At 32.7% G+C, this 72,089-nt stretch overlaps 6 protein-coding genes and 1 pseudogene across 6 annotated transcripts; 3 read left to right on the plus strand and 4 right to left on the minus strand.

Annotated features, from left to right (window-relative positions):
- Positions 1-3,224: 3,224 nt before the first annotated feature.
- LOC110713557 (CSC1-like protein At4g35870) lies at positions 3,225-8,500 on the plus strand. The gene is given in 4 exon segments (XM_021892006.1): positions 3,225-4,338; positions 4,341-7,020; positions 7,628-7,688; positions 7,770-8,500. Coding segments are annotated over 2 exon segments (2,400 nt in total). The 5' UTR covers positions 3,225-3,509; the 3' UTR covers positions 5,912-7,020; positions 7,628-7,688; positions 7,770-8,500.
- A 1,051-nt stretch (positions 8,501-9,551) lies between these two features.
- Positions 9,552-10,161, minus strand: LOC110713588 (uncharacterized mitochondrial protein AtMg00810-like). The gene is made up of 2 exons (XM_021892037.1): positions 10,009-10,161; positions 9,552-9,893 (listed from the first exon to the last, which is right to left on the minus strand). Exons 1-2 carry the CDS (start codon positions 10,159-10,161, stop codon positions 9,552-9,554), a joined length of 495 nt encoding a protein of 164 aa, XP_021747729.1.
- A 6,415-nt stretch (positions 10,162-16,576) lies between these two features.
- Positions 16,577-17,630, plus strand: LOC110713589 (annotated as a pseudogene).
- A 6,098-nt stretch (positions 17,631-23,728) lies between these two features.
- LOC110713591 (probable rhamnogalacturonate lyase B) lies at positions 23,729-29,573 on the plus strand. Its single transcript, XM_021892039.1, has 16 exons — positions 23,729-23,763; positions 23,981-24,062; positions 24,551-24,672; positions 24,766-24,813; positions 25,893-26,006; positions 26,670-26,786; positions 26,878-27,013; positions 27,194-27,367; positions 27,464-27,622; positions 27,707-27,813; positions 27,899-27,989; positions 28,089-28,230; positions 28,363-28,522; positions 28,843-28,959; positions 29,046-29,172; positions 29,277-29,573. The coding sequence occupies exons 1-16, from the start codon at positions 23,729-23,731 to the stop codon at positions 29,511-29,513; spliced, it is 1,968 nt and encodes a 655-aa protein (XP_021747731.1). The 3' UTR covers positions 29,514-29,573.
- Positions 29,574-29,767: 194 nt separating this feature from the next.
- On the minus strand, positions 29,768-35,319 carry LOC110713592 (rhamnogalacturonate lyase-like). The gene is made up of 16 exons (XM_021892041.1): positions 35,222-35,319; positions 34,131-34,221; positions 33,329-33,450; positions 33,060-33,116; positions 32,770-32,874; positions 32,546-32,665; positions 32,323-32,458; positions 31,997-32,167; positions 31,641-31,796; positions 31,426-31,532; positions 31,242-31,323; positions 31,011-31,152; positions 30,756-30,915; positions 30,556-30,672; positions 30,336-30,459; positions 29,768-30,244 (listed from the first exon to the last, which is right to left on the minus strand). Exons 1-16 carry the CDS (start codon positions 35,317-35,319, stop codon positions 29,978-29,980), a joined length of 2,055 nt encoding a protein of 684 aa, XP_021747733.1. The 3' UTR covers positions 29,768-29,977.
- A 6,591-nt stretch (positions 35,320-41,910) lies between these two features.
- Positions 41,911-46,995, minus strand: LOC110713714 (probable mannitol dehydrogenase). The gene is made up of 5 exons (XM_021892164.1): positions 46,253-46,995; positions 45,850-45,963; positions 44,910-45,423; positions 43,785-43,938; positions 41,911-42,217 (listed from the first exon to the last, which is right to left on the minus strand). Exons 1-5 carry the CDS (start codon positions 46,366-46,368, stop codon positions 42,003-42,005), a joined length of 1,113 nt encoding a protein of 370 aa, XP_021747856.1. The 5' UTR covers positions 46,369-46,995; the 3' UTR covers positions 41,911-42,002.
- A 5,631-nt stretch (positions 46,996-52,626) lies between these two features.
- LOC110713700 (probable rhamnogalacturonate lyase B) lies at positions 52,627-70,735 on the minus strand. The gene is made up of 17 exons (XM_021892153.1): positions 69,777-70,735; positions 69,560-69,682; positions 58,350-58,413; positions 56,468-56,589; positions 56,068-56,115; positions 55,845-55,976; positions 55,634-55,753; positions 55,326-55,461; positions 55,066-55,236; positions 54,809-54,964; positions 54,625-54,731; positions 54,432-54,522; positions 54,194-54,335; positions 53,663-53,822; positions 53,452-53,568; positions 53,241-53,367; positions 52,627-53,150 (listed from the first exon to the last, which is right to left on the minus strand). The coding sequence occupies exons 2-17, from the start codon at positions 69,643-69,645 to the stop codon at positions 52,908-52,910; spliced, it is 2,022 nt and encodes a 673-aa protein (XP_021747845.1). The 5' UTR covers positions 69,646-69,682; positions 69,777-70,735; the 3' UTR covers positions 52,627-52,907.
- Positions 70,736-72,089: the final 1,354 nt, after the last annotated feature.

The following is a 72,089-nucleotide window of genomic DNA, read 5'->3' on the forward strand; positions in this document are numbered from 1 at the left end:
TGGATTGAAGCAAGTTATGTAATTTAAGTTGTATATATTTTGAGAAAGCATTTACATAAGTAATACATCAACTTGCAGAATTATGTTTAATCAGAAATTTTATTATTTCTCTTATTTAATTATGGTTTTTGATGTTAAATAAAATGTCTAAAATAATAATGAATTGATGGGTTCATCAGGTTAATGACCTGGTGAATGAAACCCCATAGGTGAACTAAATTCATATATTATTTAAGTTCCTAGTTCGAAACCATTAAAGTGGAAATAAATTATTTCAATAAATGGACTAGCATGTAAGATTGATTGGATAGCGCAGTTTCATGGGCCATAGGAGCGTAGTAAAGCTCGGTCAATCACATGGATATGCATGAATGACGCATGATCAAACTATAGACCTAATTTGAAGTTCAAGTATAGAGCTTCCGGATATAATAGTGGATTCGTTTGACATGAGTGGAACACTGATTCCATTCAATGATTGATTTAATTGTGGTACACTCAAACGTCTAGCCGTAACTGAAGATTATAAAGGGTGTTTTCCGGTTACTTCATGAGTTGAGTGGGAGCCTTGGTTGCCACAAGATTGGATTGAGTCTACCTATTTAATTAGGAATGTGTCTTTTGGCCCCTTGAAAAGGGAGAATTCAGAAAATGCATGGCCGTGCTCAAATGGATTACATAATAATCATTTGTTCTGTGAATCTAACTCAGTTTTTCAAGAAAAGATTTGTAGACTAATATGATCACGACATGGGATGCAATCATATTATCAAATCGACACACATTGACTTAAGGAATTTGAATATTGCGCACTTGTCTCAGACAAGTGGGAGATTGAAGGAGTTATGTCTTTGATAAGTGCAATTACTAGATATATCAAGGATCACTATTATGGAGATAATAAGTTCGTTCTTTTAGGTCGTCATTGTTTGTTGCTAGATATGAAAAATGATATTTGGGCTAGTTAAATAGCCCAAAGCCCAATAGAATGGATCATATGAGGTCACACAACAAGGGTATTGGGTTAAACAAGTAAGAGGACCATTAATGGGCCTCATGAGATTATGACATCCCATGTAGAGTGTTGGGCTAGAGTAGTGTGTTTAGGATAAGGTGTTTGGGCTTGACATGGACTCTTATTTAGAGATATGATCTATAAATAAGATCCATGCCTAGGGTTGAATATAACAATGAACATTCAGTGAATTGTGAAACAAGCAACCAAGTCCCAAAACCCTAAACACTTTCCTCACTCACGGCCCTCCCTTCTCCCCTCACGTTCGTACGTGTGGCGCCCCATCGTGGTGGCTCGTGGTGTTCATCGTGGTGGTTCGTGTTTAGCTCGTGTTTCTCTTCTCCGTTGAAGGTTGATTGAAGCGTTCAATCACGACTAACTAGCATTAGTGGAGGTTTAACTTGTGCCCGTGGACCAAGTAGAGGAATCACACTTGGGGTTCTTTATCTCCCATTGTTCTTGCTTGATTGCACGTGGAAATCACGCTTCAAAGGTACAATTATATGTTCTTTATGTGTTATGCATTAGATCTTGGGATTAGGTACTGTATGAATATGATTCATGTTTTTCCGCAATTAGTACCTATAAACTCCTACACTCGTATCTTCCCATTGAGTTATAATGAAAACCAAGACTATAATAACCAAGTTATAATGAGAACCAAGGATATAATAAGAACTAGGAACTAATCTAGGCTCTTAGATCATGTTAATCAGACGGTCAACATGCTTCCCGTGTCATTAATGACATTTTTATAATATTTCAACTTTATAAAGTGATTTCAAGTTTCATTTCTAAAAAGTAAATGAAAAGTTAGTAAAACTAAATGAAATCAGTCATAAAGTAAATGTAATTGCCTTAAAAATTAAAAAATTGGAAAAAAGTTTCAAATTCGCAAAATTACGAAAATAAAATCTTAAGCCTTCTACCAAGTATTGCCTTGTTTTTATGCTTGTTTGTTGTTAGACCTTTATAGATATTGTGTCTTACTTGCATACTAGCTCCTCCCCAACCCAACTTGATGCACTAAGAACTCGTGGTTCGAACCCGCTTGTGCTCGCCTTAAGGTATCAGCCGTCACAAGCCTCGACCACCCGCACCCCGTCGCCTAAATAGACGCGAGTGGTCCTGTGATTAATTGCTGCTTGTGTTGCTTTGTGCTCACAAGCCCCTCTTCCACTCAAGGCTAGCGTTCTTGCCGCCAAAAGGCTAGAGAGTGCCAACGTTTCGGGGCTCAAACTCCCGGATCGTGACAGTTTCCATTAATGAATGCGGGTGAGATGTAATCTGTATGTCAAATTTTAAAATATATCATTATACAAAATTAGTTAGGAATTGATGTGCTTTTGTGACGATTTTCTATTTAGTAGGCTTGTAATGACTAATAATAATGTTAGTGGAAATGTTCGATTTAATACATTAAAAAACATAAAAAAAAAAAAAAAATTAGCAAATAATAATTAAATAAAATAAATGTTCAAAGCCCTTGGGTTGACCGGAATTAAAAATTTTGGGCAAGCGTTGAACATTTCTTGACTTGTAACCTGAAGTGACCTAATCTGAGATGACTCATAACTCGACCCTAATTGACAGGTCTACATAGTAACAAAATTCTATTAGATTGTGAAGTATATTATTTTAACCGATAGTATATAGTATATAATTGGATGTTTTACGCTTTGAGATACTTCTTTCGCTCCAAAAATTTTATGATATAAAAATTAAATTTATATGATAGTTTTTGAGAATTATAATCTAATAATTTTTTTGAATAAAATTATAATTCAATTTGTACTTTAAAATATTGGTATTTTACCGTAAATAAAACTCCAAGCTAACAATTTTCTCCTAAAATTCTATCTTAATTTGATAAAAATAGAATTCTAAACTAATTTTTTTTCAGTCTATTTAAATCTATCCAACGTGGCGCGACAATTGGGGAAAAGTTGGAATGTCAAGTGGCGCTGGCTCGTGACCTGACTAAAAGTTTAGTTTCATACATTAGTTATGTGATATGATATGATTGATTGATATTCAATTATTATAATTTTTACTTAATTATAATTAAAAATATTATCATTAAATTGACAATTTAACATAGGTGCATAGTAAAATTATTTTCTCTAAGGTGAAGTAAACACTCCGAGCATCATCAATAGGGCCCAAATTTGTTTGAGTTAGCTTTATACCTGCTATGCACTCCGTATTTGTAATTACTCGTAAATCTGCAGTCAGATTAGATTAGCAACACAAACATATTTGTTCACCTCCTTTCCTCATCTAGCATCTCCCTCTGACTCTCCCATCTTCTTTCCTCTAATTCAATCAAATTCCCCAACCCCTAATTTCTCTCTCCTTAATTCCCAATTCTACTACTTCTTCAATCAATCTAATGATTCCCTCTTTTCTTCTTCCCCAATTTAAACCCTAATTCCTTTTCCACTCTCTCTCCTCCCCCAATTCACCATTCTTGGGAGGAGAGAAGCTTTCAACAATGGCGGAAATCTCACCCTCTTTACCTCCTCCAACCTTTGACGACTTCACATGGTACGGTAACATCCAGTACCTTCTCAACATCTCCGCAATCGGAGCTCTTTCATGTGTGTGCATCTTCCTTCTTGTTAAGCTTCGCAGCGATCACCGCCGTATTCCCGGCCCTTTCTCTCTCCTGTCGAAGCTCCTCGCTGTTTGGCATGCCACTGCGCGCGAGATCGCGCTCCATTGCGGTGCTGATGCGTCGCAATTCCTCGTGATCGAAGGCGGTACCTTTGCCACCCTCTCTGCTACTTCTGTTGTTGCTTTGTTCGCGGTTTTGCTCAATATCTATGCAGGGAATGCGGCGATGGATGATGTATTCTCGAAAACGACGATTACCCATATTGCGAAAGGTTCGTTTCCTTTGTGGGTTCATTTTGTTTTCATGGTTTGTATTGTGTATTTGGTGCATAGAGGTGTTTTTAAGGTTGAGGAATGGTTGAAATTCACTAGGTTTAGAGATAGTAATGGATATCCTAGTGACCCTAGTGCGATTTCGAGTGCGATTTTTACTATTATGGTGCAGGGTGTGCCTAAGAGTTTGGCTACTGATAAGACTCCCTTTGAGGAGTATTTTCAGTCTAAGTATCCTGGGAAGGTTTATAGGGTGATTGTTCCTATGGATTTGTCGAATTTGGATGATTTGGTGGAGGATTTGGTTAGGGTTAGGGATGATATTTCCAAGTTGGTGGCAAAGATGGATGCTCGTTTTGTGTATGGTGAGGACGAAGAGGAGGGTGAGTATATGGGATATTATGAGGGAGGGGATGGTGTTTGGGGGAAGGTGAAGGGGTGTGGGGGGAGGTGTGTGATAGATTGGGTTGGACCGATGAGAAGAGGTTGAGGAGGTTGCAGGAGTTGAGAGCTGATCTCGAGACTCAGGTGGCTGCGTATAAGGAAGGCGCAGGACCAGGAGCAGGGGTTGCTTTTGTGGTTTTCAAGGACGTGTATACTGCAAACAAGGCTGTCCAGGATTTTGGGACGGAGAAGCGAATGAGGATTGGGAGGTTCTTTTCGTTAACTGAGTTGCAGCTGCAAAGGAGTCAGTGGAGAGTGGAACGAGCGCCTTTGGCAACTGATATATATTGGCGTCATTTAGGTTCAACAAAAGTATCCTTGAAATTGCGGAGGGTTATTGTGAATACCCTTTTGTTATTGATGCTCTTGTTCTTCAGCTCCCCTCTTGCTGTGATATCTGCTTTACAGAGGGCTGGAAGGATTATCAATGCAGAAGCCATGGATAATGCTGAATCATGGTTATCTTGGCTGCAAAGCTCAAGTTGGATCGCAGCAATATTTCTTCAGTTCTTGCCTAATGTGCTTGTGTTTGTGAGCATGTATATACTAATCCCAGCAGCTTTGTCCTATCTCTCCAAGTTTGAAAAGCACCTTACTGTTTCAGGGGAACAAAGGGCTGCACTGATCAAAATGGTTTGCTTCTTTTTGGTAAACCTAATAGTTTTAAGGGGTTTGGTTGAGTCTTCTCTTGAGAGCACAATCCTGAGCATGGGGCGATGTTACTTGGATGGGGAAGATTGCAAGAGGATTGAGAATTATATGAGTGCTTCCTTTTTGGCTAAATCATGCCTTTCGTCACTTGCATTTCTGATTACTTGCACTTTCCTGGGTATATCTGTTGATTTACTTGCGCCAATTCCATGGATAAAGAGAAATCTGCAAAAGTTTCGTAAGAATGACATGCTTCAACTAGTACCTGAACACACTGAAGACTATCCACTAGATTCTGATGTAATTGATACCCTTCGCAGACCTTTGATGTCCGAAGAAGAATTTGAGCCTGCAGTTAGAAATGGTGGAAGGTTGAATGTGATTGATTTACAGGGACATGATCTCTCTGTCTATCCAGTTAGTGGAGCTTCACCCATGCCTAAGCAAAACTTCGATTTTGCTCTGTATTATGCTTTTAACCTCACCATTTTTGCCCTTACAATGATCTACTCCTCATTTGCTCCCCTTGTGGTTCCAGTTGGTGCTATTTACTTTGGTTACAGGTACATGGTCGATAAGTACAACTTCTTATTTGTGTACCGAGTTCGGGGTTTTCCTGCTGGTAACGATGGAAAACTGATGGATACAGTATTATCAATCATGCGCTTCTGTGTGGATCTTTATCTGATCTCTATGCTCATCTTCTTTTCAATACATGGGGACTTGATGAAGCTACAAGCAATATTCACGTTAGGTGTGTTGGTGATGTATAAACTGTTACCATCAGTAAGCGATGGCTTTCAGCCTGCCATCTTACAAGATGTGCAGACTGTTGATCGTGTTTTGGAAGGGCCGATTGATTATGAGGTGTTCTCACAACCTAGGTTTGATTGGGATACAATTTATAGTTGATACGAGGTTTCTACACTTGCAGATTGAATTCCTCTTGTTCATAATGTATAAATCTGTCATGGGTTTGCAAGTGAGTACACGGTTACTACTTTTTTGGTTCATGTACATAATTCTTATTGCTTATATTTAGATATATTCTTTTTACTTCAGTGATTCAGTCGTGCATACATTTCTTTGTTTTCTGTATTTGCTTTTGGTCATTTGCCCCCTTTAGAATTTCACATGCGCAAAAAAAAAAAAAAAAAAAAAAAAAAAAAAAAAAAAAAAAGGTTCTAGGAGAGAAGATTATCCCGAGTCATTAGATTGAAAGAAAAGAAAGAAAACCACCGTATATTGTTAAACTCCGCCCATAAGGCAGTAAGCCAGTAACTAGATCGTCCAGTTACTAGAGAGGATCTCGGTCTTTTCACTAATTCCGAAATGCATTGGATCTGTTTTGGGTAATATATTCAATTATACAGGGATTGCAAACCCGCCCATGTGAGATATGAAGAAACTGGCTGTCAGATGATTTTTTCTGTAATCTAAGGTGGCTGAGACATTAAAACTGCGAATTTATTCATGAGATTCATGTGCAGAACGAGTTATAATATACTTATTTCTAAGTGTAAAAAAAGATGAAAAAGAAAATGAATAGAAGAGAAAAGAAAACAGAAGTTTCCTACTATAAATGAGGATTTGGTCAATGCTTCTCCCTAAATCCACTCTCAACCAAGCAAAACATTCTACTCTTGTTGCTTTAAGAGACCATTATGGCCCAACTCCTACTAATTCCATACTTATAAAGCATAATTATCTCTCTAAAATGTGGCTAATTTTAATCTTTGACACTCCTGTTTATATATGCCACATGAATGTCTTGTGAATAAAGGAGTTAAGTGGCATATAAAGTCATCACCACGACGTTTTCGAGCTTCTTGAGGTGTGTTAAATTTTCAGAGGAGATCAAAGAGAATGAGAGGTAAAGTTACGAAGAACAGTCTAAGGGATTCAATTGAGTTAGAGCAGTCAAATGGCGGAAGCAAGAACCGACCTGTTTGTCCAAAGCCACGTCGCCCTGTTACCGCCATCCCTGAAGTTCTCAAGCCTCCTAGATGCACCAAGAACAGGTTTATATCTATAATTCTCCATGTTTCGTTTGTTTATATACATAAGGTGCCCTGTTCACGTCAAAATAAGATTTCTCATCCAATTTTAGATAAAGTTTTTATTTGGATTTCTCACATATGATTTAAACATCTTGTGATCACGAAGTATATTAATAGTGATTCGAAAATTTGACATAATATGATGAACGTAAGTTTCCGTTTGCTTTAAAGATTTCTTAGCAAATGATTTCGAACCTAAGCTTTCTTAAAATACTTATCCTATACAAATAAATGAAATAATCCTAAAAGAGTAATTAAAGTTTATAAACTCTGTACATCCAAAACTTTAATTAAGGGCATCAAGGGGGTGATTAGAATTTAGAATTCTTAATACTAGTAGATAAATTAAAGAAGTTAACAGATAAAGAAACTATTTTTATTTATTGGAAGATATTGTAATAAATTTCGAATTTTATCTACTACCATAATTACCTACTGTAACACTTTTGAAGATCTTATAACTCACATGAATTCTCAAATCCAAATATGATTGTGCTTTCATAATTGTTAATCTTTTCTCAGCCCAAAAAAAGGGTAAAAGTTTCTTAGTTCTTATGTTGCATTATAGGCCAACAAATCAGCCAAATAGGGATGGAAGGAACACAATTTTGAGCTTGCTAGAAGAAAAGGTTAGCAATTAATGAATATTATCGAGTAATTAGTATTCTAAATTATATCATATCATATCATGTTTAATTACATTTTTGCAGAGGTTAAATGAAGGATATGCATCTACTTGTAGTGGTTGTTCTCCATCCTATTCCGGATCTCCTCCAGGAAGAACGGGTAACCCGATTATCCATGATGTACAGTTCATCCATCAAATGGAGCTTTTCTCTCCTTTGTACAATGCTCTCTGAAAATAAAAAAGTCGGATTCAACTCTCTAGCTAGCCTCACCAAATCGAACGGCATTTATACCATGGTTTTGTTAGGGTAAATAATATAGATAGTCACACACAAAAGTGATACGTGTAGATGTGTTTGATCTCACATTTTAAGTATTACACTCTAAAGTTAATACTCGGCAAGGTAAAATGGTAAATAATTAGTTGAACAAGAAACTATTGTATTCTTGTAGTTTTATGATGAAGCTAATTTTTTATGTATGTATATACAAAGTATATAATAAAGTTAATAAATTTTTTTTTAGATTATGCATTTGGTTTTTTTTATTTGTATAGTAGAGAAAATATATAGTAATTTCTGGAATGTTTTGCAAACTGCAATTTATAACATAGCACAACCAAAACTGAGGATCATGTCGATCAAGAATCAATCTGCAGTAAACAAATTAAACAACAAATTGGACAAAATTTGAGATGGGAGTAAAACAGTCAACTTTAAAGGCAACCAAATATGAAATAACCTTTTTTTTACAGTAACTAAATTAAACACATAGACGATTTCAAAAAAAAAAAAAAAAAAAAAAAAAAAAAAAACATATAGACAACTTTGAAGAAGGGAAGATAACCCAGGTGTTACAGTAATAAGCCCTGCTTGACCTTTGCATTGAGCCCAACCATAACTCTTTCAAACAAACTTCGTCGTAAATAAGGATGTCAATGGGGCAGATGTTGGCCTTCCTATCCCCGTTCCCACCTAAAATTTTCATCCCCAACCCCGCAGCGGGTCCAAAATTCATCCCTATCCTTGCACCGGCGGACACAATTTCAAAACCATCGATCGCCACCCCACCCCACCCCACACCTGGATATCAATCCCCACTAATAAATCCCCACCTAAGATCCGCCTAATCCCCACCCTTTTTAATATTACACACTTTTTTTTAGTTATAATTATACACAATCGAACATAATTAATACAGATTCCAAAATAAAGAATAATTGTTAATATTACACACTTTTTTAGTTATAATATTAGTTTACTACAAACTATTATTATATCAACTATTTTATTTTACATAAATTTTTTTTATATAAAAATAGTATAAAAGTATATATTGTTTTAAAATATATATATATATATATAGGGTCAAATAAGAAGGACCTTATGATGAGTTAAATAAATCTGATATGATTAGCTCAATACAGAGGAATTATTAGAGAGAAAAATTAGAGAGAGAGAGAGAATAGAGATATTTTGATTGCTTAAGGAAAACGGTTACAACCTTACCTCCTTAATACATGCACTAAGGAGTAATACAAGCTAGCTGGCAGGAATCAAAACATTCATGCACCCAAAATAACAGAAAGCTAAATGACAAAAAGGAATAACGGAATAATGACAGCTCATTGGATTCTCTAACAAATCCAATTATTTGGTGTAATTATCCTTAATACCCCCCTCAAGCTAGTGAGGCAAGGATGAAACTCCCAGCTTGCGAACATGATGATTATGCAACTGAACAGGTAGAATTTTGGTTAGAATATCAGCAACTAATCAGCTTGCGAACATGAGGCAAGGAGGCAATCTTCTCAGGCTTGATGGTGCCTTGTTGAATCTGATCTCTCACATAGTGACAGTCAATTTCTACATGTTTAGTGCGTTCATGTAGAACAGGATTAGCAGCAATAGCAAGAGAAACTTGATTGTCACATTTGACACAGTTGGGGGCAAATTCTTCAAGCCTAGATCTTGTAAAAGAGTTGTAAGCCAAGTAACTTCACAGGTAGTCAAAGCCATTGCCCTGTATTCTGCTTCTGCAGAAAATTTGGCAGTGACATGTTGCTTTTTAGCCTTCCAGGAGATAGGAGAATCACCTAGGAATATGCAACATCCAGTTGTAGACCTTCGAGTCATAGGACAACCAGCCCAGTCATTGTCACAATAAGCTGTAAGAGTAGCAACAGAACTTGATGCAAGTAAAATGCCCTGAGAAATAGAACCAACTAAGTATCTCAGCAGCCTTTTAGCAGCTTGAAGATGGACAGTAGTAGGCCGATATCAGGCCTTGAAGATTTAGCATGAACTGAGCCAAAATTTGAACAGAAAAGGCAATATCAGGCCTTGTAATAAAGAGATAGATTAGTTTGCCAAGCAGTCTTTGGTACAGACTAGGATCAGAAATAATATCACCCTTGTCAGCAGTTAACTTTAGGTGACTGTCCATAGGAAGCTTTAAAGGTTTGGCATTCAGCATACCAAATTCTTTAAGAATATCAGTAGTGTATTTGATAAGTCTATTTTATATATATTTTTATTCCCCGTCCCACGGTCATATTTGTGCTTATTTGAGCTCTACGGAGCTATTTTTATTACTAATATACGTTTTCTAGTGTTTTTATAGAGTTAGTATTATTTTGTAGGAATTTGCAGAATTATGATAATTTCCGAGCTAATTGAACCACTACGAAGATATTAGAATCGGAGCGTATTTTATGACCGTATATTTAAAGTCCAAGCCCGAGTTAAAGAAATTTAGTTCGGTGATTAAGGACTCGATATATGAAGAGGTCCAAGATTTTACAAGATTATACAAGTTATTATTACGGACCAAGCAAGTGAAGAAACAGGGGCTAATAAACTCTAAAAGCCCAAGTTGAAACCTGTTGGGCGTGATAAATGGATGGGCCCAATCGGGCAGCAACTGGCTGGGTTAGATGAGGCACGTTTAAGCTGATGGGCTCGATTTCCTTGGGCCTTACTCCAGCTTTCCTTAAGTCGGCTTCTGACTTTAGTGGCCTTGAGATTTACGCAGCTTTTGGGTTATTTTTCCTTATAAAAAGGATAGAGTATTAGGGGGGAGTTATGTAAGCTTTCTATGATTTTTAATTCTTTATTTTTTACGCAAGTTTTTCTTAGTTTTAGTTTTTTTAGATTAATTTAGTTTCTTTTAGTTTTTTCTTTCTATCTCTACTCTCTATCAATTTTATTATTTTGTTTCCTTGTTACTTTAATACTACTATTCTCTTTCTCTTAATTCTTGCTCTTTATCATGTCTCCTTTAATTACTTTGTTTAGTTTAGATTTAATTATGTCTGAGTAGTTTAATTCTAGGGTTTATGGGGATCCATAATTAATATGACGGGATAATTTGTTATTATTGATTATTGGTATTGCATGATAATTTATTATTGAATTGTTTTAATTCTTTGCAATTAGATTATGAATCGAGCAGATGTAATTTGATTGTGAATGTTTAGCAATATTGAATTGATGAATCGAGCAGATGTTAATTTAATATTAAAGGCTATTTTTAATAGGAACTTAGATCTAGTAAATTGCGAGAACCTGTTAGATCTATGTTGATTAATAAATTGCGAGAGCCTGTTAATCATGTTATTTGTGCAATGTTAATTATTAATTATTATGTTTTATCCCAGAATAATAATTATTGGTGAACCTGTGACCCTAGGCCTTCTTATTATTGTTTTTCTCCCTAAACTTATTCTTCATAGTATAGAATTTATTCCCAAAAATATTGGTTACATAGATAATTTAGATTATAATAATTAATTAGGAGTAAAAAGACTTGTTTCCCTGTGGAGTTCGACCCTACCTCCCTATCTACTTTAGTTAGAGGACTTAGGTATTTACTTTTGATTAGGGGATACGACTTTACCCTGTCAGTATTTCTTTTGAGAAAGAAAAAATCCATCTTCTGATCTGTCTATCTCAATACCAAGGAAGTATCTAACTGGACCAAGATCCTTCATATGGAAAGCTTCAGAGAGAAGAGATTTAAGATTATTTATTTCATCCGTATTATTGCCACAAATTAGCAAATCATCCACATAAACCAAGATGAGAGTGAGAGAGTTATTCTGAAGTTTTGTGAAGAGACTATAATCTGATTTGGATTGAGTGAAGCTCAGTTGTAGAAGAGTACAGGACAGCTTATGGAACCACTGTCTTGGTGCCTGTTTGAGTCCATACAGAGACTTGTTAAGCTTGCATACCAAGGAGGAGTCAGCTTTAGGAATAAGAGAGGCATCTGCAACCATCTGAATTCTGCTACCAAGTCCTGTGTAACCTTGAGGCAATTTCATGTAAACATATTCAGAAAGATCACCATGCAGAAAGGCATTGGTGACATCCATTTGAACAACATGCCAAACCTTAAGAGCTGCAACAACTAACAGAGTTCTCACAGTTGTCATTTTGGCAATTGGAGCAAAAGTTTCAGAATAATCAACACCATATTGCTGCTTACATCCAAGAATAACAAGTCTGGATTTATGCCTTTCAATAGTACCATCTGGGTTGTATTTGTTTTATACAACCATTTACACCCAATGGCACTCTTACTAGCAGGTAGAGTAGTTATATCCCAAGTATTATTGAGTTCAAGGGCTTCCAACTCAGAGTTCATAGCCTTGACCCAATGAGAGTATTTCACTGCATCCTTAAAGTGAACAGGATCAGTTTCTTTGGTTAGGGAAGACCAAAAGCAGTTGAAATCAGGTTGAACAGTGGTGAAAGCAAGGTTGGATATATGAAAGCTTGGTTTATTGAGCATGATATAATCTTTGCTCCAAATAGGTAGGTTGTGTGTTCTGGTTGATTTTTCTAACTGGGATTAGTGGAGGGCTAGGAGAATTATTTGGTGTAATGTTTGGAGAATGAGTGGGAGAGGGTGTGTTATGAGGTGTAGAAGGTGAAGAAGAAAAGAAAGGAGGAGAAGGTGTGTCATCAGACTCAGATTCAGAATCATCAAAATCAAAGGGATCAGTAGTTACAGACTCAGACATAGGTTGCATATAGGAATATTGAGAATCAGAGTGGTATGAAAAGATGTGTTCATGGAACATTACATCCCTAGACACAAACACTTGTTTGGTGAGCAGATTTTTTTGTCTGTAACCCTTTTGGGTTGCAGGATACCCTAAGAACAGGCAAGGTACCCCTCTTGCTGCAAATTTATCAGTTGGGTACTCAGGGTTGTAGGCAAAGGCCAAACAACCAAACACTTTTAAGTGTTCATAGTCAGGCGGTTTATGAAACAAACATTCAAATGGAGTTTTATTATTGAGAACAGGTGAAGGAAGCCTATTAATTATATGTGTTGCAGTTAGAACACATTCACCCCAATACATCAAGGGCAGGGAAGCTTGAAATCTCAGAGCCCTTGCTACTTCTAGAACATGCTTGTGCTTTCTATCCACTCGAGCATTTTGCTGAGGTCTTTTAACACAAGATGTCTAATGTATAATGCCATGCTTGGCAAAGAAAGACTGAGAGGGGCCTCATCAAATTCTAAGGCATTATCAGACCTTACAAACTTGATTTTCTTTTGAAAATGGGTTAGAGCACTAGCCTGAAAGGTTTCCAGGGTCTTGAGAGAGTCTGATTTGTATTTCAGTAGATACACCTAAGTGTTTCTGCTGTTATCATCTACTATTGTGAGAAATAGTTTGTACTTGCCCATGGAACAAACTTTATATGGGCCCTGGATGTCCATATGAATCAACTCAAAGGGTTCTTGAGCATGTGAATTACTCAAGGTATATGAGAGCTTTGTGAATTTTGCCATAGGACAAGTAATACAAATTTGTGTGTTTTGCTGAGTGTAAGGTTTCACATAGGAAATATGCTTGAGTTTTCCAAGAGAGGCATGCCCCAATCTGTTATGCCAGAGAATAAGAGAATTAGAATTATTAGGCACATCCTTCCCATTATTGCATTTAGAGGTGAGAGCAGTTATCTTGCTTTTGAGCAAGATGTCCTGTACCCAGGAGTCTGTGAGGTGATTCACCAGATAGTATAAACCATCTCTCATTCTTCCCATGCCTGTGATTTCTTTTGTGACGCTGTCAAGAATTAGACAATAGTGTGGATAGAACTGAACCTCACATTTGCTGTTCTGAATCAGCTTTTAAACAGATAGAAGATTGTGTTTGAATAGTGGCACACACAGAACATTTTCAAGTTTAAGACCTGTCTCAAGGATAGAAGTTCCCATGTGAGTGATTGTTGCTTTATCACCAGTTGGAAGGTTGATCTTAGGTGTGATGTGCACAACTCTAGATTCACTCAGATTATTTAGGTGAGGAGTCATATGATCTAATGCCCCGGAGTCTATGATCCATTCATTTAGACTGACTGCAGCATGACATGAAATCATTCCTAAGAAATGTTCTAGTTCTTCATCAGTTTTAGAATCTTTGGTCTGAGTTATTAGCTTAGGCATCATTTTAGCTAACTGCTCCAATTGTTGAGGTGTAAACAACAAACCTCCAGTGTCTGAGCTGGTGTGCGCAGCAGCTGCAAGTCTAGTGCCTGTATTCTTAGATCCAGAATTCCATCTCTGAGGAGCAGCAGATCTAGATCTATTCTGAGAGGTGGAAGGATTATGCTTAGAGTGCCAACTGGGATAGCCAATGACAGTCCAGCACCTGTCACTTCTATGACCCTTAACACCACAATCAGTGCACACAAAGGATCTGCCAGCTCCAGCAGGTTTGCTGTACAGAGCCATTGCATCACCAGAATTTTTATTGAGATTCAGGACCTCTCTCTGAGCTTCTTTTTGCTCCAAAGCAGCAGCAACAGTTTTTGCTTAGGGTAAGGGGGTCATGAGAAGTAGCTGACTTCTCTGAGGATTGTACACTTCATCTAATCCATTTAAAAATTGAAATAATTTTGCTTCTTCTCTCTGAGTATCAGAAGCAGACAACAAGGATTGCACTTCTGGGCTAGGATTAGAAATAGCAGGAAACAAATTCATAGCATCCAATTCTTCCCAGATTACTTTCATCATAGTATAATATTCATTCACAGGCATTGAATTTTGTTTTATTTCAAACAGATCTTTGTTAAGTTTGTATTTTCTGCAACCATTTGTTAGAGAGAAACGTTTCCAGATTTAACCAAATTTCTCTGGCAAAAGTCATGAACATAATAGATTTCTTAACATTAGAATAAACATTATGAGTGATCCAGGCTATTACCATATCATTGCAGGTGTTCCAAAGTTCAGCTTTCATTTCATCATCAGTTGGTTTTTCAACTGTGCCAAGAACAAATCCAAGCTTGCGTTAGGAGGATAGATTAATCTCCATTGTTCTGCGCCAAACTCTGTAATCAGAAGATCCTTGTAGCTTGTCTACTTGCACTGAAGTAGCATTATCGGAGGGATGAAGAAATAAGGGATTCACCATATCTGGGAAAGATAATCTACTGCCACCAACCATTGATAAAAGAAGGAGAAAAGAGAAGGAGAGATTGAGATGATGAGGAGATCAGAAATAAGGAAGGAATAACAGAATAATTTCAGAATAATTTTAGCAATCAGAAAATTAATATTCCAACACTGTATTGAGATGCTCTGATACCATGATGAGTGAAATAAATCTAATATGATTAGCTCAATACAGAGGAATTATTAGAGAGAAAAATTAGAGAGAGAGAAGAGAGATATTTTGATTGCTTAAGGAAAACAGTTACAACCTTATCTCCTTAATACATGCACTAAGGAGTAATACAAGCTAGCTGGCAGGAATCAAAACATTCATGCACCCAAAATAACAGAAAGCTAAATGACGAAAAGGAATAACAGAATAATGACAGCTCATTGGATTCTCTAACAAATCCAATTATTTGGTGTAATTATCCTTAATACCTTATAATGAGAATAATGAGAAGGAATCTTGACCTTATTTTATTAATCCAATGGATGTGGTTGATCTATAAAAGTTTTTATTGTATGTGCATATTTTTGTAACTAAATGCGCATATTTGTTTTTGAGAAAATGTTTATATTCCTGTAATCATATATTCATATGTACATATTTTCTATAATCAATGTGCATGAATTTCGAAATAAATGTGCATAATTATAAAGCTGAAGGTGTATATATTTTAATTGGTTTACATCAATAGGTAAACTTCATATTGCAATTCTTGCAAAGAAGATTAGACTTGGGAGTCGTGACTACTGGACACAAAATCTTTAAATAACAAGCTAATTAATACTCATTAATCTATATTTCTTATTATTATTTGGCAGGAAGTTTCACTTCTATCCTTCCTTTAATCCCACCCAAATTTTCACCTCCTTTGCTGCAGGTTGCCATTGTTGTTTAGAGAGAGAAAGCTTGAGAAAAACCCATTGTTATTACATTTAGAGAGATTAATATCAATGACAACAATATTATGAATTAAAAAATGAGAAGAACTTGTTGTTATTTATGATGATTGCAATTGTATTACTGTGAGAATGTAAATGGTGGTATTGTTAAATATAGGATAAATATTGTGCATATCTTTTGTAGTCAACGTATATATATAGTTGCCTTGTATTTAGCCTTATAGCTAGCCTAGTATCAAGCCTTTTGTTAAGGCATTACGTTGTATTTATTGACGTTTGATGAATGGCAATATTCAAGGAAAATATTCTCAAACACTTTCATGGTATCAGTTAGCCTAGGGTACGATCATCTCTCTTCCGCTGCACCCTAAGCATCTCTATTTTCCGCAATTCCGCCACTCCTCCTCTTCTTCTTCTCTCTCTCTCTCTCTTACTCTTCTCGGCATCATCTACGGGGGATTCAAAATCCTTCCACCCGGCTCTTGCTGTTACTAATATTAAGAGTAATATTCCCATCACCCTTGAGATGGAAAATGATCAATACTCTACATGGGCGGAATTATTCAAGGTTCACGCAAAATCTCACAAGGTTCTTCACCATATCATTTCTCTACGGCGCAACCTTCTCCTTCTACGGCCGCGGAAAAGGAATTGTGGTCCACCTTGGATGCCACGGTTGTCTCGTGGATTTATTCTACAATTTCTCGTGATTTGTTGAACACCATTATTTAGCCCGCTTCTACGGCAATGGAAGCTTGGGATAGATTGCGTGACATATTCCAAGATAATGAACATTCTCGTGCCGTGGCTTTGGAACAAGAATTCTCCACCACTTCTATGGAGAATTTCCCAAATGTTTCATCGTATTGTCAGCGTCTCAAGTCCCTTGCGGATCAATTGAAGAATGTTGGGGCTCCGGTGTCCGATAGTAGAATGGTTTTACAATTGGTTGGAGGTCTTACTCGCCCATACCGTGGTGTGGGTACGTTGATTCGTCAAAGTAGTCCTCTGCCTTCTTTTTATAAGGCTCGTTCCATGCTTACCTTAGAAGAATCCGGTTTAGCGAAGGAAACGGCCACTGAGTCAGCTATGGTGGCCTCAAGTGATGGTGGTCCAAGCCATGGGGAAAAATCCGGTCACAACAAGGGTAAACAAAATTCTGGTCGGCGTGGTAACTCCGGCGGCCGGAAAAATACGGGTTCAGGTGGTGGCCGAAACTCCTCCGGTAACAAGGGCGGTGGTGGTGGTCAGCAGAACCAAGCCGGCAACCAAGGTCCACCGCAGCAGCAGTCTGGCAGTAGGGTCAGGGTCAGCCTCTATTTTTTCCATGAGGATGGTACAATCAGGGATGGCCCGTTCCCCCTTGCCCTTACCCAACACAAGGGTGGGCCAGGCCCAATGCTCCACAACTGCGCCAGCCAGGCCTTCTTGGCCCAAGACCACAGCAAGCTTATGTGCAGCAAGCTGGGCCGTCAACTCCAAATGGGCAGTATGGGCAGTCCGGATCTTTTACTCCCACTGATATCGAGGCCGCAATGTACACAATGTCCCTTCAACAACCCGACCCTCGTGGTACATAGATACCGGTGCAACATCTCATATGACGTCCTCTACCGGTAACCTCTCGTCTTATTTTAATTTGAGCAATCATCCAAATAATACTATTGTTGTTGGTAATGGTCATTCTATTCCAATTCTTGGCTATGGTCATACTACTTTTCCCTCCCCATGTCAATCCCTATCCCTCAAAAATGTCCTTCATGCTCCAAAACTGATAAAGAATCTTATTTCTGTTAGAAAGTTTACTAAAGATAATTCTGTGTCATTCGAGTTTGATCCTTTTGGGTTTTCTGTGAAGGAATTTCGGACGAGGAGGCCAATCATGAGATGTGAGAGTCAAGGAGACCTTTATCCCATTTCCCCTTCTATCAACAATCAAGCTTCCTCTTTTGCTGCTATTTCTCCTAAATTATGGCATGACCGCTTGGGTTATCCCGGGGCACCTGTCTTAGATTTACTTAGGAAGAATAAAGGAAATGATTGTAATAAAGTTTCTAGTTCAAGTATTTGTAGTTCTTGTGTTTTTGGGAAACATGTTAGGTTGCCATTTGTTTCTTCTTCTTCGAGTACTACTATGCCTTTTGATATTTTACATAGTGATCTTTGGACATCTCCTATTTTGAGTTCTGCGGGACATCGATATTATGTGCTTTTTCTTGATGATTTTTCTAAATATTTATGGACTTTTCCATTGGGTAGAAAATCTGATGTTTATGATATTTTCTTAGCCTTTAAAGCCCATATATCAACCCAATTTGAACGTAATATCAAAAATGTGCAATGTGATAATGGCAGGGAATTTGATAATAATTCTTTTTGGGATTTCTGTAAAAATCATGGCATGTCGTTTCGTTTATCATGTCCTCACACATCTTCTCAAAATGGGAAGGCCGAACGTAAAATTCGGTCTATTAACAATGTCACTCGTACTCTATTAGCTCATGCTTCTCTTCCTCCATCATTTTGGCATCATGCTCTTCAAATGGCCACCTATCTCCTTAATGTTCTCCCTAGTAAATTGTTGCATAATAAATCTCCTATTGAAGTCCTATACAAAAGGGTTCCCTCTTATGATCATCTTCGGGTTTTTGGGTGTTTGTGCTATCCTCTTTTTCCTTCCACTACTATTAATAAGTTGCAACCAAGGTCATCTTCTTGTGTGTTTCTTGGGTACCCCACTAACCACCGTGGTTATAAATGTTATGATATGTCAACTAACAAAATCATAATTTGTCGCCATGTTTTATTTGATGAGCATACTTTCCCTTTTGCTAATGTGCATACTCCAAATTCACATATGATTTTCTTGATGACGGATTTTCTTCATATGTGATCCAATATATGCAACAATCCTCTTCTTCTCCTGAGCCCAACTCACCTATTGGGCCTCTTCATTCCCCAGCCCAGCAGGTAACTCCTACTCCCTCTCCACGCATCACCGTGGACCAGCAGCCCACGTGCTCTCAAATGCCACCTACCCAACCGAATTCTCCACAAATGCCTTCCCCAACTAGGCCCATTCCTTCATCAAGCCCATTTTCTACCTCACCTCAACCCCAAACACGTACTGCTCCCATCATTTCACATTCTTCGCCAATTTCTGCTTCCCAATCTAGAGTTGTCACACGAAGCCAACATGGGATTTAAAAACCAAATCCGAAGTATGCTAACTTACATACTACGGTTGAGATGTCTTCTTTACCTAGAAATCCCATTGACGCTTTACGTGATCCGAATTGGAAAATGGCCATGGATGATGAATTTGATGCTCTTATTAAAAATAAGACGTGGGATTTGGTGTCCCGTCCTCCGCAAGCTAATGTGATTCGGTCTCTGTGGATTTTTACTCATAAAGTCAAATCTAATGGTGTGTTTGAGAGGCATAAATCCCGTCTTGTAGGTGATGGTAAAACACAACAGGTTGGCATTGATTGTGGTGAGACATTTAGTCCGGTCGTCAAGCCGGCAACGATCCGCACAGTTCTGAGTCTTTCACTATCCAAGGCATGGCCAATTCATCAGTTGGACGTTAAAAATGCTTTTCTTCATGGTGAGTTACAGGAAACTATTTATATGCATCAACCTTTGGGTTACAGGGATCGTGACCATCCAGATTATGTTTGCCTATTGCGTAAGTCATTATACGGACTTAAGCAAGCCCCCCGAGCTTGGTATAAGCGTTTTGCAGATTATGTCTTATCTATTGGGTTTACTAACAGCACAATGGATAATTCACTATTTATTTATCATAAGGGGAATGATATGGCATACATTTTATTATATGTTGATGATATAATTCTCACTGCCTCTTCTGATAGTCACCGGTGTTCTATTATGGATCATCTTGCCTCTGAGTTTGCTATGAAGGATCTCGATCCTTTGAATTATTTTCTGGGTATTGCTGTCACCCGAAATAAGGGAGGTATGTTTTTGTCTCAATGGAAATATGCCGAAGAGATAATTGAGCGAGCAGGGATGTCTTCGTGTAAACCATCCCCTACTCCGGTTGATACGAAGCCTAAGGTGAGTGCTACAGCTAGTACTATTTTTGACAATCCCACTCTATATCGGAGTCTTGCAGGGGCTCTACAATACCTTATTTTTACCAGGCCGGATATTTCTTATGCTGTTCAACAGGTCTGTTTTCATATGCATGATCCCAGAGTTGATCATATGACGGCTTTGAAAAGAATTATTCGGTATGTTAAGGGTACATTGGAGTACGACCTCCATTTATATCCATCTTCATTTTCTACTCTGATCTCATATACAGATGCAGATTGGGGTGGGTGCCCTGACACTCGGCGTTCTACTTCTGGTTATTGTGTATTTTTGGGTGACAATTTGGTTTCTTGGTCGTCCAAACGGCAACCAACATTGTCGAAATCAAGTTCAGAGGCAGAATATCGTGGGGTGGCAAATGTTGTTTCCGAGTCTTGTTGGCTTAGGAATCTTCTCTTGGAGTTACATTGTTCGATTAAAAAGGCTACACTTGTTTATTGTGACAATGTAAGTGCTATTTATTTATCAGGAAATCCAGTTCAGCATCAACGGACAAAGCATATAGAAATGGATATTCATTTTGTCCCGGAAAAAGTTGCTCGGGGTGAGGTTCGAGTGCTTCACGTGCCTTCCCGACATCAAATAGCTGACATCTTCACTAAGGGTCTTCCTCTGGTATTATTTGAAGATTTTAGGGACAGTCTCAGTGTCCGTGGCCCTCCCACTTCGACTGTGGGGGTGTGTTAAATATAGGATAAATATTGTGCATATCTTTTGTAGTCAACGTATATATATAGTTGCCTTGTATTTAGCCTTATAGCTAGCCTAGTATCAAGCCTTCTGTTAAGGCATTACATTGTATTTATTGACGTTTGATGAATGGCAATATTCAAGGAAAATATTCTCAAACACTTTCAGGTATCGTGATTCGTGAAGTAAAGGTAGATCGCTGACGAAGATGACATCACCATTATAGAGTTTATATTTGTGAAGAAGTCGTTCGATTGAATTGTAGAGTTGCAGGAAATTAAACAGAGGAAGAAGTAGAAAGATTATAGTAGCGTGAAAAAGATAGATTTTTTAGCCGTTGGATTGTTTTATACCAAGGGTCTCGATTGCTTCTTATTCTTCCTATTTTAAGGTCCTTCTCATTGGATCCTAACTATATATATATGAGGCGGGTACGAAATAGGGCTGGGATGGATGTGAGGTGGGAATGAGGCGGGTACGAAATAGAGCTGGGATGGGGGTACAATATAAAATTCACCCCTATCCCATCACCTATAGGCTATGGTGGGTATGATTTTTATCCCATGGGGCAAGGCTGCGGGGATGGGGTGGGTCTCCTCCTTCACCCACCCCACGAACATCCCTTATCATAAAGATCTAAAATCAAGATGTTAAAATTTAAAATCGTATAATCATAAAAACTAAACATCAAATCAAAAATACAACTTAAAGGGAATTGAACCAAAGTTGCAGTATATAAGGATCACTGCTATAAGTATCAAGGTTATTTATTTATTTATTTATTTTTTGAATAAAGAAGAATCAAAGCTATGAGTTGATTATGTTTGGCAATGAAATAGATATGAAAGCTGAAAATACTCAAGTAGCGTGGATTGTGACGAGGACAAACATGAGCGTAAACAATCATTTCAGCTTAGAATAATGAAGGAAAATATAGAAATCATGAGCACAAGAAAAACAAAAAAATAAAATAAAAATAAATAAATAAATAAAGCAATGATAGGCCCTATTCAGTTCACCTTAAATAATAAATAATATTTAGTAAAATTAATGTCAGTTCGGTAAATATTATTTTAGTTCAGGAAAAATAATTTCAGTTTAGTAAAATTCAGTAAATGTATAGAAGAAATAAAATAGAGATTCAGTAAAAATAATTTCTATTCAGCAAAAATAATTTCTGTTCAATAAAATTAATTTCAATTTTGTAAAAATAATTTAAATTCAGCAAAATTAATTTAATTCAAGTAAAAATAAGTTTAATTCAACAAAAATAAGGTGAAGTAAATAGGACCTTAAATCAATTAATCTTAGATAAAACTTTTTAAATCAATAATGGTTTGGACTTTCCAAAATTACTCATTATTTCCTATTCCGTCTTATTTAGCTCCACAATACCAATTAGATAGATTCCTTGCCTCAATATTTTATACGAGTAGAAATAATATAAAAATATCTTAATTACTTTCTACTTGATCATTAACACAAACTAACAAGATAGAATTTTTATAAATTTCATAAACTAAAGTGGTATTCTATTAGGATTGGGAAACACCATAATACGAATTATGTTATACGAGTACTATAAATATCTAATAAGAAGTATTACATACATAAAAAATTCAAGAAATTAACACAATTTACACAAGTATATAAATTTATACATCAAGCCCTTTATACTTTAGTCATCACTAGCCTTTTCTTCAACGTAAACACCTTTGAGGTACGTGTATGTCCCCTCTACTGTTGATTTTTTTTCCCTTGACATTGTTCATATCTTTTAACTTAAAATATGAAGATCATAACTTTTGTGAAAAAAGTAAAGAACATTCTCAATCATATAATTTGTATAATACTTAGATGAAAGTTTTTTATGATCATCGATCAATAAATAAGAGTTTTTATTTTAATTTTATTTTTGATACTTGAGGAATATCAAATAAGACGGACAAATTATTTTGTTTTATACCAAAAAAAAACAATTATAATCACCAAAAATAGAGCTAGAAAATACGTGTATAAACATGGTAAATTGTGGTGAATGTCTTGATTAGCATTGTCAAGTTGTGGAAGTGTATAAAGTATGAACTCATCTCTATAAAACCTAGCCTAATTAACGTATAGATTATTAAGTTATTATCAACCCTATTTCATTAAAAAAAAAAAAAAATTCAGTTAGGGTTCCTCATGCATGTACAATACCTAAAAATTTGTGAAAGTTAAATCTAACTAAAAAATCACACGATAACTAAATCCAGCTTAAATAGTAGTTTGCAATAAAATTAAAAATACTCTAAGATCTTAAGATAAAATTTCAATTTTCGTCCTAAGTTGTGTAGCTATATGCCAATATACGAAGTATAGGATTATTTGGCTACATACCTTGTACACTTTTTAATTTTTTCTATTTTTTTTTTCTCTGTAGTTAATACAATTGTAAGATAACTAAAATCATATTATAGCAAAAGTCGTAAGGTAGAAGCTCTATCTTTAAAGAGAAAACATATTTACAATTAGACTTTTTTATTTTTATTTTAATAAATTACGGAATTTATCCCTAGAGACTAAGATTTTAAAAGTAAAATCTCACAATTTTGATTTTTTCTTTGTTGGTAAATAAATTTGAATCCTTTTATATTCATTTTATTTTCTTTCTTTTCTTTACTATTTATACGTATTACGTAATTGGTGAGGGTTGAAAAATTATGTACAACATTTGAGCTTTAAACAACAAATTAAAAAAAAAATGAAGTTATTACTGGTGTTTATTTGTCAGTAACTTTTTAAATTTTTTTTTTTGGTGTATCAGAATTAATATTTTGTAATGGAGCTTCGAAAGAATACGACCATTTTTTTCATATTTCTTTTAATGGTGCTTGGAAATGCCAATGCAAGAACACTTCGGTACGTTACTTTGTTTATTTTCATGATAATAATAATTGTTGAGCTTAATTGTCACTGCACGTGTCCAAAAAAAATTGTCTAAAAATTTGTTTTATTTGGACCTCGTGGCAAGCCTGAATATCTATATTGAAAAAAAAAATCTTTACATAATTTTACCTACATTATTCTACCTCTTCAATTAGCAATTTTTACTGATGTTTCTTATTATTTAATGCAGTGATATGCCGAAGAAAATCAATGATAATAGAGGAACAAAAGACGTTGCCAAACCCGTTGCATTAAGCATCAATGAACAATATGTACGTCATAATATCTATATCTATTCTTTTTTTTTCGTCTTTGGTCAACTAATCAACAATATGTACGTTAAAACTATTTTAATTTTTATGTTTTTACTATTTTTTACGCCAAAAAATAAAAAATAAAGATAAAAAAGAGACAAATAACATAGTAATACTTAATTTCAAATATAAACTTTTGCATGTATTATAAATATTCATTTACTTCACCTTATTTTTGCTGAACTAAAATAAATTTTACTTAATCGAAATTATTTTTGCTGAATTTAAATTATTTTTACTCATCTAAATTTAATTTTGCTGAACTAAAATTAATTTTGCTGAACTAAAATTATTTTTACTGATTTTCTACTATATTTCTTCTTTATAATTGCTGAATTTTATTGAATTGAAATTATTTTTATTGAATTGAACTTATTTTTAATGAAGTGAATTTATTTTTATATTACATTAATGTGTATTCTAATTTAATATTGTTATTGATTTAGGCTATTATGAATAACGGAATTGTAGAAGTAACTCTAACAATCCCGGAAGGCCACATGGCTGGAATTCAGTACGGTGGAATGGAAAATGTACTGGATTCTAGTCGCAAAGTAAGCAGTAGAGGGTGAGTTTAATTTTCGCAAATAATTTTCATTAATATTGTAATTTCATAATTTTCATAATTTTTAATTATATTGGAATTTGATATATATTTCAGGTATTGGGATATTTTTTGGACAATGAAAGATTTCAACGGAGAGGATTGGTAAGCTTAACTACACTAATAATTGATTAACTTATTATTTTCACAATAATATATATATTTTTTTTCATTTATGCAAAATCACAGTTTTGAAATAATATATTTTTAAGATGAAATATTACGATTGTTGAGTAGACAACGGAATAAATTTAATGATGTAGAGATTGAATAGTATAAATTAATAGATTTAAAGTCAAGATAAATAGTAGAAAGAAAATGGACCCAAGATACCAACGAGTACTTGAAAGGTTGAGTGGTACAAGCATAATCGTAAAGGAGTATTACAAAATAAGAATAATGGAGTAGAGAAGGTAGATAATTTATAAGGAGGGTAGATAGAGAGAAAGACTGGTGTATAGATATGACTTCTTGTGTTTATGTCTTGGTTGAATGCCCATGATCAATATTTATGGTTGAAGATGGAGCTTGGAAGAAATGTCCGGAAAATTCCAAAGCTTTCTTCATAATACAAGTAGTTATAATATTCTAGAATGCTCACAAGTCATATTTCTAATTGCTTCCAATGTCAAGAATTCTTTAGAATATTTAAATAGATAATTTTAGAGAAAACATAAACAAATACATATTAACCTTTGTTTGATTTTTCAAAAATTTTAAGAATATACATAAATACTCCACCAAATAATTTTTAGTACACAAAATTTCATATACTCGTATTTAGAGGTGCTTTTGAGAATGTAGGAGCATAGGCAAAAAAAAAAACAAAAAAATAAAAACAACGTAGGAGCTCTTTCATACAAGCATTATATTGATATGTTATTCCCTACATTCCATGATTTTTTAATTTTGAATATTAATTTTTCTATATATTCATCAATTGATAAAATAATTATAGAAAAAATTATTTTGAGTAACCAACCCAAAAATATTTTACATATTATTATTCAAATTTCATTTATATATAATTGAAAAATGTAATAAAAAAAGGTTGATGATTTAGTAGGTTAGAAAGTCAAAACAATGCATGATTATACAACGAAGGTATGGAGTAGTGTATATGATGTGCTTAGCTATAACAAAAGATTTACAAATCAAATTCTCATAATTATTTGATGATGCAGGTTACATATGGAAAATTTCAAAGTAATAACGCAAGATGACGATAAAGTAGAACTTTCGTTTTCAACACAATGGAATGGAGGTCAAAATTCAATTCCAATCAATATAGACAAGAGGTATACGGATTAATGCTTATAAAAAAATAAAAAAAAATAATAAAAAAAAAAACAAGAAATTGTTTGTTTTTGGTTTCGTAATTTTGAACTTTAAACTTATCAAATGTATAATTGATAACTAAAAACTAAGGTTTTTTCACCATATACCCTTGAGTTTTTTTTTTTATTTTTTTATTTTATTTTTTTATTTTTTATTTTTTTATTCCATAAGCGGAATTTGGTTAATTATGCTTTAAAACCTCTTTAGATCTCTCTCCCATCCCTAAAACCACTCCTCTTTTTTCGCCAACCCTTGAAACCACTCCAAATCTCCACAATCATATTAATATGATTGAGTTTGAGGATGATAAAGGAAATTTGGGTTTTTTTAGGGTGGGAAAAAGGAATGTGGGTGATTTTGGAGATAGAGAAATGTATTTTGGGTGGTTTGAGTCATAATTAACTCTAATGGCTGATGAATTTAACAATCGTTAGTCATCAAGGGTGTGAAGTGTATTTTTGTGAAAACTCGAGGTATATAATGAATTTAAAAAAAATTCAGGGGTATATAGTGAATAAGCAAAGGATATATGGTGAAAAAACTGTAAGAACTACTCTATGTGGTTTCCAAAAATTGACAAAGTATTAGCAAGACTAATTATGTGTAATACTCGGATATTGTAGATTTGTAATGCTTCGAGGGTCATCCGGCTTATACAATTATGTCGTCTTAGATCATGATCAAAGTTTTCCCGCTACAAAACTTTCTCAAATAAGAGTAGCCTACAAACTTCCAGACAAGTAAGAAGATTAAATTTATTTTCTTAATCACTAATTTAAACAAGTAATTTGTTGCATTCTCCCTAATCACAATTATATTTTTTGGTTATAGGTTCAATTACATGGTTATTTCAGACGACATACAAAAATTCATGCCAATGGAACAAGATTACAAGAATGGTCAACCTCTTGCTTACAGAGAAGCCATTATGTGGACAAATAGTTCTGATCCAACGTCAAAAACTGCGGTATATATACTGTTGTTGGTATATACAATATACAAATTTTTATACAACCTCCATTAATTGTTGTGTGCAACTTTGGGGTATTATTTATGATAAAAAAATTCCAAAGTTGCATATAACACTTAACGGAGGTAGTATGATTTTGAGAATTATGGTTAATTAATATCTTATCTAATTAATCAGGTCGAGGACAAATATCAGTACTCACAAGACATGAAAGATCAACAAGTACATGGATGGATATCCTCTGGCGAATTTCCGGTTGGATTTTGGCTCATCAAAGCGAGTACTGAGTTTTATTCAGCTGGTCCTTTCAAGCAAGAGCTTACTTCTCATATGGGTCCAATTAGCCTTATTGTATGAACACAAATCTTTCTACGTAATAACGAACAAAAATACAAAGTTTATGATATTATTAACTTGGGTTATTAACTAATTGTTGATTATTTTCAGGACTTTTTCAGTGGACATTATGCTGGCCAAAATTTCCTATTATCAGTTCAGGATGGAGAACGTTGGCAAAAGGTTATCGGCCCTTATTTTGTTTACTTGAACAAAGCATCTACCTTGAATGATCCTTTTGCACAACTTTGGAGCGATGCAAAACAACAGGTAATACAAAAAGTTCCTAAAACTTTATAATTCGCATTTATGAGTAATTTATGGAAAAATTTCCTAACAAAATTTATGCATCAGTTGCAAAAAGAAATTGAGAAATGGCCCTATGAATTTCCATCCTCCGATATATATGCAAAAGCTAATCAACGAGGATCTGTTGGAGGTCAATTGCTCATTCGTGATAGGTAAGTAATGTTTTTGTTGTCACTTTCTTCTAAAATCATACTCCGTACTTAGTATAGGCTAACTTATCATCATATATGGTTGTAGATATTTGAGTAATGAATTGATACCAGCAAGTTCTGCTTGGGTGGGATTAGCCGCGCCTGGTGAAGAGGGTTCATGGCAAACGGAAACAAAGGTAAGAAAAATCGAAACACCATTGTTCTTTACTGTGTAATGTGTGTATTACTCTGATCTTTTTCATTTAATGAACTTCTTTTGGATGATGATATAACAGGGCTATCAGTTTTGGACTAAGGCGGATAATGATGGAAATTTTATTATTAAAGGAGTTCATGAAGGGGAATACAGTCTCTTTGCATGGGTTCCTGGTTTCTTAGGAGAATATAAACATAATTCAAACATTTTAGTTCATCCAGGTTTGATTTCTTCCTACACTAAGTCTGTATTTGTATTACTATTGTATGATCAAAACTTAAGCTCGAGTTTAATAAGTTCATAACAAACCTACAACAGAATGTTTATTATTGATTTGTTATGTTAATGTATAGGCGAACAAATCAATTTGAACGAGGTTGTGTATGAGCCACCACGAAATGGACCAACGCTTTGGGAAATAGGGATACCTGATCGTACAGCAGCAGAGTTTTTTGTGCCTGACCCAAGTCCTGAATACATAAATCCTGCTCTCCTCAGCAATGAGAAGAATAAGTATATATAACATCTACTAATATTGGAGAAAATCCAAGTTTATCAATATGATAAACAAAATTTGTTTATCAAATGGCAAAATTGTAAATAAATCAACAACTTTTTAGTAAATTTGGGTCCCACTATTGTTGATATATTTACGAAAATGCCATGATGACTGGGCATTTATGTTGTTTTATTTATCATTTTGCCATTTGATAAACAAATTTTGTTTATCAAATTGATTAACTGGGGCTTCCTCCTAATATTGCTTATACTATCATGCTAGATACTTTTAAAATAGTTGTACTAATTTTAAAGTGAAATTTAAACAATAACAGGTACAGACAATATGGTTTATGGGACAGATACATCGATCTATACCCCGACAATGACCTGGTTTACACGGTTGGTGTTAGCAATTATACAAAAGATTGGTTCTTTGCTCATGTACAAAGGTAATAATCTTGTACTTTTGCACGTTATTAATGTTTAATTAAGAATTTACGGGTGTGGCAATCTTGATTCATATATTACAATACAGGCGAACAGAGAATAAGGATTTACAACCAGCAACATGGCAGATTCAATTCCCACTTAACAATGTAAACCCTTATGGCAGTTATACATTAAGAATATCATTAGCATCAGCAAGTGCTGCTCAACTTCGAGTAAGTATGATTAGTCTGACAGTCCTCAGACATAACAAGTAAAGGAATGAATGATATTTTCTATGGAATGTTGTGTTTGATGTTGTGATCATTTGAATTTGCAGGTTCGATTCAATGTTGATCCTACATCCAGACCACACTTTACAACACGAAAGATGGGACTTGATAACGCCATTGCAAGGCATGGAATTCACGGCTTGTATTGGCAGCTCAGCTTTGATGTATCAGGCACATTGCTTCAGAATGGAATGAACACACTATACCTCACCCAATCGATTGCTAGTAGTCCTTTCTGTGGTGTTATGTATGATTATTTACGTTTAGAGGGTCCTAGTTCTTAGTTTAGTACAAAGTTTTGTGTATAAATAACGTTGATTTTATTTTCGCAGAGCCATCATTATTTGAACTCCTTTGTATAATGATAAATATATTTATTATACACACAATTAATTTACACAGTATCATTTTTACAGAGAAATTATGAATTTCTTCTGTTTTCATGTACGTTCACAATAAAGCTGAATCTAGGAAACATATATGATTTTTGAAAAATTAGGACTTAAAAACTTGTAAACTTAAAAGCCAGAAATAGTGATAAACGCCACTATGAATTGATATTATTAAAACTATCAATTTAGGGCTAAAGCCTAAAGGATGTATTTATATTAGGTGACAAGTTTAGTTCACCAATGTTATCATCTTACATCTTCCTAGTCAAAATGCCGCGACTAATTTAGGCTCTTTTTAGGAGATGAAGCTGTGTGTTGAAATTGCAATGTCCTACTATCTAACTATGAAGAACAACTTAAAGTTCTTGCAACAATTTCCTAGGAGACGCCGAGGGTCCTTCTAATCGTATGTAGTCATACATAACTCCGCGGAACATTTCCTTGTTCCTGGACTGAGTCAGAAAAATTGTATTGTCTCCAGTCTTAAGAGAGTCAGTCTTTATGCCTATGCTATATAACCGATAGATTCCGTGTATTCCATGCCTTGCAATCGCGTTATCCCTGCCTATAAGCAGTGTTGTAAAAACAGGACGGGACTTCACGTCTGGGTTGTTCACTCTAACCTGAAAAAAACACCACAATATTTATGTTACACTTTGTGGTAAAACATGTACATATCAAAAGTTTGTTGATTATATGAACCATGTTTCTCACCTGTAATTCAGATAGAGTTGCACCTGCAAGCGCAATGTGTAGTGTATAGTTACCACTAGGCACCACTTCTTTTAAGGGGAATACAATTTGCCATGTAGCTGGTTCATAAATTTGTCCTACCCTCCTACAATACGAACTTTCACCTCAGTAAAGCCGACAAATAGAAAAGAAAAACATGTAGTCTTAGAGGTTATAGCAAGATGTATGAATCATGAAATACCTGAGTACATGAGCAAAAAACCAGTGCTTTTGATAGTCACTGACACCAACAGTGTAAACAAGATCTTGCTTCGGGTAAAGATCAGTGTATCGATCCCACAGACCATATTGTCTGTACCTGTTAATATAACAGAACTGACTGTCAGTATAACAATCCTTAGTTGTACAAAGAAATGGAAAGAGGAGTGTGGAAAAACTAACTTGTTTTCGTTATCGTGTAAAAACAATGGGTTGGTGAGGTCTGGTCTAGGGTCAGGGACAAAGAATTCTGCTGCAGACCGGTCAGGGATTCCGATTTCCCACAATGTCTGTCCGCTTCGTGGAGGTGTAAAAACTTGATCAGCCAAGCTGACTTGTTTCCCTGAAAAATAAGCAGTCATAGAGTAACATAACATGAGAAATTGACATTTTGATTTGTCAGTTAGAATGAGCATTTCAGGCCATCAGAGTCAATACCTGGAGCAACAGTGACAATTGATGCAGATTTATAGTCCCCTATGAATCCTGGAACAAATGCATATAGATTATAAGTACCAGGATGAACATTTTTTATCAAGAACTTTCCATCGCGGTCAGTCTGAATCCAGAACTGATAACCCTGCAGCAGTAACAGAAAATTAGTTCTCTGTTTCACATTATATGGTTTTACCTTAAACCAGTCATACACAATTGTTATTTCTTTCTTACTTTCATTTCATATTGCCACGAGCCTGCGTCACCAGGTAGAGCCAAACCAACCCACCCAACATTTGCTGGTGTAGCTTTTGCTCTATGATACATAAAATGAAAAAATTATCACCTTAAGAACATATATAAACTTTGCTGAATTTCAAGTTTAGGGGTTATTATGTAAAAAGATTTAAGGAAATACCCATCATTGACGAGCAATCTTCCTGCGACAGATCCACGTTGATTAGCCTTAGGAAAATCTAATGACATTGGGAATTCATAAGGCCAACTCGCAGTTTCTTTGAGCATCTGAAACAATCAAAAGTTGCAGGGGCATATGACATATGAAACTGATTAATTAATAAAGTTCGCTTCCATAAGAATGTGAATTAAAGCCATATGCTAATTTTTAAATACCTGATCTTTAGCATGTTGCCATAGCATATTAGGATCTCCTTTCCCAGGTAGGGAATTTAAGTGCACAAAGTACGGTCCAAATACCTTTTTCCATGGCTCACCGTCCTTGAACTTCATTATCAGATCGGGACCAGCATAATGAGTACTATGAAACATCTGTCAAATATGATAGTAGCAAATTATATCCTGCTTTCACAAAAAGCAGTAAATAAATATATATATATATATATATATATATATATATATATATATATATATATATATATATATATGTAAATATAAATATATATATATATATATATATATATATATATATATACTAGATAATGGTTGTAAATTCTAGCTTGAGCACGTACAGCAAGCATGGTTGGACCAACATGAGATGTAAGGTCTTGTTTAAGAGGACCTCCCATTCGGAATTCATCAGTTGGTGTGATCATCCACATTCCAATTCCATGATCAGTGCTAATCCACCCATGTACCTTGTTATCTTTGTCATCACAAGCATATTGGTACTTATCGTCAACCTAATCCAAAATTGGAGTAAAAAACAAGGTCATTAGGAAGAACAATCCCGTTTTCCTTCCAACCAAACAGTTCATTCCTAAGAGAAACCTCATAAGCTAAGACATATTATACAAAGAACTTAGATTATTTCTAGCTTAAACAGGCTTGAGTATACCTGTCCTTTGATCTTAGGATTGGTTGGTCTTGTCAAGAGAACAGCTTCTTTATAGGCTAAAGGTTGTCCGGTCTCACGGTCTTGTAGCATTGGCATTAACCTTTGTAGCTTATCCGAAACAGCCATGTAACGGAACCTAACAAAAAAGTTGATGTCACCTCAATAAAATATAACAGTTACATTAAAATTATTGTATACAAGGTAAAGAAGTTTATATATATACTTGTCAGGTTGAAGCTTGTAAACAGTCCTGATCTGATCCACATTCAAAGGCGGCGATCCCTTTTGACGCTCAAAAATGGCATAAGCATAGAACCCTGAGCTACCTTGTAGCATCACATACCTACATAATCAACAATCAAATAATTTTTAATTAGCCTCGACTATCATTAAATTGCTTCTTACTCTTGTTTATATATACATCAAAAATCTGTTAAGATACAATACCTAATATCTGCTTGTAGTGGAAGTGATTTAGTCTGCTGACACACAAATGAAATTTCTGCCTTATCCGGAGTTTGGCTAATGATTTTGAAACTGCCTCCTACAACACTGCAAATCAAAGTAACTAGTTAGATCATTGCATAAGTGCATTAATTTAATACATATAAATGATCCATATATAAGTTTGTGTATGTTAAATTTTTAGATTGAACTCGCAAATTGTTTCTCCATGTGAAATAATTTAACTGATTTGAACATAGCTCTGCCCATGCTCGAATGGTAGCCAAATTTACCTTATTTCATCTGGGTCATCATTGTCTGGGTTACTGGCTGATGCTATATCCCAGTACCTGTACAGATTAACCATGACTTAGAAGACTATACATTATTTCACCCACAATCCAAAATACTAGTTTTGTTAGCAAATTTCTGTGAAATAGTTGTATCAAAATATTTCTTTACAATGTCTAACAAGATCAGCTTAATATCACTATTTGGGTACTGTAAGAGTGAGTGATAAACAAATCTCAATTAATCACATTATAAGAAGTAGTATGTATACCCTCTATCAGATATCCTGTTAGTGACATCAAGTATATTGTCTAGGCCATTAAATCGGATCCCAGTAACGTATCCCTCCGGAACAGAAAAGGTGACTTGAACTATGCCATTGTCCAACACAACCTACAATAAAATGTTGCAGTTGAATCATAATCTTAATTTACATGTAATTAATATTAGGAATAACATTATTGATGTCTAGCCCAATAATTTTTTTTTTTTTTTTTTTTTGGACAAACAAATTTAAAATGTTTATGCAAGAATTGCAGTGGATTTGTAATAGCTAATCTGTTTTTTTCAAAAAGAAAATAAAATTGAGCTTATTTTGAAAATATTGATATGCAATTATGCATCCAAGCAATACAATTTTACTCAAAATACCTTACAAAAATAATTAGAATTTATTATATACACTTGAGTGTACTGTACACCCAACTAACCCAATATTAGTGTTTGCTTTTCATTTGATGATTAAATTAAAAACAATCATCAAATGAGAATAAAATACTCATGAGTGTATGATAACCCGTGTGTATATAACAAGTTCTCCAAATATAGTACTTGTATTTAGTGTAGTTCAAAACTCTTGAGTTCATTACTTGGGCCAAGCCCATTTGCTTCACGGCCTCAAATTTTGGTCTAAAATGCAGTTTGGCTTGTGGGTCTAATATATACTTTGCCTACTTAGTGTATTAAAATCGAGCACTTAATTCTCTTTCAATTACGTAGTATTATTAAAAGTGCATCACTTTTCTACGTAGTATATCGGTTTAATAAAATGAGGGTGTGAGAAATACTCGTACCTGATTGGCTGTTGCATTGACCCGTACATCAGTGGCTTGCCCCGGATTTGGGTTGGGTACGGGTGCCTCTACTTTTGATTTTCCCTCTCCACTGCAATTTAGTTTATTTTTTTAGCTAGGTTAAACCCCGTGCAAATGCACGGTTGTTGAATAATTATGATAATAATATAATTACATAAAAATTAATGAATCGATTCATCAGGTATTAAAGTGCATGAAATATAATAAAACAATTAAAACATGTGAGAGAAAATATTTATAGTTATAATATGCAAGTTGATATTTTAGAAAGTTTATTTTAAAATTTATATAAAAAAAAAGTCATAATCTAAATGCAATCTTTATTTTTATATAATAACAATTTTTTTAGAAAGTAATTTTGGCGGGAATTTTTTTAATAATATGTTGTCAAGTGTTTCTTCATATTCGCTTTTAGTAGTATGTAATTGATGATTAATAGATACGGAATAACACCTATTAATGATATAAATATATAATGTTTATTCTTTGATCTTGCATTCTTGCATGCGTTTAGAATAATTAAAATATTAGGCTATAAATTGCATGAGTACATGTTTTGATTGCCTCATTGATTTCTTTTTAATCAATTAAATTTATGCAGAATTAGTAGCTGATGATCAATGATCAAAATCTCTTCATTTAGCTAACTAGGTGATGAAACTCTTCCTAAGTCCGGCCTTACTGGGTGTTTTCAATCAAATTTAAGTCTCGATCACTTGAAGATGAGAAAAGTAAGGATAATTTAGGAATTCTTTTCCAAAAGTGTTTCCTGTTCATGATCATAATCGTCAAGATAGAAAATATTGATCTCTAATAAATTCAATAACAGGCCAAGACAAACTTGGTAACTTTTTTATTTAGTTATATATATTTTTTTATATATACATATAAAATACGCCGTATAAATTACACACATAAAATCTTGCAAACTTAACAACTCATGTCTAACTCTCTATTTGAAAAATATAAAGAACCTATACACAAATTATTACTATCAGCATTCTCAAATTATTAGGATGTATGCATAAAGGTTAAACATAATTAGTAGATCACAAATTTGAAGAACTTACTGCATTCTCCCCCTACTACAATCTCCTGTAAATAATAATTGAACAAATATTGTTGACAAAAGTAGAGTCTTCCATTTCGTGACCTTGTCAATCATCATTTTTGTAATTTTCAGCCTGGTTTTTTTTTCATTAAAACAAGAACTTTAATGTTGAATTATATACTAAGAAGCAAAAAGCAACATTGCAATCACATTTGATATTATTTTTTTAAATTAGCAGAAGATGGAAATAAATCCGATTTTATTCATATTTATGTGATCATAAACTGGATTTAAATCAGGTAGATAGTCAAATCTTTGCTGAAAAAGAAATGATTTATTCTCCAAATTCTCGTCCAAATCTACCCTACAAACATAGGATTTCTCTGAAAAAGATACCATGCAAATTTTGCATACATTTTCCTTAAACAGAAATAACTTCTATAAAGTGTCATACCAATAATTGTAATACGAAGTAATAAATTTTCTTCATGACTTTGATGTATGCATTCATACTTTTTTAAAAAAAAAAAAAAAGGTTCTTTAAAAACTATATGCGGATGTAAAAAGTAGACTCCTTAGTCAAAACAAATTGACCTACTCATAACGACCCAAATATGACAAATTGATCTATTTTCCTATTTAAATCCTAACTCATGTTTCATATTATAATGTAACAAAGGCCATAACACGGACTCCTACGCATTGTTTGTGAGTTTTAAATGTAGAGAGAAATATAGAAATGCTTCTGATGAGGATTCAGGTAAGAAAAATGAAAACTTAAAAAGTAAAGAAAACATTTTATTTTTATTTTTTTGACGAGAAACAAAACATTTGTTGCACATAATGTGTATATCTATTTTTGATAAATGATGCACATAATATGAAATGGAGGTAGTAGTATGATAGAGAATAAATTTTTACAAAATTACATACCAAGAATGTGATTTCAACTTTGATATGTTACTATTATTATTCTTTTGATTGGTTATTTGCGCAGTCATTTAAAATTAATGTATCGTATAGAAATCCCCAACCCAAGGGCATCATATCAATCTAGTTCAGGTTAGGTTGTTATGCAAGGGAAACTTGCCCTCAATTTTTTGGTTCTATACAATACTTAGTTAATAAAAAATACATAAAATATTTACATCATAAAATTATACTCCATACTTATGTGAATAACAAAATTATACTGTGATATTGAATCTTTTATACTAACATTCAATCCATTTTGCTACCAAATATTAAAAAAAAAAAAAAAAAAAAAAAAAAAAAAAAAAAAAAAAAAAAAAACCAAATGTAAGTTATGTAACTAGAGGCTATAAATCAATAATAGTCACCCCTGTCAACGAAAGTTTTTTAATATGTAAATACAGTTATATATATATATATATATATATATATATATATATATATATATATATATATATATATATATATATATTTTGAAGCAATATATACATATATATATATATATAATGTCTATTATTCAGACATATTTTATTGTTCAAACCTCAAACCTTATTAATCATTTTACTATATATGATGAATATATGTTGAAGAAATGTCAATTGATCAAATCATAATCTCTATGAGTCATACAAATACATGGAATTATTAACAACGATGATGAAGCAATGTTATACTTTCATAATTATATTTTCAAACTCAAGCATTTTGCATAAGGACCATAATATACATTATAACATTAACATAAGAAAAATATTGTTTCGATGTTTTCACATGAATAATTGAGAATGAGGCATTCTAAATCTTCATGTTTTATAGCTCAAACATATACTAACTTTGAAGTAAAATTGGAGTATTAATTAATTTATTTATTTATTTATTTATTATTTTTTTGACACAAGGAGTATTAATTTTAAAATGAGAATCATATATATATATGAATGCAAATTAAAGCATCAAATAGTACATCTATTAATTTTTTTTATAAAAACAATATAAAAAAGATAAATGATCTTACCTGAAATCTCAATTCATATATCAAATTGGTTGATACAACTTCTCTAAAGACTTTTTTTGTTCATCTGAATTATGAATTACAGTGTTTTCATAGCTTAAATAGAGAGATTAAGGGTAGAAAAACAGCATATTAATTTATTGGTGTAAATTGCTTAATTACTATTAATCACCCTTTTTATTGTTAACATATTTCCTTTCATTTGATGGATAATTAAGTTTCCTTAATTTAACCGAAGACTAGGTCAAATGTTTTCAGGAAGGTCTTTTATTTTCTTGTCTTTGTGGCAGGCAATTAATTTTACTATAGTAACTCGAATTAATTTACATTCCTCTTAAGAAAATTACATTCCTTATAAAAAGCTCTAAATTATTTTATTGCAAAAATAATTATTCTATAAGATATTGCTTCCAAAATTAGGTTCTAGGTACATTATATTTTCTTTTACTATCATATTGAAAATTACATTATAGTAGAGCGGGGTGTATCATGTGCCAGAAGTACATTACATATAAATAAAAGAATATTGGGACAAATTTAATGGTATTTTATTTATATGTAATTATATTAGGTTCCGTGTCATGCATGATTATTTTCACTAAATTTAATCAATAAAAGAAAAAAAAATTGTATTAAAAAATAGTATAGATAAAATACACCTATAACATATTTATTATCTTCTTGTTTTGCGTATATAATGAAATGAAACATGAAATATAACGAAAGAGTCAATTTAGGGATGGCAATCTAGTCCAGATCCGACCCTACTCCGCCCCGATCCGAGGTAAAATATCCGCTTTGAGTCCGAGAAAAAAGTAATCCGAGTTCGACTCCGTTAAAATAATCTGACTCCGAGTCGGAGGAGGGTCGGAGTCGGATCCTATAAAAAATCCGAGAAAAAATCCGACTCCGACAAATGTCCGACTTTAACGGATTATCCGACTCCGACTCCGACTCCAATAGATAGTGGATTTTTGTGTGGGTCGTGGTGGCATTGGGTGTGGGTTGTAAAGGCCCAAATAGCCCAACATCTCAAAGTATATTGAATAATGAAAAAAAAACTTGGAGTCAGGTCGGATCGGAGTCGGAGGTCGGATATTGAAGTCGGAGTCGGATGTCGGAGTCGGATGTCGGAGTCGGATTTAGCATAATCCGCTCCGAGTCCAACCCGTTGCCATCCCTAAGTCAATTAGACAAATGAGTATATTAAGGGCCTGCTCATTTCAGCTTAATTCCAGTTCAGTTCAGTTCAGTTCAGCTCCTAATTTTCTTCTCTCATAAAATATTCATTTTAGCTCTATTCAGTTCAGTTCAGTTCATCTCCAATCAGTTCAGCTCCAATGAGTTCAATTCAGTAAATGTGAACGGGTCCTAAAACTACATCTACATGTAAGACCATATGAGTGTTTTAAAAATTCAATGATAAATTAGTATAAAATTTTCTTGTTATTAATCAAATATGTATTACACGTAATGGGCAGGAATGATAATATAACTCTGTTTTGATATTTAGTCTATTTTTTTCCTAAATTATGATACTATATATATGAAAGTATTGGAGATACAAATACAAAAATTTAATCAAATTATTTTACATGATTATAGATAAAGTGTTTATAATGTTATGCTATGTTGCTAAAATCAAAATTCTTATTTAATAATACATCATTTAAATTATATTAATCAATAAAATGAAAAAAATTATTGTGTATTAAAGATTTTTCATACAAAGTAATATTTATGGAAAACAGAGTAATAACAACTAAAAAGAATATATTTACTATACAAGATACGTATAAAATATTTAAATATAATAGTTATATTATACCAAACTTCTCAAAGAAGATTTTAGCAAAAAAGGGAAGGTTTTTTTTTTTTTTTGAGGGAAAAAACTACACCAGAAAGTGACACATGTCATTCTTGATGTCTATTTTAGTATTATGTTATTGATGTTCTGTTTTTATGAAGCCTCGTTTACATATAATGTTCGTTCTTTATTTTATATGTAATGTTCATTTCACCCATTCATTTTCTCTCTCTTCGATATTCTCTCTCTCCTCTCCCTCTAACTTCTTCCATTTTATTTTTTGATTTTTATAGCTTTTATGTGTTTAATTCATCACTTACAAACACATTTTTAATAGATTTTACACTCCAAAATCCGAATTTCACAACCAAAATTTTGGTTTTTTCATGATTTGAGAATTTTGGGTATTTTTGATTTTGGCTTAAAAAAAAACCTTGCAATTGAGGGTTCTACTTGCTTAATTTATTAATTCACTTTATAAGGGTGTTCTACTCATTTGATGTATGACTTCTCTTACTTTGTTCATCTTTTTTCTACTTCATGAGTATAAAACCCTATGATGTGCTTCAATGGTGAACACTCTTTGCGAGTTATTTTCACCTATATTTTGTGTTTTGTGATAATGTTTGTTGTTCATATATAAAGCTTTATTATCATGAAATTACTTGATTGTTTGACCTTTTGGCACTACCATTGTTGTTCATCATATTCTTCCATGGGCTTGGTAGTAGCATTTTCCATTATGTATATGTAATAATGTTCAATTTAATAAAGATAATGTTATTTTATTTTTATATGTAATGTTCATTTATTTATAAGTTATGTTCCTTTTTTTTTTTTTTTGAAGAAAATAAGTATGTTCTTTTATTATAAGTAAAGTTCATTATTTTATATGTAACGTTCTTTTTATTGTACTCTATCTTCGTTTGTAATGTATAATAAATTGTTATAACTACAATTTTTATTTATTTATAAGTAATATTCTTTTATTTATATGTAATGTTATGTTATTTATAGGCAATGTTCTTTTATTTATATGTAATTTTCTTCTATTTAAGGTAATGTTCTTTTATTCATAGGGTGATATTCTTCCGACGCATAATACACCCGGGTATACGAAACAATTATTGCAATCATATCCTTTAGGGCTGAGCAAAACTACCCGAAACACCGAAAACCCGAAAAACCGATCCGAAACCGTTCCGAAAATTAGGGTACCCGATCCGATAACCATAACGGTTCGGGTACCCATTCCGATAATTTGTTATCGGGTATGGTTATGGGTATCATTTTAAAATTAACGGTTACCCGATCCGATCCGATAAACATTTTTTTGCTTTTTTTTTCCCTACTTAAATCTATTAATATAAATCTAAACTTTTACTTTACTTCATAATCACTTTATAATATCAATGATTAGTAATATTATTAATAATTTGGTCAAGATCATATGGTATTGTTGTTAATTAGTTGTAAATTATATCATAATAACTACACAATTAAGTTTAATTATCATTATTGGATATCTTGTTGGGTACCCGATAACTGATCCGAAATTCCGGGTACTCGAAGTCCGGGTACCCGAACTTATCGGTTCCGGTTATGGGTATCACTTTTAGTGATTTTGGTTATCAGGTACCCGAACTGTTAGTACTAACGGCGGTACGGGTACCCGTCCCATACTCACCCCTAATATCCTTTACATTAAATAAAAATAAAATAAAGATTTTTTTTTGTGTGTGTGTTTAGAGAGCCACAAGGACAAGTGATGAGAATCGATCCCAAGATCTCTTGAAATCGGGAGGAAATCTCTAACCACTTGAACTATTTCTCACTCTCGGCCCCCTAGTTAATACTACTGTTGTAATAATTAAGGAAAATAGTATGCATAAAGATAAAAATGTTATCGACTAATAGCTATTACATAATTTACGTTTTCTTTAACGTGTAATTTTAAAATATATGAATTATCAATTATGATGTTTATAAATTTTATTAGGCTAAAATGAAACTAAATTACAAATATTAATACTGTACGAGTAGTTTTTTAGCCAATAAAATATTCCATGTCTGACATGTACGACAGTTTTGAAAAGAAATAAATGAAGAAAATGCGAATATATTTGTTGAGTTACTTTGCATGATTAATATTATGTATAAATTACTCCCTCCGTCCCTAAATTTCATTCCTATTTTTAAGTCTCATAAATTTACATTTCATACTTTGCAAAATAGTGGAATTTAGCTACTAATAGTAAAACAATAGTAGAGAGTTTAATTGGTGGAAAGTGAATGAAGAAATAAGATAGTGAGCTTTTTGTTGATTAAAATTGAATATGGAATTAGATAAAGGTAGAATTAAACTTATATCTCGGGATTAGATTTTTAGGAAAAATGAGTCTTTAATTGAAGGTGTAACATTTTGATTTTTGTATGCTTGACCCATGCTACTAAAGATTTTTGGTTTTAATTGACAAGGAGAAGTATAAAAACCAAATAACCATTGATAGTCAATCTTTACATGTACTATAATTTTTATTGCCTCAATTGTTGTTATAAATATCCTTTAATTTATTTGATGGATTACATGCTTACATCTATAGTCATGGTTCAAGTGAGGGATGGTTCAAATGGTTAGAGTTAATCTCCCGAATTCAGAATATCTTGGAATCGATTTTTATCCTGCCCTCGTGGCTCTTTGGGAAAAAAAAATTCTATAGTCATGGTGGCATTTTGTTAATTGCAATTATTAATTGGAGCTATTTAATTCGATTGTTCAATTCACAAAATTAAATTAAGCGTTAAGCTAATTAAGTTTTATAAATGTAATAACTAGTATGTTTAGTGCACTTGATCTGATTTATAAATGTAATAACTAGTATCAATTGGATAGGAAAATTAACAAATAACAACTATGTTAACATAATTTGTAAATTTATTCTTATTTGAAGAAATGGAATACACGAAAATATGGTTCACCAAATCAAGCATGATCGAGCTTAAGAAACCCTAAACTGAAGACATGGTTTTTTGTAATGTGTTGCGAACATCAACGACGAACCGATATCTAACATCACCCATGGAAAGACGATCCATGGCCGTGTTTATGTAATCCATCGGAATCACTTCAATATCTGCTTTAATGTTATGTTTTGCTGCAAAATCCAACATTTCTTGTGTTTCTTTCATCCCTCCAATTCCACTTCCAGCTATCATCTTCCTTCCTGTTAATTTGGAGTTGACCATATTAGTTAATTGTATTTTATGTAGGAGAACTAACTTTCTTGCATTGCATTATTGCTTAACCTTTTTTATTTATTTTTTTTTATTTTATTTTTTTTTTTTGGTGAAGGAGAGGGGCAAAGCCCCAAAAGGCAAATAAGAAAATAAAGAAACAAAAATTAAAAAAAAAAAAAATCTATTTTAATTAACACTACAAAATTCTATTAAAATTTACTTGTATAAAATATGGTTACAATAGATTGGCTTTTTTTTTTTTTTTTTTTTTTTTTTTTTTTGAGGAAATACAATATATATCAGCCTTTAGAAATACTACAAATAAGCATTTTTTTTCATATTCTTTTTCTTTAATGAAAAAAAGACATTTTATATATTCTTAAATTGGTATTATAATTTGAAAAAAAAAAGACAAAATCAAGTGTTGATTGGTGAAATTAATATTTTATTCATTTTTATGATGACTTTATACTCCAGAAAAAATTACTCTGTAATTAATTGTATAATAAGTTTCAATTAGTAATTTTTTTTAATAAAAAAAATATAATCAGTAGATGGGAGTATTAGTTGTAATTACTTTTCTTATATCTCGTGAAATAAAATATTATCTCGTGACATTAGTACGAGTAACATAATATACTCAGTATTAAAGTAATTTTGATCATTAATTTAGTCATGTAAAGAAAATGGTCTTCACCAAAAAAAAAAAAATGTAAAGTAAATGGAGCTTTTATAGTACTCATGTCTTTAATTTTGTCCATAATTGCTCTAAATAACGGAAGACAATATATACTACATAGATACTCCGTAATAAAGTGGACTTGTTTCCAAAAAAAAAAAAAAAGAAAAGAATGTGGACTAATGAACTATGCATTTTAATTAATGGAACAATACTTGGGTTTTTTTTTTTTTTTTTTTTTTTTTTTTTTTTTTTTTTTTTTTAAGGAATCCAGATTTTATCAAATGCATTTTTATTAATTGAGTTATTTTTATCAATGCATTTTTATCAATGGAACAATATTAGTTACTTCACAAAAAAAATATTAGTTACTTCATCTCTAATTGGTAAATTAATTAAAAATTAAATTACGTGAAATTAAATCATCCACTAGTATATGTTCTCTTTAGATTATTTTCAGTTCAGTACAGTTCCAATTAGTTCAGTTTAGCTGAGTTCAATCAATCAAAAAAAGCCCATAATTACCACGAGAGCATAATAAATAATTTTTTAGTGTATGTTTAGAGAGCCACAAAGAGGTGGATGATGAGAATATATCGATTCAATGATATCTCCGCCTGAAATTAAGAGGGAAACTCTAACAACTTGAGTATTGAAAAGTGAGAGCATATAATGGAATTGTAGAACACAATATAGAGATGGACATTAGTGGTACAATTATAAGTAGACTCCTAAATCCCTAATGTCGTATATTACTAATAATATGTAAGTCCTACAATCATAACAAAGTAACTCTTATAACAGTAACTTGAATAACTCCATAATTCATAGCAATTATAATGCGTATGTAGTTGAATAAAGTAATGTATGATTACCTCCTAGCAAAGTGAAGATGGGCACTTGGAGAGGCATTTGGGGTACACCAACCACAATAAGCTTTCCATGAGACTTAAGTAAGTGAAGTAGAGTCTCGATTGAATGATCAGCGGACACGGTGTCGATGATCCCGTCCATAGTGCTCATTGCTGCCTACATTTGTGCCACATTATTTTTACTAGTGACTTATGACATCTTCATTTCCTTTTAGTACTTTAGTAGTCCACCATGTTATGCAATCTTTATCTTTTTTGTTATACTACTTTTAATAAATTCATTACATAATGGTGCTTTTTATATATATACTAAATTAGACAATACTATAATAATACCTCACATATCTATCTTCATAAGATATAATTTCTCCTTGACATGTGAATGGTGTCAAATGTATGAATTATGGACCTAACTCAACTATTTGGCATGCATGTTAAATAATACGACATAGAACATATATGTTGCAAGATAAGATGATAACAAAACAAATTATGGGTTTAAAAAACGAAAGTATGATTTTATGATTATTTGTCCTTTATAAGGGTATGACCCGTAGGGTGAATATTTTATTAAACCATACTATTCTATATACAGAGTACCTTTTAATTAGTAAATCTATTTACATCCAATCCTAGCCTTCTACTACTCAAATTAAGTTAGACTATTAGCGGACTTTCAAAAAATCGATAGCAAGAGATTACTCCAAGAGAAAATTTTACAATTACTTATATAATTAAATAATATGCATTATAATCTATTAAATAAGCTCTATGCAAATTATTTTACTTCCTCCTTTTTTTAGTTGTTTCATTATCACTTTTGACACACTATTTACTAAATTTACACTAGGTCAATGTTTTGTTTCTCATAATTTAATGAAAATCAAATACTATCTTCGTTAATTTGAGTTGCAACTTTAGGGTATAATTTGTAAGATATAAAATATTACAAAGTTGTAACTAAAAGTTAATGGAGGTAGTATATGTTCTTGCAAAACCTTGTTAAATTCATATGTGTGGATAGATATACTTTAGCAATGTACTTATATTTAAAAGTCAAAATTATAGTCAAGTCACAAAAGAGTCAAGTCAAAATGAAACAACTAAAATAGTAAATAATTACAGTACCTGTAATTGATCTTGATCATGACTATTCAAAAAAAGGTCAGCACCAAAACGTTCCAAAGCTTCCTTACACTTGCTAGGAGAAGTACTAATAACAGTAACCTTTAAACCAAATGCTTTTGCAAATTTCACAGCCAGATGACCAAGCCCTCCAAGTCCCACAACCCCTACATGCTTTCCTCTTGCATCAAGCTCGAAATACCTCAACGCGCTATACACCGTGATTCCGGCACAAAGTAGTGGCGCACTCGTGTCGAGGGGAAGATCATCGGGGATTCGAACAACGTAATGTTGGTCCGCCACCATTTCATTGGAGTAGCCACCGTAAGTTGTGGTTCCATCATAGTATTTGCCAGAGTAAGTGAGGATCATATTAGGGCAGTAATTTTCAAGGTTTTTAGCGCATGACTCGCATGTGCGACATGAGCCAATCATGCATCCTACCCCAACTTTGTCTCCGACTTTAAATTTTGTGACGTTGGTGCCAATTTCAGTCACCACTCCCACAATCTCGTGCCTTATTGAATTTTAAATGATCAAAGATTAAATGCTTAGAGCTTTTTAGTAAAACGTAAAATAATCTAGGAACGACTAAATATAATCTAAAACCAAGTACATAGTGCTCGTATCAATCTCGTGCCTTATTGAATTTTAAACGATTAAAGGTATAAATGTTTGTTTTATGGAGTATTATTTTTTTAACTTACATATATGTATTGAATTATTTCTTCACCAAAAAAAAAAAAAAAAAAATGTATTGAATTATTTATGTCAAAATCTTTTCAGTAAACATACATGATAGAAGCTAAGACAATGTTGAGTAAACATACTCAAAACTAAACGTTTAAATTAATTCATCAAATGGACACTGTCTAAATTTAGGCTGTTAAACATGGTTAATAAAAGTAATAAATAACATAAATAGTATACTGATAATAATTACCCGGGAACAAGTGGGTATGAAGATATGCCCCAATGATTTTTGAGAAAATGAAGATCTGTATGGCATATTCCACAGTACATCACCTTAAATCTCACATCCTCTTCTCCTGTCATCCTACATTCATTTTTGAAATTTTAAATTATACCAAGTATTCCATTTGTAGAGAGAAAACTTTGACTATGATTATTTATCGATAATTTTTTCTGTGTAATTTTAAATTAGTTACTATAATTTTTCTTGATGTGTAACATTAAATTAGTTATATTTTCAAGTAATATAACTCTAGTTTTATTTTTTTATTTTTTTTATCGCGCCATTATAAATCATAAAAAATGAAAGATGTACACATACGAATGTTTTATAGTGCACACGTTAGCTAGGGCCTAGGGGGGTATGTATGTACCTTCTAGAGAAGTAGAAGGGAGATAAAATTCCGGACTCGTCTCGAGCTGCCCATCCGTAAGTCTTTACTGGATGTACGGAGGCCTCTTGTTCTTCTACATATTCAGAGTTTGCCATTGTTGAATGAAAGGTGAACGAATGCAAGCGTACGGGCTAAGAAGGATACTTTTCTATTTTGTAACAAATAAATTGACACTAGAGTGAGAGCTAGTACTGGTAATACATACCACTCTAACTATATAGATAAATATATCTAGTCTAGGATTAAAAACTAGATTATGCACAAATCATGTATGTGCGTGATATGCTTTTAGACAATATCTTATGTTATGTCTTTTTGAAAAGGTTATTGGTATTTACATAAACTCCACTCTTAGTTGTCCCACCGACCTTCTCCTGTAGTTGTATGTTTTGAGCCTAACTTGATTGTCTCTTTGAACAATATCATGAGTCATTTGAGATTTAACTATTCAACTCTAAATTAAAATCCATCCCAAAAATTACACAAAGTTGTGACTTTTTGTATTATTCGCATGCTCTATTTTGAACTTTTTATTTTTTTGTAAATATATTTTTTTTGGTGTTTCACCCGGTTTATTTTTTAGACTAATCCAAATTCGAGGATCAGTTTTGGATGGTTAGGTTTCATTTTTCTCCCAATTAATGTTGCGTGGGATCAAATACTCAATCCTCTCTAACAAGCGTAGCCTCAATCATCACCAGTACACCAATTGTCAATTGGTCTTTTTTCAAATTTATGAAAGTAAATATTACTCCTACAAAGTATATGTAAGATATTTTTAGGGCTATACATCATATTTTCTAAATATTATAATTTTTTTAACATATAATAATATACATTAAAGATCATTGTAAAACAGTCAAAAAAATTGCAATTGATTTGCGACAGATATAGATGTAATAAAAACAAATTTAATTTTCTTTCAAAAAAAAAAAAAAAAATTTTAGGTTAGAAAACATGATAATTCATAGGCGTTGACCTTTGAGATCCATTATATGTGGAGGATGCTAGCCATTGTTATTGATTAGGTGGATGTTTGTGGGTTATTTCCTTTGTCTTTTATGTTCTACTTCCTATAAATGCAATCATTGATCCAACTAACTAGAACATTCCACTTGGCTAGTTCATATATCTTGTGCCTCGTGGCATGAGTAATTGGTTTTTTTTTTTTTTTTTTTTTTTTTTTTTTTTTTTTTTTTTTTTAAGGGATAATATGTCGTTAAAAAAATAGATTATATTACTTGTATCAATGTAGTCATCATTTATATGGTGTTACCAGATTGAATATTTTATGGTTGTCATCTTTAAAATGACTATCATTATACTAACTAGATTAAGGGTCTGTTCTCATTGACTGAACTCAACTGAACTAAATTGAACTGCACTGAGCTGAGCTGAGCTGAAGTGAACTGAATTTCAACGTATGAGAATAGGTCCTAAGAGTATGTTCACATTTACTGAATTGAGTTGAACTGAACTTATTGGAGCTGAACTGAACTTAACTGATTGTAGTTGAACTAAGGTGAAATGAATATTTTATGAGAGAGGAAAATTAGGAGCTGAATTGAACTGAACTGAACTGATTAGATCTGAACCGAATTGAACTGATTGGAGTTAAACTGAACTGAAATTAAGTAAATGTGAACATGTCCTAAGTCCTGTGTCACACCCGGTTTTCACAAAATTTTATAATGAATTATAATGTTAATTCAAAATCTACAAATAAATAATCCTCATATTTTTTTGGAAAATTTGTAAATTACAACCCAAAAAGGGGTCCTATTTTGAAATTACCACCCATTAAAACTTTTATTTTAAATTACAACCCCTTAAATAAAAAAAAGTTTTCAGATTACCACCTTTTTTAGATTTTCGGTGGAATTTCCGTTTGAGGGCCCCACATTATTAACTTCCCGTAGACATCTACTTTTGGCCTCTTGTCCCGAAAGGAAGTGCGATGATGTTACAAAAATTCGTTCTTCATGTTAGATCAAAGTTGAAGTGTTTATGGACTGTGAAAAGAATTATGAAGTAAGTTAAAACCCATATTTGAGACCAATTTATCTTAGAGCCTTGTCCGATTACTAATTAGGCCTAAAACATGTTCATACATGTTTAAACTTGATTAATAACAGACCCAAATACGTCAAATGCAATGATTGGATCCAATGGAACCTACATTGTTGAAAAACCGAGCCAAACAGATAAACCAACTATCGAATTCCCATTCAAGGACTATAAATATGGATAACCCTTTCAAAGATCTTTCCAACGGTATATTATAAGCCCAATTCCGAGCCAAAACAAAGAAGTTATGATCAAAACACTAAAACGATCCCTAAAACCGTTACCCTTTCACCCCAACGGCCATAACTTCTAATCCATAAAATATTTTAACCTAATTATAATGGAATTGTAAAGTAGACATTTAGATCTTTCCAATGATATCTCACACGCCTTAATCCAACTCCGCAATCAAAAGTTATGGAAGTTTTAAAAACGCGCTTTCGTATAAGGCAAACTGCAAACTAGCGCAACTCAATCAGTTGCTCGCGCCTGGCGCGCGCGACTCATTGAGATGCGCGCGGCACCCAGCGCGACTCAGAGAGTTGCGCGCACCACCTAACGGCGCGGCTCTAAAACCCTAAACTTATATCCCTGCTCCTATAAATAGGGGTCTTTGTTCAGCATTACGGGGACCGGAAAAATCAGAATTAAAACCCTATTATTCTCAAAACCCTAATCTCTCTACTTCTCTTACTATCATACTACTTTTCCCTCTTTCTTCCTAACTACTCTTCAACCTTAATCCATCCATTGAAGCTCTTGAAGGTACGAAGAAGAAAGAAAGTCCATAAGCACATGAAACGGAGATTTAACATAAAAGAAGAACGGTTAGTTTCCTGAGCACTTAGATAAATCACTTTCCCTTTATTGTTTAAATAAATTTAATTGAATAAATAGTGTTGTTTGATCACTTTAAACAAACTTTTAGTTAATTAATTCACATATTATTCTTTTGTTTTACAAGCATTTATCACGTAGGAATTACTTAAGACAAGGCAAATATTGTTTATTTTGTTCTTTTCACGAATATTGATTAAACAAAGAATAACGACTTTTGCGATGTAATTCCTACGTGATAAATTCTTGTAAATAAAATCAACAAACTTAGTCTTTAGGTATCACGTTGCATATATTGTTTGGTAATGAATTTGTGAAAAAAGAAGAGCTAGTAGAGGTCGTACTAGGGCTAGAATAGCGATTCCTCCCTAAAAGGAAGGTTATTTTAGTACCCTCGCTCCCGAACTCATTTCTGGTTTATTTAGACCAATTTGGGCATGGGTAAACTTACGATTCGTGCTAATTATTCCATGAACTCCACATGGAAGAAAGGCATGAACGAGGTTTATGAGTTTTTCTAAAACTCATTGGCGACTCCTACTTGTTTCTTACAAAAAAGTGTGATGAGAGTATCATATCATTTCTGATTCAAGGTCTCCCAAATAGTTAGAAATTCAAATCCTAATACACCCTAACAAGTGTAAAGTCCTAGGCTTTTAAATGGCCATGGGCATCTAAGGAAGGACCCTCTACGATGGGATCACCCTCCTTACACTTCCCTCCTTTTTTTATCTTCCTTTCCCTCGACCTAACCTTCAGATTGTTATATTAAACTCAAAAACAACTTCTCTCATCAATTCCTTAAATTAATTCATCCAAAAGCATCAATCTTTTCCCTCTTTCTTTAATTCTCTGTCAAATTCGCAACTACCCCTAAAGGGTTGAATCAAAACCCTAACCTTTTTTTCCTGCAAATTGAATGCTTTATTCTCCTCCATTTCTGCAAGACATAATCCAAAAACAAAAAAGGATCTAGCTTACAACTTTATTCAACAATTAATCATTCAAATCTTTCATTGACAAAACACAACACATAATATACAATTATTCAACATAATAAACAATTATTAACAAAATTGGACAACATCAAGTTGAATCAACAGAGAACTATCTGAAATGCCCAATTAATTTCAGAAAGGTAGCCTAATTGCAAAAAAAAAAAAAAAAAAAAAAAAAAAAAAAAAAAAAAAAAAAAAAAAACCAATTTAATTGCCCTTGGAAACCTAATTCCTAAATTGGCAAAAGAAAACCCTAAATTATGAACTTGTGGATTCATACCTTAGATGCGAATTGAGAGTATGAACTTCAGTGGATAAATTCTTCACATAATTCAGCTGAAAGTTGAGGAAATTTGGTTGAAATTGGGACAAAAAGTTGTGATTTGAAGTTGGAGAATTTATAAACAAAAAAAAAATCGGGGAGAGAGAGTCAAAAGAGTCAAATTAGCCGTTATGTGGGGCCCTCAAACGGAAGTTCCACCAGAAATCCAAAAAAAATGTGGTAATCTTCACTTTTTTAATTTAAGGGGTGGTAATTTAAAATAAAATTTTTAACGGGTGGTAATTTCAATATAGGACCCCTTTTTTGGTGGTAATTTACAATTTTCCTATTTTTTTAATGAAATTAAAAAAAAAGTTTGAATTTTAACTTATACTCAGAATTGGGCCCCAAAGTCGGATTAGCCTAAAGGATGAAACAAGCTGAGTAAAACACCAAAAAAAGGGGGGGGGGCAAATACAAGTTTATCTGCTAAATAAACGGATTTTGTTAATCTGATGGCATTTTTGTAATTATATTGAAAAAGCGTGGTCATTTATTCAGTACTTTTGGTAAGCTATCCAATTACTATTTGCAACTTGCTTTTACTGTTTGGTGAGGTAATTACACATGTACCCCTCAACTAGTACATGAAAAGACACATTTACCCCTCCACTGGTACTTAAAAAGACGATTATACCCCTAGATAAACAAAATTTGTTTATCAGGTGAATTAACTGGGTACAGCTCAAAAAAAAAAAGTAAAAGAAATAGAATACGGCGGAGTAACATTTTATACAATAAAAGATATGAAAAATATGTGAATATTTTCTTTAGGAAGTGAATCATAATTATATGATTTGGTGAAATTTTTTTAAGGAAGTAAATTATAATTATATGAAGAAGTGAATACTTTTTTTATGAAATGAATAAAAAAAAGTTTTGGAGGGAAAAAATAGAACCAAAAAATGACACATGTTATTCTTAGTGTCTGTTTTAGTATTAAGTTATTGATTTTATGAGAGTGTAAAATCCATGAGAGTGAAGGACAGCTCAAGTGGTTCGAGATTCTTTCTCAATTTCAGAAGACCATGTGATCGATCTTGTTTAGAGAGCCATTAAGGCGAGGTGAGGATCGATTATACAATTAATGATCAAATTATAACTGTCTTATTTTAATTTGGAAAATTTGTCAGGGACAACCTTTTATAAAGCAATTTTTGTCTGGGACAACCTTATAAATTTTTTTTGGCAAAGTCAGACCACTTAAAAAAAAAATTGTAAAGGGAGACCAATCCCCAGGCCATTGACCACTGGATTCCAGCGTTGACTCCCACGTGGCTCCTCTTTTCTTCTAATTACACCCCTTTTCCCTCCAATTTTGTCACATAAAAACCCCTCCCCCCACCAGCCATACCACCTTCCTTGCCGCCACCCCTGCCAACGATCGACAACGCTGGAGGTCTCCGACGCCTAGCTGACCTTTCCCCTCCATTTTCCCCTTACCCCGACCTTCCCCTTTACCCGCCGCGCGACCACCAAACGTCCAAGTGAAACCCTAACCCTTTCAACCCATCCCCTTCTTTCACCACCATGACCCGACCCCTTGAGCTGCAATGCTATGCGCGGATGCTGGTGTAAGGGTTGCTAAGCTGCGATGATGATACTTACTGTGCTGATGCTTGTGCGTGGCTGCTACGATGGTATATTTAAAAGTTGCTTGGTGCGTTTGCAAGGAGCTCCGGAGCTCGGGCAACGGCAATGGTCGTGGGCATAGGGTTAGGGGAAAGGAAGGGGTGGGTAGCCTTGGAGAGTGGTGAAGCTGGGTTCCACGTGGATCGGTCACCGCGGAGGGTGGTGGAGCAAAAGTTGGGCGTGGAATGGCTGGGGCTGCTAGTGGTGGTAGGTTTAATTAGAAGAAAAGGGGTATAATTAGAAGAAAAGAGGAGCACATGCTAGTCACTTGGGAGTCAACACCGGAATCCGGTGGTCAATGGCTTGAAAGTGGGGGTTGGTCTCCCTTTACAAAATTTTTTTTAAGTGGTCTGACTTTGCCAAAAAAAATTATAAGGTTGTCCCAGACAAAAATTGCTTTATAAAAGGTTGTCCCCGACAAATTTACCTTTTAATTTTTACAACATTAATTTGCTTATATTATCTTATTTATTGTTTATTTTTTCCCTTCCGCTACAGATTTGCAGGCTGTAGCTAGGCCAAAATTTGGAAAAAGACATGTTATGACTTATGACACATTTTATTTAGCTCTATGCATCTAGTACATCTTTTTACTAGCTAGTTAATAAACTATATATACAAATTCTAGACTATGTAAATGCCTTTTCCATCTAAAAACCCCTACCAAGTAAAATAGACAAATACATAACTAAACAAATCATACAATTTGCTTACAATGTTGAACATGATCAGTGAGTAATTGACCATATTCAATCTATAGACCTTGTGAAATCATAAATCAAGTTGTTCGAGGGGGGCCTTCGAAACGAATATAATCATACATGACTCCGAAGAAAGGCGATTCATGTTTAGCTTGCGTCAGATATATGGTATTGTTCCCAGCACGTAGCCATTCGCTTGGAACATCAACATTTAATAGTCTATACAACCCATGGATACCATGTCTAGCAATCGCGTTATCTGTGCCCATTACCATGGTTGTAAAATGGGGAATACTCACCTCTGGATCATTAAATCGTACCTAAGAAAACCATAAAAGCGGTATTAATATGGCAAGACCAACTTGTGTTAGCATATACAAGAAAAGTGAAAGGCGGTGGTTGTTTCCTACTTGCAATTCTGCTCTAGTGGTTGAAGCCAAAGCTATTCGTAGAGTATAGTTTGAGGATGGGATCACATCTTGAAGCGCGAATATAATCTGCCATGTAGTAGGTTTAAATGTATTATTTCCTGTTCTCCTGCAATTTGTAGACGTATGTGTTAAATTTCTATCCAAAACAACCAAAACCAACATGTTCAAGTGATCAAGCTGAATGATTTACCTAGTGACTTGGGCGAAAAACCAGTCTCTATGATAATCACTTTCACCAACAGTGTATATGAGATCGTTGTCAGGATACAGTTCAGCATATCTTTCCCAAAGACCATATTGCCTGAATCTGTCGAATCAAAAATATTCTTTATAAGTGAATGAGCTTTTTGAGAGATTGATAGAGGTAACTAGGATAAATGAGTAGCAACTGAAGAGCTTACTTGTTATGATCACTATCGGTGTAAAGTTTGTTTACAAATAAGCTATTTGGCTGAGGAACATAAAACTCCAATGCAGTGCGGTCTGGAAAGCCTATTTGCCAAAATGTCGGTCCATTTCTCAGAGGCTCATACACAAGATCACCTAATTGGATTACGGAACCTGGCGTTGAGAAAAAGAAATCTCAATTATTATCTACTCGGGTCATCCAAATTTTGGACAAAATTTGATCCAAATTGTTAAAGCATTTAACTAAAGGTTCGTTTGGCATTATTGCGGTTTTCAGTTTTTTGGTTTTTTGTATTTTAAAAGTGTATGATATATGTAATGTAATGAATAAAAATTAGTCAAACTTATTAAAATCATGCTAATTTTGAAAACTGGCAACAAAAAAGTGAAAACACCTTTTTCTTGTTTCTTGTTTTTGGTTTTTTGTTTTTAAAAAAACTAAAAGCTCAAAACAATAAACAATGCCAAACAAGCCCTAAATAAGCTAATTGACATCTACAGGATCAAAAGTCGTAGTAAAAGACCTGGAACAATTCTGATGTCTTCAATATATACGTAATCTCCAATGAAACCAGGAACCCATGCAAACAAGTTGTAAACACCTTCACGAATGCCCTTGATTATAAAACCTCCATTACGATCTGCTCGAGTCCAAAACTGATAACCCTGATAAAAATAATTCAAAATTATTCCTATTTCAATTTTCTACATTGCTGATTCATAAAAGTTGAGCAATTGGTAATTCCTTGTCCAAATTTCTACCTTTGTTTCGGTTTGCCAAGATCCTGCTTCACCGGGTGCAGCAAGTCCAATCCAAGCATAACTCCCAGCCATCATTGTCCTCATTTTATACCTGGGATAAGGAATGATATTACAATAATCATATAAAATTAAATTAATGTAAAAATATTTGTGATAACAATTGAAACAAAAGAAAGAGCTACATGACACAAACCTTTCATGGATTAACAACCGACCAAACACAAAACCGCGCTCAACAGACTTAGGGAAGTCTTTGGATAATGGGAATTCGTAAGGCCAGCTTCTAGTTTCTTGTGTCATCTGCTTAAAAAATCCGCTGTCAAAGGCAGTAATATAAAATTAAACACCATAAACAGAGAGATGAATATAGTATTTACCTGGTGCTTTGCATCATTCCAGAGATCATGGAAATCTCTATCTAAAGAAACTGAATTCAGATGAACATAATAAGGCCCAAACACCTTTTTCCATGGTTCCCCTTCTTGGAACGACATGGTCACATCATAACCAGCATAGTGTGCACTGTGAAACATCTGTTACAGAGAAATTTAATATCTTATAGATGTAACTCAAAAGTTTATCCAGGGTACGAATTTTCCATTATGATTTTGAATTACTGATAAAGGATACTCACAGCTAATGAAGTTGGACCGACATGGGATGTGAGATCTTGCTTGACAGGTCCTGCTGAACGAAACTCATTGCTCGGAGTAATAATCCAGAACCCGACTTGTGGATCAAATGATATCCAACCATGCACCTTATTGTCCTTATCCTCACATGAGTACTGGTACTTATCATCCACCTGGTGTTCATTTGCCAAACATAACATTTAAAGGTTTCACAATAGAGAGCAATTGGTCAAAATCTATATTGGTAATTTCCTTCGAATACCTCGCCTCTCAAATCTGGATTAGTGGGATTGGTCAAAAGCACAGCCTCCTTAAAGGCAAGGGGCAGGCCGGATTCGCGATCCTCTGGCATAGGCATGATCCGTTGCCTATCATCAGAGATAGCCATATAATGAAACCTGTAAAACAAATTCCAAAGTACTAAAATTCATCATACTCGCCATCACTCAAAATAACCTTGTCAGATTAAGCAATTCCAATGAGTCAAGCTACATATCTACTTTGAAACTGTTTATGCTTTTTTGATACAAAATGCAGTGGAATTCAGTACAAGTGATATTGCATTAATACCTTGATTGATCAAGCTTATACACAGTCCTGATTTGGAAGATATTTGCTGCAGGCATTCCTTCTTCGCGGTCCAAAATAGCATATGCATAGAACCCGGAGGATCCTCGAAGCACTATATACCTGATAATAAATTTGCACACAAATATCATGTATCACTTTGTTGAATTCCAAAGAAAATGTGTACTAGTTGTTTGTTAGATCATATCTATACCTTCTATCTACATTGGCAGGTATTCTCCAAACTTCTGATTTGTTCCATGTAGTTGAATCCCATTCATATGTAAATGAAACTTCAACTTGATCCTCATTTTCTACTATCACATTTAATTTCGATCCGAGTAACCTGAATTACACATAGTTTAGATAAGAAAATTTCCTTAAAATTATGCTGTAAATGAAGAGAAAATATTACAGTTAAGTAGTTGACAATTTACCAGTCAGTGCCAGAGTAACCTTTTGTATCCCAAACTACATCCCAATACCTATATGAAAACATCAATTTTAACATTAGAGTAACATCGCATTTATATAAAAATCTTACATTTAACATATTAAATAATGTAATTACAAAGCAGGTAAATGGATTAATAAATTTGTTCCAAAAAAAAAATGATCTTTAAATAACACTCCCTCCTTCAGAATTTAGTAGACTAATTTTATACTACCTCATTTAAATGTTATGTGTAACTTTGGAGTATTATTTATGAGATATAAAATATTCCAAAGTTGCACTTAACATTTAACGGAGATATTAGATCAAATTACGCAGGTATAACTATCGACAGAGTAATGAAGTGTTGTTTTGTAATTGAGAGCAATACAGGTGGCGCATACCCTCTATTTGATTCGTGGTTACGATTTTCAAGCACATTGTGCACTCCACCGTAGCTAACTCCTATCAAATAGCCTTCAGGATTTGCAATTGTGAGTTGCAAAATTCCATTGTCAATCACCACCTGAAACAAATGATTAAGCTGATAAAAATCGACTCGTATGGTGTAAATACGTTCGTGAGTCAAATTGAACTTATAAAATTAGGAAGTGCAGCAAAGTTCATATCTAGGGAAAAAGAATGGAAAATGGATAAATAGACATTATACAAATCTAATAAGATGTCATTACCTTACCAGCTTGAAAACCCACCCCAACACCAATCTAAAAAACCCACAACAATTAAAAAAAAAATGAAGTATTCATAATTGAATTTAATCTTTAAAACCTCAATTGTAGCATTGTGATGAATCAATTAGAGAAGGAAAGAGGAGAGCGGTGGCGAGGTGGTAGGAAGGTGGCGACGCCTCTGCGGGGTGGAGACGACTAGAGGCGGTGGTGTGATTGGTGGTGGCACCATGCAAGTGAGTGTGAAGTGTGGTCACTGACTCACTGTGGTGTACAAGGTGGGCTGAAGCCTGAACGGTAAAAGAGGAATTTGGAATTTCCTTTGTGTTTTAATAAAAAGTTAGGCTATACTTCTAAACTAGATTAGGTTCAATCCGGGACCGACCGAACACAACCCGGTTTACTCAGGGATATCAACTACCAAGTCACTTCAACTTGTGAAAACTGACCCAATTCGCGCAACCCACCTAGGATTGCTTATGATACGAGTCGAGTTCGAGTTTGGGGTTCTCTCGACTAGACTCGACTTGTTAACATATCGAGTCGAGCTTAATCGAGTTTTGACCGAGTCAAGATTTGACCGAACCGATCTCAAATAGCTTGCTAATTGATTCGGTCTTAGTAGTACCCTATTTAGTGTAATATTTATTTATTCTCTTAAATTTTGTACTATAAGAAATATACTTTTTTTTAACAACGAAAGAGACAAAATATTACATTAGATGATTATGGCCATCTAGAGAAACCAAAGTTTGAAAACAAAAGAAAGGGTCAGGCTGCCAATAGTTGGAAAAGAGGTAGCCATAAGCCTTACCCAAGCCGATACTATAAAGCATTAAAAACAAAGCATAAAAAGGAAAGATAAAAGCAGTAGGAGTGATGGAGCCCAAACAAGGCCCATAATAGTCTTCAAAGAGCCCACTATTATCAACTAATGTTGTAAAATAAAGTTTTTGAATCAAAATATATTTTTTTATTAAATATAATAATGTATAAAGAAATCCGAGTTTTTCACGAGTTTTCGAGAATACTCGACTCGATTCATTAACATTTTGAGTCAATCTCTCGAGCTCGATTCAAGCTCATTCAAGTCAAATTTTGAGCGAGTTTTGACCGAGTAGAGCTCGAGTAGACCACGAGTTGTCTCGTCTCATAAGCACGGAAGCACCCCTAAACCCACCCGACATAGCCAAGTCAACTTATGAACAAAAGAGTCATTTCCGATGTCTGTTTTAGTATTATATTATTATGTTATGTTATTGATTATTAGATATTAAAACCATTTTAAAATATCAAATTAAATATTTGACCCTCACTCACTTGGCCCGTCTTGCCCATCTGACCCACTTGCTCACCTAACCCACTACCTGCCTAATCCGTGACCCACCTTACAATATATGTTCATTCGACCCAGCCCGTGACTCAGTCTACCCCAACCCAATCTGGGCCGGTCTTGTGTAACCCAACCCAAAACCCAGCCCGTATGGTGGCCACCTCTACTGCTTGGCGTCTGTAGACCAAACAAGCATAAGTAAAATGTTTAAAATAAAAAAGTGTAACAACAAAAATAAATAATGTGAAGAGACCGAAGACTTGCCTCTTTGTCCTTGACGATTAAGGAGACTCCAGGAGATATATGGTCATCATTTACGTGTTTTCCACTGCACATCCAACACAGTTGAAACAAAAAAAAAGTCACTCGACTACTCCTAAATCCTAATAATTTCAACGTACAAATTCAATAAAAAGGTGAAACGGTGGTAGAAAAGAGAGAAGCATGGTTAAAAACAATTAATTTCTACTCATGGTGAATTTTAAGGACCAATAATATTCAATATATATGTTGACAGAATGTTTCCAAATTAAAAATAATTGAGGCATTCTGATATTTTTGACTTTTCCAATCTTTATACTTAGTTTTCTCATTATAGGGTTGTATACTTGTGTATTGCATAATGAAACAATGTTACAGATTTGGATTTTTACATACAAACGCATCAATACATCAATTCACACCCACTCCTTTTGTTTCATCATAATTGCAACATTTTTGCTAATACACATGTAAATACATGACTTTAACTATTGTACTTTGTATTAATATTTGTAATTTATACTCCTTCCGATCCGGTCCTTATTGATAATCACTTATGGCCAATTTTAAATCCCAAAATGATAGTTTAATTTGTTTTAAAGTAGCATTATAATTTTTTTAGTAAAATTCTCTCCAATTTACAACAATATATAAGCAAATTTAACTTTCTCATGTATATTTCGCTTTTCCATGTACTTTTTTTTTTACTTTATCTATACTTTTTTGCATACCTAATTTATATTTATCTTTTCAATGTAATTTTAATACTTCTTATTTATGTATTAATTCCCTTAAATATTATCCATAAGAGAGTATCAATAAAAGGAGGGAGTATTATTAAGAAGTGAAGTATAAAAGGTTAATATAAAAAAGATATACTTGAAGATTAATCTAAAAATATTTTACATGCATGTCAACAACAATGTTTTTTTTTTTTTAAGTACTTCCTCCGTCCCTGAAAGAACGACCCATTTGGCCTAATTTTAGTCCCAAAAAGAATGACTCATTTGCATTAAAACACCCACCAATTTGCAACAATATTTGTGCAAAATTAGCTTCCCCATATAAAAATTTGATTTTCCATGTACTTTCTCTCTCTATTTTTTTACATACCCTATGTAAATTTATATTTTCAATATACTTTTACTTTTTTTATTTAACTTTCTTAATACCCGTGTAATCAACCCAAATGGGTCATTCTTTCGGGGACGGAAGGAGTACATTAGTAAAAAGTATAGTAAAAGTAAATCTATAAATAGTGCAAAAGTCAAATTAATGAAGTTATTACGGAGTAATTATTGTTTGTCTTAATGTTATTGTTTTTTATAATTATTGTTATTACGGAATAAATTTATAAACACTGTTTTTTATAAATTTAAATTAATGAAGTTATTAAGGAGTAAATTTATAATTATTGTTTTTTTTTAGTACGGAGTATATTGTTTGTCTTAATATTTTTACACTTTCTAATTACTCTGTGTGGACTTGTGGTTACAGATTCGGAATAATTATTACAGAGTACTAGATTCATTTTTCCTAAAATAGGAGTACAAAGTATGGAGTAGAGTTTTTTTTCTCTTTGCTGAAGATTGAGTACAATATAAGTTCGAGAATTTATGACAAACATTGTTAATTAATTAATTAATTAAGAGGGATAACTCAAGTAGATAGAGCTTTCTTCCCGATTCCAAGAGATTATGGGATCAATTCTCGCCTCTGCCCTTTTGGCTCTCTAAAAAATACTCCTTCCGTCACTTAATTAGATTCCTATTTCTCTCTATTATGTGAGGAATAAAATACTACTCCGTAGAAATAAGAATATAATAAAGGGATGAAGGGAGTAAAAAATATACATATAAATATAAATAAAAAAATCATTGTAAATTGATGCCATTAATATTTACTCCCTATATTTAATTAATCCTTAATCCTTCTTTCTTTTTTTTTCTTTTTTTTTTTTATATAATTTTCTTGCCTTAGAGCTACTTGCGATCTTGCATACTTCCTCCGTTCTTTTATTATTGCACCACTTTCCTTTTTAGGAAGTTTCACAAATATTGCACCATTTCCTCTTTAGGAAAAAAATTATTTGTGTTCACACTAAAAATATCCAACATACCCTTGCTTTTTCACACTTACTTTTTAATTTATCAATATGTCACATGGACAATTTTGTATTTTTACCTTTCTCTCTCTTACTTTTTTTCCACTATCAAAATATTTGTACCCAACCCCTATGGTGCAATAATAAAAAAACGGAAAAAGTATATCATTTTCCAACAAAAGGTCTCACTTTTAACTAACTCGTGCACTTTGAAGCTGTTATCATCACAGAGTTCACAATAAATTGGTAAACTAAAGAAAAAGGGAGGGATTAGACCGATTAGATATCAACTGTTATATCTCCTTTCTACTTTTGACTTTTACCGCATTGCATATATTTATTTTTTGTACGCGTCATATATTAATTGTCTGTTTATTAGGCCCCATTAACCTTATTTTGTTTTTACCGAACTAAAATTATTTTTGATGAATTTTTATTATATTTTTTTCTTAAAGTTTATTAGTTTTTATTGAACTTAAATTATTTTTACTGAATTAAAATTAATTTTACTGAACTGAAATTATTTTTGCTAAACTAAAATTAATTTTATTGAACATAAATTATTTTTACTGAATGTTTTTTGTTTTAAGGTGAAGTGAATAAGGTCTTACAAATGCTTAAAATATTACTGTTAAAATAATTTTACACTAGAAGTACAGTACTCCATATTGAATTAGAATAGGGAATTTGGTCATATTCATAAGATTCCTCAATGAAATCATCAGACTTCTTAACCAATAAATATTAGTTGTATATGGTTACAATTAATGATAATTGAATTGAGTTTGAATATATCAATTGTAATTGGTTAGAAATAATGATAAAAAAGAGTACGCAAAAGGATTAACAATTCATTTATTTGGGTTAATTTCATCCCAATACCACAAATTTGTACTCCCAAATCAATTTTTTCAAGAATTTCGACTTCAACAATTTATACTCTCTTGAATATGGAGTAGTGTTTTTTAGTTGGATAACTTGGAAGTTGTTTTTCATTTGAAATATATTGGAAAGGAATCGAACTCTCTCATTTTATTTATATGATAACAAAAACATAAATATTATGATTAAGACATCAATTATAGATAAAGGTGGAGGGAATAGGTTTCTGAATTTCTATAATCAAACCACCGTAGGGAATGGAAATTACCAAGTACAAGTATATTTTTAAGTGAGGAATTAAAAAAAAATGCTGCACTTTTAGCTATAAAAGTTTGACCATAAAGCTCTCTCATTTTTAGTCAACTTATTGCAACTAAAATTAAATGAAGTATATGCCATAATAGTTTTTTTTTTTTATTAACTATATGTCGACTAGGGCTGACACCTTATAAACCTTAGTAACTTCGCCACTATCATAAGGTTAATCATATTTAAGAGAAAAATAACAATAACAATAACCTAACCAAAACTTTTTTTTTTTTTTTTTTTTTTTTTTGACACAACCTAACCAAAACTAGCCTAACCGGTTTGACATATAAAGAATAATCTAAGATAATATTAAAAAAGAATATATTTGAAGGCAATAGCCGCTTAAACACACGTATAACCTATATAATACGGTAAGAATACGTAAATAGTAGTGTTAAATATTAATGGAATAATAATGCGTATAACTTGGCTATGAATGCAAAGTCACCGGCTTTATAGTAAGTGGGATGACTTCAACTATAAGCACAAAACAATTCCCTTCTTAGTTCTCACCCACCCCATACTATAAACTAGCTATATATTAGCATATTATTATATATTTATATCTATTTTCTTCTATTATAACGAACTTCTTTCGGTATAAAAGCAAACCAATTTCACTGTGTGACAAACAGCCCATAACATGTTAAATAAAAGAATTCAAGTTCCCTTTAAAAGTGACAAATGAATATATTAATTGAAAAGGACATATTTAGCTATTTTGTCCTTCTTTTTAAGCGCACTCTATAACTAAAGTAACCCTTTCTCTAATCCCCAATTTCTTGCGCCCACAAATTAGAGGGATGACATATTATCTAATGATCTAATCCAAGTTTAGATTTTATAAAATATAAAGAAAAAAACTAATTTTATTGGATGTTCGAAGTATTAAATTGTTTACACCAACAAAAAAGTGTATTTGAGGGATAGATATAATTAGACTTCTCTACATATTATTATAAAATAGTACTATTTTCTCAACAACAAAGGACGAGTACCACAAGACAAAAATATTGTTAGGTGTTCTATATAGGGAGTGATAGCAATAAAATACCCAATGCAACAAACTTACCACTTTGAAATTCTTCCCTTGTGGCCTTGTTTATGCCAGAACAAAAATAACAATAATAAATAACCAAAGTGCACCCACACAATATTTATTTGTGTGTATATTTTCCTTATTGAGATTGCATTTTTTTAAAAAAAAAAAATTATCACGTGTACGTTGGAAAATCACTAAGAAAATTTGTTTTTGTATTTTCCACAATTTAATTTATTTGAAGTCTAGAAGATTTTAAAAAAAAAAAAAAAAAAAAAAAAAAACAAACAAACTAGGTTGGAAAACTTTTTCTAAGGGTAAGAAAAACAACATTTTATTACTCGTATGAAACGCTGTATTTTTCTCTTTTTCCACCTTTCCTTCCTTTTTCTTTCTAACATTTCTAGGAATGAGCTACACAAAGTTGAATAAGTTTGGAATTGGATTCCAAATATACTTTTCATTGATGATAAAATTATGTTCAAAATTGTTTCATTCCTTTGGATCCAAATAACCTAATGTCACACTTAAGTGGAAAATATAATGCAAAGTTTTGCCACAAAGTTTGGCATAATTAATGGTGGAGGCTAAAAGCCCATTAAATTCTTCTGCTGTCATTGGAGTTGTTGAACTGCTTATGGTCAAGCTAGGAAAAAACTGTACAAACCAATTTCACCTTTTCATGTTTTTAATGAGAACCCAGGAAAGTGTTCCATAGTGTTTTGTCAAAGTTACAACGACTAAAATTGTTAGTAGAGCATTTAATCCAACAATAATCAATAATTATTGTATAAGCATACCCAATAATTAATAAATCTACTAGACTCTGACTAATCTAAATTCGACCTAAGTCACAACTCAATTATGTGGAAACTTCTCATAACAAGTATTGTTGCATTCCAAACTCTTGAGATATACTTTACCAACTAATCTAAACACTTGATACGTTGGTAACAATAATGTGATATACTTCGTACATTTCTACAGTATGTGCTAAGTTTCTAAATCCAGGGTAACTAATCTTTTTGACTATTTGCAACTTGCTAATTTAGTATGTATGTTTATTTTTATGGAAACTTGATTATAAATAATTGTGATGCTTAAGTGAAATCATTGAGGTGTAAAACACCTACTTTTGCATAATTTTGTTTTTAAGTCTCTATTCCAATCGTTCTAAATTACAGAGTACTAGCTCTATATCTCATATTACCTCCGTTAATGGTTATTTGCAACTTTAAAATATTTTATATCTCACAAATAATACCCCAAAGTTGCAGATAACCATTAAAGGAGGTAGTAGTTGGTTTTGTTTTAAAGTCTCTATTTCCTTTAGTTTTAAAAACTTTGTTATCGTATTTGTTCTTATTGATTAAAAATTACCTTTTTAGCTTTTTTTTTTGATGAAAATCACGATGGTTAGATAAAAATTACTTTGACATTTAAACATGTACTAAAGTCATATTCAAACAAAGTGAGAATTTAATTACCAAAAAAAAAAAAAAAATAGATATATTGGTCTTGTAATGATGGGCATCACTAATCAATATAAACAAGTTGTTAGAATACCAGCTTCAATAAGATCTGCATTATACCGATTTATTGGTACAAAATGATTTACTTGCTAGCTACTTGGGTAAGACTGGCGCATATCACCGAAGTTAAACTTGGTTCATTTACAAGTGCTAAATTAAATGCATGACTTTGTTGCCATGTCATAAATTCAGTATGGAGTACTCTATAACATCTTCTCGTAATAGATTTAGTTGTCACGATTTTAGTTTAATTAAATTACCGTTTTAAAATGAGACTTGACTGATGTTTACTAATAATGTGACATATTACATACTTTCTTTGTTCTTTTTTACTTAACTTGTTTATTTTATCACGCTTGACAATGCAAAACTTTAACCGTTAACAACTTTAATTTTCCATAATTAAAAAATACTCCCCTTTTAAATACTTGCTCCACTTTTCTTTTTCGATCGTTTTTAAATACTTGCTCCATTTCCCTATTTGGAAAGCTATTACAATATTTAATTAATTTCTATCACCTAATGGACCCAACATGAATAATATTTTATTAATTTCATATTCTCTCTCCTCCATTTCTCTCCACTACTTTTGCTTGATACAATTTTTTATTCTTCCACCTACCCCACTATCTTCATATTTTATTACTTTCTCCAATTTCTCCTAAAACTCCGCGCATGGAGAAATGGAGCAAGTATTTAAAAACGGAGGGAGTATAAAAGTTATATATTATGATAGTATTTATTGAGACGAATTCAAAATGATCCAACATAAATATGTTTTTCCTTACATATTATTCACAAAACACGGTCAAAGGAGAGGTGGTAAATAGTGTAAAAGTCAAAGCGTGTCAAGTAAAAAAGAACGGAGGAAGTATTCTATATCCATCCTTCACTTTTTTATGTTTGTGTGGACACGACACGAACATGGACACAGACACGGGACACGTGTCCAACCCTTCATTGTACACTCGGATAGGGATGGTAGTGGGTCGGGTTAAATGGGAGACCCGCCTCATCCCCGCCCAAGTGGGGCGGGGATGGAGGGAGGTTTGGCGGGTGATGGAGTGGGGATGGGTATAAAATGTGTACCAGCCATGGATGATGGGGCGGGTATGAATTTTAAAGTAGACCCGCCCCATATCCGCCCCGTACCCACCTTATACCCGGACCATATTTCTTTTAGAAGAGTTTAGAATTTATGAAACTTGATACCCCCTAAGACCCAATAAGCTTAAATAATGAAAGTCCCAATTTTTCTTAATCTAATTTGATATAATCGTCATTAATGTGATACAATAGAGCATCATGGCAAAGGGTTTGGGACGATTTTGGGGCGGGTATAAGGTGGGTATGAATATCCAAGTGGGTGATGGGGTGGGGATGGATCCTATCTAGTACCCGGTGGGGCGAGTATGGATGTGGATATTATACCCGCCACGGGTGGTGGGGCAGGGATGGGTATAAGATTTTTAGATGGGTATGGGTATGGAGGTACCATCATCCGCATCCGACCCGCCCCGTTGCCATCCCTACACTTGGACATTTCCACTAAGAGTGGAGAGGTAAAAAAAATATCTTATTCGAAAACCACCATATATAGACAAGATGGAGAGAAAAAAAGATTGTCATATATTAGGAGAATTTACCAAGGAAATAAATAAATAAATAAATAAATAAATAAGGGTAGAAATAAAGAAAAATTAGAATCTTTGTAGTATATAATTTATTTATAAAAATTTAAGTGATGTATTAACGTATCCGTACTCGTGTCCAAATATCAGACAGATTTTACGTGTCCTAAAATTTTGAAACTTGTCAGATCGGGCACTTATGTCTGTGTCCAACATCTGTTCCCAAATCCATGTAACATAGTATTTCTTGGTATGGTGAATTGTTTTGGTAAGTTTGAGTTGGCTATTGATCTATAGTGCATTGTAGTATTCTATCCCAAAATCAAATGACATTAATATATATATATATATATATATATATATATATATATATATATATATATATATATATATATATATATAAGACCATTGACTTTTATATCATTTTAAATTGAATTAACTCTCTTTTGGTTAATCCTTGACTCACTTGCTTTTTATTTTATTTGTTTCTTATTTAAAGATGTACAAGCTTCAAACAACAAAAATAATTTTGATTAACTTAGTTCAAAATAATTTTAATCAGTAAAAATCAATAACTTTATAAAATAGAAATGATAGTGCATAAGAAGAAAAGAATTAAAATAATCAATAAAAATGATTTTAAGTCTATAAAAATAATATTCTATGAGTATTACTTTAGCAAAAATAATTTAATTTTATTATAATAATATAAGTTTAACAAAAATAATTTAATATCTTTTATCAAAAAAAAAAAAATTAATTTCAGTACATACTATGTGAAAAGAACAAGGAAGGCATACAAGATATATGCAATAAACTCCCTTTTTAAATTGGTTATGACTAGGGTACATATAAAGAATTATAAAAGAAAATTCTAAATATATATCAAATTTTAAATACATGACTCGCTAAATGTTATAATATATAAATGTTAAATTTTTTCAATATATTTATTTTTAACTCCTTATATGTGATTATGTTGCATATTCATTTCATTTTAAAAAAGCTAAACATACAATCCCTTAAGGTAGCAGAATTTTTACAGTTTAATTTTGTTTGGATATGAGCTACTCCGTATATTATTATTGCTTTAAGACTGCCAATGATCCCAATTAAAACCCCATCAAACATGCAAAGCAAGACTCTTTTTCTTTTGGAGAGAGAGAAAAAAAGTTGATATATCCGGGATATTGTGAAAGAAAAGGTAATATATATACGAATTTAGAAAAGTACTTATTTCTAATTATACATGTATTCATACGGAGTAATTTGAAGGCTGATACCTATAATAAACACTTTTTCTCAACATGAAGTATATTTTTTTTTTATGCAATTGTCTTTTTAATTATTACAATTCTTTTATGTCTATAAAGACTAAGGGTATGTTCTCTTCAACTTATTTTCATTTCAATTCTTAATTTCCTTCTCTCATAAATTATTCAGTTCAACTCTGATAAGTTCAGTTCAATTCATTTCATTTTAATTCAGTCAATCAAAATACGCTCTGTTCTATTCAACCTAATTTGCATTTATTTTCTAAAACTATTCATTTTTATTTTGTTTGAAATGCAGAGTATACATTATTGTGCGTGACTGTACTTGTGTGAGCTTATTAGAATAAAAAATCTTTTATAATCACTAAAAATTATTGTATATGAAAACAACTACTCTACATACTGTTCTAAGTTTATCTTCGCAAAGGCAAAGTAAATTAAAAGGAAACACACAACAAGCCACAATTGTTACCATTCTTATTGTGAAATATAAAACGTGTTACTATGCTAGTGGACATTATTATAGTCAATATTTTTTTTGGAACAACATTAAAAGTCAATATTTAAGTACATGGTAACATTGCCATCTATCAATAATACTAATATAACCTCATGTAATAATATACTTTCTTCGTTTTTTTTTTACTTGCAAAACTTTTCTAAAAAGGAAATGTCATAATACTTGCAACACACTATAAAAGAAAAGTTACTTTAGGGAAAAAATATATTATATCCCCTATTTAAAGCACATGACTCACTAAATTACACTCTTAACAACCACTCATCTTATTTTAAAGTTTATTATATCATGTAAACCCCACCTTTCTTAATTACCGCGCTAAAGGGTGTGTTGCATGTAAAAGAAAACGGAGAAAGTAAGTGTGTACAGGCTATTAACACACAATTAAAGTCAAACATCAAGTCAATTCGTCAATCTAAGCTACATTAAATTGAAAAAGTATTAACATATTTGGCAAAGGTGATACCTTATTAGCCTATTAGGGACGGACACTTTAAGGGTGTAGTTTTCTTATTGTTTCTCCTCAGCTCACTTTTAAATTATCTGACCCCTGATTAGTGTTTGAGGACATATATAAATATATTGGATATATCTCTATACTATGGAGTACAAGAAAAATGGGATAAAATCTCCTAAAAATAATCACCAAATCTCACTTCATTTTATTTTTCTTTAGCTGTATACACTTTTATGAGTTTTGTTTTTAATATAGAAAATATGAATGTATAAAATAATAAGAATATAATAAAAGTGAGAAAAATACAAAGGAAAAGTATATGAAGTATAAAGTAAGAAAAAGTATGTGAATAAAAAAAACTACAGTGTAAAAGAGATAATATGGTGATAAAATGGTGTTTGGCCAAAAATATTACGAGAGTACAAAGTAAATAGAAGTGGTAGAATAAAGTTATAAACACCTCAAACCAAATACGGGCAAATACAAAAGTTTATCTGTTAGATAAACGAATTTTTGTTAATTTGATGAAATGTTTGTAAATATATTAAAATAACGTGGTCATTTATTCAGTACTTTTGGTGAGTTGTCTAATTACTGTTTGCAACTTGTTTTTACTATTTGGTGAGGAAATTACACATGTACCCCTCAACTACTACATGAAAAGACACATGTAACCTTCCATTGGTACTTTAAAAGACGATTATACCCCAAGATAAACAAAATCTGGGGAATTAACTTAGTACAGCTCACCAAATACTACGTAGTTAGTTAAAAAAAAAAAAAAAATAAAATAAAAAAAAAAAAAAAACCACAAACAAATATATTATAGGAAACAACTCAAATACTCAATATTTTAGGAAGGAGGGTGTATTATCCATTAATCTATGGAGTATTATACGTCTGTAACTCTGTATGTATAAACTAAATATCATGTATAATCCAAAAAAAGCCTTTTATATAATTATCTTTGTTTTGTAATTAATAAAGAAAATATATACTGCGTATAAAAACAAGAACAAAAACGAAGAATAAAAAAGCGAGGGAACTAAAAATGTATAATATTGTAGTATGGTACTACGTATTAATCTTGTGAAGGAGGCCTTTGAGTTCTAGCATGATTCTATTTCTAAAATTTTAATTCTCACATCATAACTAATATCCAATATAAACCTCTCTCAACCTTTACTTTCTTCTTTTTGTCTCTTTCTCTCTCTTCTCCCCGTGAACTTTTTTACATTCATTCTTCATCATTATTATTAAAAGTATAACCCAATAAAATAACAATGTAGTTAAAAAAAAACCATAAAACATCTCATATACTTTATAGTTTAATTTAGTAGAAAAACAATAATTACAAAGCTTAATCAATAATCACACAAGCAATTATTAAAATTTGGCAAATTTATTTGATTAATGTGTGACAGAGATAATTAAGAAAAAAAAAAAAAAAAAAAAAGAACTTAACTGGGTTCTTCTGGCATCACAATGAGAGACCAAGAACAATTCCATTGCCATTATTGTAATAATTAAAGCTAAACTCAAATAATTCATCTTCTTCTTTCTTCTCTTAATTTAACTTTGTAAGTTCCTGCATGTAATATATAATCGATTTGTTAATCAATTTTCTCAAGAGAAAAGTCCTAGACTCCTAGCTCATGTATGCCGGTTTTGGAAATAATTACCTGAATGATACCGTTCACGTAGACTCGGGATATCGGAATCTAATCCCGATATATAAATGTTGCATGTAGGGAAAATTGTTGATGAAATTGGCAATGTTATAATCGCTTGGTTTAGAGGGTTACCTAATTTTTGTTAAAAAGGGTGATTAAATATAAATGTGGGAAAAAACAGAGAGATAAAAATGTTGGAAATAGAGAAAGAAAGAAACAGGGGATGTTAATTAGAGGATGAGTTAATAATTAAGTATTTATAAGTTCAAAAAAATGAATGTTTTGAGAAGGTGGTAGTGGGAATATGAGAATCATTCACTAAGTTTAATTTCTATATTGGACTTTTCCACATTATTATTATACAAGTATTTTTTTTTTTTGTTAATTTATTTAATTTATTATTTTTTAATTATTGGGTTTGTTATGGTTGACTGATGTTTTTTTTTTTTGTTGGTATAAAATAATTTGGTGTTTAATACTTTGCGTCATAGTATAAGTAACCGAAATACCAACTTGTAATATTGATGAGTTACTTTAGTCTTTAATATATGGTGACTACTTTTCATTTGAAGAGTAAAATCGAGGGTATGCTATCGAAGGTATGCTGTAGCTCACTCTGTTATTAGGACTCTTTTTTCCTAATTTAGGGAGAAGGCCATAAGAGTATTCTTTTTTTTTTTTTTGACAACCATAAGAGTATTCTTTTTTTTTTTTGACAATCATAAGAGTATTCTTTAAAGTAATATCCTTATCACAGCTTTTGATACAACTATTTTTTTATTTTATTTTTTTTTTATTTTTCTACATTATAAAACTCTAACTTTTCATTTACTACGATGTGTCCCATTTTTGAAAAATCACACTATAACCAGAGGCGTACCTTCATTGAGACTCGCAAGGGCTTGACCCCTGAAAGCTTTTTGAAAAAAAAAAATGGACCGTTTGACAAAAAAGCCCAAAACAAGAAAAGCACCCCCAATTACCATATAAGCTTACATATTAGTAAAAGAAAGAGTTTCTTTTAACAATCTGACAACTAAAATGATAAAGTGGGCCACTTTTACTGTTTTGTTATTACTAAAAGTCTGTTCTTTTACGTTGAAATTCAGTTCAGTTCAGTTCAACTCAGTTCAATTCAGCTCCTAATTTCCTTCTCTTATAAAATATTCATTTCATTTCAGTTTAGTTCAGCTCCTAATTTCCTTCTCTTATAAAATATTTATTTCAGTTCAGTTCAGCTCAATTCAGTTTAGTTTAGCTCAGTTCAGTTCAGTTCAGTTCAGTTCAGTTCAGCTGAGTTCAGTCAATGAGAACAGGTCCTAACTCTCCTCCCTCTATGAGCATGCAACACTATTGCAATGATAGAGTTTTATTTAACAATTTGACAACAAATTTGTGAATGATTGTCAATTCATGTTATCAAAATTTACTCAATATATGGTATTGAAATTCTTTAGTTATGTAAAAAAATTGATTTTTTCCCATCAATTTTAACGTAAATCAAACATTATACAGAGTACTATGTATATCATATATAAGGTCAGACACTACAAATCATAAATGATTATAAACGCAAAAGTTGATTTTACAAATTTTCTTGTTTATCACATACGAGCAATTGCTTGGTAAGCCAGTAACAACCAGTGTTATACTTTGTCACGTCTCATAACATGACCCAAACTTATCAGATATTTGCTTGGTAAGAAGTATTAAATTTAAGTTATTTAATATGTGCGAAATGCTATGATGTATATTGTACAATAGAAGATGTTAAGAATTTTCGGCCCCTAATAAAATATGTTTCAAGATCCGCCACTGACTATGACCCCAAAATATATTTAGTATCTATAAGATAACCTTGCCGTTATCCCGCCATTAACAAATTCTATTAGTGGGACCCACTCACCACTTTGTAACTTTTTTTTTATCGATTTGCATATTGAAAATGGGTCCGTTAAAGGTTTTGGGGGTTATTTTGATTCTTAAGGAACCAAATTGAACTCAAATTTGGCAAAAAAAAATAACGTAAATGCCTTATTATGCGTATTAAAAAATGTCTTGATTTACGTGTTTATTACGCAAAATGAGACATTTATGTTATTTATTTGCTAAATCTGAGCTCAATTTGGGTTCTTAAGGACCAAAATAGCCCCAAACTTTTAACGGAACAATTTTCAACATCCAAATCGATAAAAAAAATATAATTAAGTGGAGAGTGGGCCCTACTAACAGAATTTGTTAACGGTGGGATAACGCCAAGGTTACTGTATAGAAACTAAAAGTATTTTAAGGTTATAGTGTGGATTTCTCAAAAAGAGAAGG

The sequence above is a fragment of the Chenopodium quinoa genome, unplaced genomic scaffold (genome assembly GCF_001683475.1).
Source record: "Chenopodium quinoa cultivar QQ74 unplaced genomic scaffold, ASM168347v1, whole genome shotgun sequence".
NCBI lineage: Eukaryota > Viridiplantae > Streptophyta > Magnoliopsida > Caryophyllales > Amaranthaceae > Chenopodium > Chenopodium quinoa.

Coding starts and splice junctions, on each gene's coding strand:
- LOC110713592 (XM_021892041.1), bottom strand. CDS start 35,319: ATGATGATTGACAAGGTCACGAAATGGAAGACTCTACTTTTGTCAACA. Junction 33,117..33,328: donor AACAGGATATCTGATAGAGG/GTATACATACTA, acceptor TAATCTGTACAG/GTACTGGGATATAGCATCAG. Junction 32,875..33,059: donor GATGACCCAGATGAAATAAG/GTAAATTTGGCT, acceptor TTTGATTTGCAG/TGTTGTAGGAGGCAGTTTCA.
- LOC110713700 (XM_021892153.1), bottom strand. CDS start 69,645: ATGAATTATTTGAGTTTAGCTTTAATTATTACAATAATGGCAATGGAA. Junction 55,754..55,844: donor CCTGCCAATGTAGATAGAAG/GTATAGATATGA, acceptor ATTTATTATCAG/GTATATAGTGCTTCGAGGAT. Junction 55,237..55,325: donor ATCCAGATTTGAGAGGCGAG/GTATTCGAAGGA, acceptor AATGAACACCAG/GTGGATGATAAGTACCAGTA.
- LOC110713591 (XM_021892039.1), top strand. CDS start 23,729: ATGGTGCTTGGAAATGCCAATGCAAGAACACTTCG. Junction 27,623..27,706: donor GGAGCGATGCAAAACAACAG/GTAATACAAAAA, acceptor TTTATGCATCAG/TTGCAAAAAGAAATTGAGAA. Junction 28,231..28,362: donor AAACATTTTAGTTCATCCAG/GTTTGATTTCTT, acceptor GTTAATGTATAG/GCGAACAAATCAATTTGAAC.
- LOC110713588 (XM_021892037.1), bottom strand. CDS start 10,161: ATGCTGAATGCCAAACCTTTAAAGCTTCCTATGGACAGTCACCTAAAG. Junction 9,894..10,008: donor GGCCTGATATTGCCTTTTCT/GTTCAAATTTTG, acceptor TCTATTTCTCAG/GGCATTTTACTTGCATCAAG.
- LOC110713714 (XM_021892164.1), bottom strand. CDS start 46,368: ATGGCAAACTCTGAATATGTAGAAGAACAAGAGGCCTCCGTACATCCA. Junction 45,964..46,252: donor CCCTTCTACTTCTCTAGAAG/GTACATACATAC, acceptor AAATGAATGTAG/GATGACAGGAGAAGAGGATG. Junction 42,218..43,784: donor CATCTTCACTTTGCTAGGAG/GTAATCATACAT, acceptor CCAAATTAACAG/GAAGGAAGATGATAGCTGGA.